At 33.9% G+C, this 72089-nt stretch overlaps 3 protein-coding genes across 3 annotated transcripts; 2 read left to right on the top strand and 1 right to left on the bottom strand.

The window, feature by feature from the left end:
• The first annotated feature begins 20605 nt into the window (after window positions 1-20605).
• LOC141721530 (serine/arginine-rich splicing factor SR34A-like) lies at window positions 20606-25810 on the top strand. Its single transcript, XM_074524471.1, has 13 exons — window positions 20606-20759; window positions 21094-21219; window positions 22066-22131; window positions 22232-22306; window positions 22397-22529; window positions 22679-22725; window positions 22814-22871; window positions 23361-23410; window positions 23495-23551; window positions 24229-24314; window positions 24392-24490; window positions 24590-24626; window positions 25542-25810. The coding sequence occupies exons 2-13, from the start codon at window positions 21133-21135 to the stop codon at window positions 25560-25562; spliced, it is 816 nt and encodes a 271-aa protein (XP_074380572.1). The 5' UTR covers window positions 20606-20759; window positions 21094-21132; the 3' UTR covers window positions 25563-25810.
• A 12258-nt stretch (window positions 25811-38068) lies between these two features.
• LOC141721529 (NDR1/HIN1-like protein 26) lies at window positions 38069-39313 on the top strand. Its single transcript, XM_074524470.1, has one exon. The coding sequence runs from the start codon at window positions 38520-38522 to the stop codon at window positions 39153-39155; it is 636 nt and encodes a 211-aa protein (XP_074380571.1). The 5' UTR covers window positions 38069-38519; the 3' UTR covers window positions 39156-39313.
• Window positions 39314-43336: 4023 nt separating this feature from the next.
• Window positions 43337-44569, bottom strand: LOC141721528 (uncharacterized). Its single transcript, XM_074524469.1, has one exon. The coding sequence runs from the start codon at window positions 44365-44367 to the stop codon at window positions 43522-43524; it is 846 nt and encodes a 281-aa protein (XP_074380570.1). The 5' UTR covers window positions 44368-44569; the 3' UTR covers window positions 43337-43521.
• Between the last annotated feature and the right edge of the window lie 27520 nt (window positions 44570-72089).

The raw sequence follows: 72089 nt of genomic DNA, 5'->3' as shown, positions 1-72089 counted from the left end.
ATATTTAGACACATTTGCTCAATAGAGTAAATGATCTTAATGAAATACATAATCACATGTTTGTTGTAATGCTTCAATGAACTATTAAACTAGAGATTGATTATAGTGGAAGAGATTAATTCATTTTTTGTAATTTTATATTTTTCTAATTACAGGATATAGTTGGGAAGTCTACAGCTGCAAATCATGTGGAGTCAGAAGCATGGATTAAATGCAGGAGACGGTAATAGTCAAAACATGGATTAATTTTGTTTATTAAAGATAAACAAGATGGCATATTATATCGCTTCCTTTAAATCAGTTGTCAGTTTTCAGGTTTGTAAACGAAGATGAGGTTTAGAAGAATATTGGCCTACACTAACATCGACTTTATATAACTACACAAATGACTTTAAATGTATGCCTGTAACGTGTTTGATTAAAGTATTTTGTGATTTTAATGTATGACTACAGAATAATCCTTATGTTATTGTGAAAAAAACATTTGTGCCCTTAATTATGAAAACTCTCAGATCTTTTCTGGAGATTCATTTATGATCATTGATATCAAAGGTTGTTACTTTTTTACTGTCTGAGTTATAAACAGATTTTCTAAAGTTGGCCATGGAAAATGGAGAACAATGTCACAAGCTTTATGTATTTCTCTGATTTTTTACTTAGTGGATGTCTATGTTGATTGATGGTATGTGGTTATGTATTTAGTTGCATGTCCATTGCATGTAGTACCATAGCCGAATGAAAACCAAAAATATCATCCACATATTATATTTAATGGAATAATTGGATAGAGACAAAGTGTTAGGTCCCAATTTGTTTGTAGAAGGGGGGGTTGAATGCAAACAATATCGTTTAATCGAATAAAATGCGGAATAAAAATATGAAACAAAATTCAAGTTAAATAAAACTTTTATTAAACTTGAAAGGTGTTTCAACTACGGTATCGGTTACAAAAGATTAATCTCAAATCAATTATTACAAATCTAGAATAAATTCGACATGAACTTTTTCTATTTTTGCAATTAAAAGATCAAATGTTAAAAGCGATTTGAGATTAAGTTCTAGGGATTTTAATCCGCTAGATTGATACACAAGAACAAGATAAATAATTCTAGTGGATTGGATTTAACTTTTCAATCTAGAATTTTGATCTTGAATAAAGCAGATGAAAAATAAAATGTTGTGCCTTTGTTTTCTGCTGTGTTCTTGTCTTGTATATTCTTTCTGATTGAATTAGTGAATGGCTTCTACTTTCTGTTGATTAAGTAAACAAAACAGTCCTGTTGAATCAGCAAGACTTTCGGTAGGACAATCAAATGAACTGGCATGACAATCCATTTGAACTGGTAGGACTTTCGGTGAGACTATCATTTTGAACCAGCAAGACAATCCCAATAGCTAGCAAGACAATTAGAATGAACTAGCAAGACTTTCGGTATGACTATCAATTGTCATACCGATTGTCATAGTAGTTCAAAACATATTGTCTTACTGAATTATTAATAGATTTTAATCTAATAATAATTCTGAAAATCCTTAATATTAATTCTGAATTAATTAATCAATTAATTCAATTAATCAATAAATTAATCTTTGCAGATATAATTTATTTTCTTAATTAAATTATATGACTTAATTAATTAATAGAGAATTAATACTAATCTTGAGCAGCAACCATTCTTCTGAAAATCACTGTCAATTATGAATCAATTCCACCACTTCAATGTTGACACTCGATGTACTGTCTGGTTCATGAGTGACTAACTTTCGTGACGTTTCTTCAAGCCTTGACCTTGATACTCTTGATTTTCTTCAGATTAAATCCTTGTAATTAATTGATACCCTGACGAGATCTCTGTCACTTGATTAAATCCACAATCTTGATTTATATCACTGAGGCTTGATCAATTTCTTGAGCTTCTTCCAGTGAATTAAGTCTTCAAGTCTGTAGATGAATAATGTTTCTTAACCCTTTGACATATGTTACTTTGTGAGATCTCTCTGACGATAGATCCACTATTTACTTATTACATTCTTATTTGAGTTGAGTTAAATCCTCGAGTAAACAAATAGGCTATGACATATGCCTTTCAATCTCCCCCTATTTGCTTGTTAGACAATAACAACAAATACCTAGAGGATAACTCAACTAACAAATAAGAAAAAGATATTAACAGTAATGCAAAGTAAATAGCAGAAAAGTTCTGGATTATATTTAACATTTTCCAGATTCCAAAAGAAATTTACAAGTGAATACAAGATAGATGTTCATCTAGCCTGAACATATAACTACATTAGACTATCTTGATTCATAAAGCTCTAATCATATTACATTGAGTTTTGAGCTAATTGACTTCAGTTGTCTTCTCTTCTGACTTCACCTTCTTCTAAATCTTGAAGCAACTCTTTGTCAAAGACACGATCCTTTTCTGAAGTGAAGCTTGCTGGTCTGACTGGTTGAACTCCAACTGACTTCAGCTTATTCTTGATCTGATTGTACCTTTTAATATTCTTTTCACAATAAGCTTGAATCAAATCAGCAGCTTGAGTCTTCAACATGGATGAGTATCCATCAGTTCTTAAATGATGTTCCATCCAGACCAGATGCTTAGCTGAGTAGTCTTTAAGAGATTGTACATCTAGCTGGCAGATTTGAAGATAATCAGACTTAAAGAATCTCACCTGATGAGGATTGTTGACCACTTGAGGACTAGCCCTGCTGGCAAACTCTTTAAGCCTTTCTCGAAGAACTTCATTCAATTCTGAGCTTCTTTTTACCTTTTTTAGAAGAACCCAAATCTCTGACAAAGAACGATTCTCAAATAGATGAAGTGACACCTTGAAAGATCCTTCACTCTGACAATATACAAAAATGCTCATCTCATTTAGGGATCTATTAAAAGCAGCTGTGATCCTTGAGACTTCAGTCTTGATAGCATTCATGTACATGTCATTGTTAGGATTTGAGATTTCCAGCTTGTCAAGAAGATGTAGGAACTGCCTATCATTGTTAGTGCTCAGCTGAGGCATATCAAGTACTCTCCTAGCTTCATCCCATTTTTCACCAATCTTCAGTCTGACATCTCTTCTCCTTTCTTGAGCCTTAATGTCATGAAGACGTTGCTTTTGAAGAGTTTCTGTTCTTTGTATGTCTTTCCTCATGTCAATGATCTGGGAGACCTTTTTGAGTTCAGCTTCTTTTCTTTTCATCTCTGACTGCTGCTGCTGAAACTCTTTCTCAAAGATAGGATCCACTGTAGCTTCCTCTTCCCATTCTCCAAAATCACTTTCCTCTTCAGCTTCAAATAAACCATCTTTATCTTCCAAGACTGGTTCAGTGGGAATGTCAAAAATATCAAAGTCATCCTATTCTCCACTGTAATAGACATCATCAGCCTTTCCTTTGTCCCCAGCAGAGGTATCTTTTTTTTTCCCCTTTCCACTACTCCCTTTCTTCTCCCCCTTAGTTGAGGGATCCTCTACGGACTTTCCCTTAGATCCTCCATGACCTCCATCACCTCCCGAGCCTGAGCCTCCACCAGACGGCCCTTCAAAGTAAGTCCTTTGTTTTTCATTGGGACAGTGAGAATTTTTGATCATGTAGTACAGGTGCTTCATCCCTTCATTCAGATGTTCCATACCTGTCTCTATCTTCAGAAATCTGGAGGAATCCAGTGAATAATTCATTTCAACCAAATCTTCAAGAGAAGTCATCCTTGTATGTAGAGAGCAGAAGTTAGAAATGTCATCAGCTGATAAAGTTGGAGTTTCCTGAATGGAATTGAGCTTTGGTGTGACAGTGTTCTTGAGATCTGAGATATCATTCCTTATGAGTGCCCGCTGATTGTTGACAGAGGTGGAAGAAGAAGACCGTTCAACCACTTGTGCTTTGAATGCTTGAGCTTCAGCTTGGCTTTTAGCAAGTTCTTCTTTTAGAGCAACAATTTGAGCTAACAGGTTTTCAGTATCTGTGTCTGTGTGTGCTCTCACCTGAATTTCACTCGTGTTTGGTTCACTCACCTCACGTGCTTGTGTTTCTCTCAATATAATTGCTCGTGAGGAGTCTTCCTGTTGTTGTTCTTCTGTACCTGCAGTTAAAATCACCCTAGCCTCTTCAAGAGAGGTCAGTGGTGGTGCAATGGGAATTCGCGAGTCCCGATCCTCAGTCAAACCTATCATTTCATGTGAAATAGATGTCTGAATTGCTTCAGGGATAGATTGACCGAGTTGCCCTCCACTTTCTCCAGATAAATCTGCGAGTGGAGAATCCCGTGAGGGAGCCAGAGGTGTTTGATCTGGGAGGGGAGAAAATGACTCTATTAAGGGTGGCCGAGAGTCAGATTTTCCCTCAGAAGTATGTGACTGCTCTTCTGCCGTAACTATGGCAGGCACTGTAACAGACTCTATGTGCACTCCTCGCTCTGTGTCCTGAGTATCATCTGTGGGTATGTATGGTTCCATTGTGAGTAATGGAATTGTGCTTGACTCAGTACAAGATGCCATGGCCCTATGGCAAATTTCAATAGATTCATCCTGTTGAGAGAATGTCTCTAGTAACTGTTCATTGGCCATTTCAAAGTCCATGTCCTGTTGGGAGGACAAGGATGGGCTTTCAGATGCCTCAGTATAAGTTCTTCTTTTCTTTGGAAGAGGCAGAGCTGAGGGTTCACTCACATTTAACAATGCACTACTTCCTATTAATCTTCTGGGTAACATTTTAGACAGTGGGGGAGAGGTTGAGATAGAATGTGACTCTGTGTTTGGCTCTATGACCTGGGATTGAAGCTGTGGTTCTACAACTTCATGGTAAGCCCTATCAACCACTGGGGGCCTTTCAACAGAAGTAGGAATGGAGTGAGAGTGAGGAATTACTACCTGTAATGGAAGAGCATCTGATGTTGGAGGAGCCTGGGTGGCTTGAACCACTGGAGTTTGAGGTTGCTGTTCATGACCGGGAAGATTGAAAATAGGTAAAGGAATATAGGTGGCCATGAAAGCAGATACAAGTACCGGAACTTGCATGAATTTGAAGGTTGTGTCTTGGCGGGTGTAAATCTTTTTGCTTACCGGAGGGGGTTCGGTTACTGCGGAGTTAGCAAAAAGGGCTTTGTGCTCAGGTGTGAGAAGATGATCTGCTATAAGCATGAGAAAATGAGCATAGTAACATGATACCCTACGATTTGTAGAATGATCACGTAAAGCAGTACTGAGACGTCTCAAGAGAATGGGAAAAAGTAGTTTGCCAAAATTGATCCTTTGATTGAAAACAACCGCAAGACCAATATACTGCAGAGTGGAAGTGATGTTGTGAAAGTTGGATTTAGTGCAGTTGGCAAACACTTTAGAAAGTGTATCGAAGAAAATATCCCATTCAGACACCAAATTGGATTTTGAAAGTTTGGTTAAATTGATCACCCCCTGATAGTGAATAGCATGGAAAAAGTTTGTGATATCATTTTCAGAGGGTAAATTACAGAAATTGTCCAATGGAAAATTTAACGCCTGATTGATGACTGATTCATCAACTACATACTGTGTGTTTGCCACGGTGAATGAAAAAGATTTTGAATAATCGGCCACAGTAGAGGTTGTGCAAATCAGTCTAAGCAGATCGACATTTAAAATCACATTTGATTTAATAGCAGAGCTAACAATCGAATGTCATTTAAAAATCTAATCCAAGGCTTAAATTTTTCCACATCACATTTTTCCGGATTAAAATAACCAACCTGATTATGTGCGACAATTTGGAAATTGAGAGCCATTTAAAATAATAATAAGACACACACTTTCAGAATTTTAAGAATAATATTAAAAAAATTCGAATTAATTAAATTAATTTAATAATTCGAATTAAATTAATTATAATCGAAAAATTTAGACAGGAATGTATCTCGTTAAAATTCCTAACTCACAAACACAGATTTGAAAAACCAAAAGACACAAAACAGAAATTGAAATTAAAATCAAAAATACCCAAATTCAACAAACACAATGATTCGAAAAAAAAGTTTTGAAAAAATTTTGGCAGCACTCCTGTATGTATATATATGTATGTATATATGACATGAGTAAATTGCTGAGTAAGAACTCGAGCACAAGAGAATCAATGGCGGTTGAATTTGTGTTTTCTGATTCGAAGAGAGAGAGAGAGAGAAATAAGAGAGAAAGTCTGTTGGATTTTTTTTTTTTTTGAAAAACTGAAGTGAATGAGTTATAAAACAAAACAAACACAAAAAAAGGTTAAGTAGTATAACTGGTATGACAATCGGATTGTCATACCGATTGTCATACCGATTGTCACACCAGCTTAAAGACAGAAAAAAACAAATAAAACAAAACTAATAAAAATAAATAACTGGTATGACAATCTGATAGTCATACCGATTGTCATACCAGTACAAAATAAAACAAAATAAGTCTGATATTAATTTTATTACTGGCATGACAATCAATAGTCATACCGATTGTCTTGCCAGTTATAAAATTAATCTGATTTTAAAATAACCAATCATTATTACTAAAATGACTTTCAGCAAGACAATTTCAATTGTCTTGCCGATTGTCATTCTAGTATAAGATAAATTAAGTATTAACAGATTTATATATACATGTGTACTGAAATGATTTTCAGCAAGACAATTTTAATTGTCTTGCCGATTGTCATTCCAGTAGAAAGACAATTATATATTATTTACAGAATATATTAACAAATATGGAAAACTGAAGTAAAGTCTTATATTAATAGTAAAAATTCAGAAAATATTTACAAAAACAAAGACAATATTTCAGAATTAATTATTTTCATTTCAAAAATAGATTTCTATTGAATTTTAGCAAATAAAATTCATAGAAAAATATTTTTAGAGAAAATAAAATATTCTGAGATATTTGAAGTTAACAAGTCGAGTAAATAAAACAGATACGATAATAAAAATTCCATAGAAATAAGCAAGAAATATGATAGAATGATAAAATAAATTTGCAAATGAATTTTTCATTTATGAAAAATTCATTTGTAAATTCATTCAAGAACAGATCTCAGATATTAAATAAATTAATCACTAAAACTATTCAACATGCCCAATTTACCAACTAATCTGGTAAATGTGGATTCATCAAGTGGTTTAGTGAAAATATCTGCTATTTGTTCTTCTGTTGGAACAAAGAATAGTTCAACAGTACCATTCATGACGTGCTCTCTAATAAAATGATACCTGATGTCAATGTGCTTTGTCCTCGAGTGCTGCACAGGGTTGTTGGTGATGGCTATTGCACTTGTATTGTCACATAAAATAGGAATTTTGTTCAATACAGAGCCATAGTCCCGTAGCTGGTTCCTAATCCACAAGATCTGAGCACAGCAGCTTCCAGCAGCAATATATTCAGCCTCGGCCGTTGAGTTGGAAACTGTTTGTTATTTCTTGCTGTACCATGAGACTAGCCTGCTTCCTAGGAATTGACAACTTCCTGAGGTGCTTTTCCTATCAACAACACTTCCTGCGTAATCTGAATCTGTATATCCAACAAGGTTAAAACCAGATTTTTTAGGGTACCAAATACCTAGATTTGGTGTTCCCTTAAGATATCTTAAGATTCGTTTAACAGCAACGAGATGAATATCTCTAGGATCCGCTTGGAACCTTGCACATAAGCATGTAGCATACATAATATCTGGTCTACTTGCAGTAAGATAGAGTAACGAGCCAATCATACCTCTGTAGCTTGTGACATCTACCTTAATGGAGTTTTCACATGGTCCAAGCCTGACAGTTGTAGTTGATGGAGTCCTTGCTGATGCAGAATCCTCTAGATTGTACTTTTTGAGGAGTTCCTTGAGATACTTGGATTGACAAATAAATGTTCCATCTAACCTTTGATTTACTTGTAATCCAAGAAAGAACTTCAGCTCTCCCATCATGCTCATTTCAAACTTGCTATGCATTAACTTAGCAAATCTCTTACATAGATTATCATTAGTAGACCCAAATATTATATCATCCACATATACTTGGACTAATATAGTATCATTCTTATGTTTTTTAGAAAAGAGAGTTTTGTCTATGACACCTCTAATAAAGCTATTTTCAATAAGAAATTCAGAGAGAGTGTCATACCATTTTCTTGGAGACTGTTTCAGCCCATAGATAACCTTGAAAAGAAAGAAGACAAAATCCAAATGATCTGGATCTTCAAAACCAGGAGGTTGCTCTACATATACCTCTTCATCCAGCTTTCCATTCAGAAAGGCGCTCTTGACATCCATTTGATAAACTTTAAAGTTTGAAAATGCTGCGAATGCCAGAAATATCCTGATGGCCTCAAGTCTAGCCACAGGAGCATAGGTTTCATCATAATCAATGCCTTCAGCTTGAGAATACCCTTTTGCTACCAGTCTTGCCTTGTTTCTTGTAACCACACCATCTTCATCTAGTTTATTCCTGAATACCCACCTAGTACCAACAGCTTTCTTGTGTGTAGGTCTAGGTACTAGTTTCCAGACTTGTTGACTTTCAAACTGATTGAGCTCATCTTGCATAGCAATCACCCAATCTGGATCAGTTAGTGCTTCTTCAATCTTCTTAGGTTCCATCTCAGAAAGAAATCCTGAGAACAGACACTCATTTTGAGTAGCACGTCTAGTTCTGACTCCAACATCTGGATCACCAATAATCAACTCAAAAGGGTGAGCTTTATTCCAGACAGTCCGTCTTGGAAGATTTGATCTTGATGATTCGCCTTGAAATTCATTGTGATGTTGTGTCCTACTAGATGATCCTTCAGCATCTCCCCCTGAGTTGTTGCCATGTTGACTTGAAGATTCTCCGTCAGTAGCAGTGGTATCTCCATTGTTGCCAAAGTTTCCATCACTATTACCTTGAGTATCATCATGATTAACAGGTTCTTCACCAGCAACAACCTCAGGTTCTTGACCATGTTTTGATTCTGAATCTGACATATCATCAAACTTCAGTTTCTCAGAAGGATCTTCAGTTTGGATACTAGGGAGTTTAGTGTCATCAAATGTAACATTGACACTTTCAGTTACTTTGTGTTGATCAATGATATACACTCTGTATGATCTTCTTCCATATCCAACAAAAATACCCTCATATGCCTTTGCCTGGAACTTACCACGACAATCATCTCCATCCTTGAGCACGAAGCATCTGGCACCAAATACATGAAAGTATTTGATAGAAGGTTTTCGTTCATTCAAAATTTCATAAGGAGTTTTCATGAAGTCTTTGTTGATTAGAGTTCGATTCTGAGTATAACATGCAGTATTGACAGCTTCAGCCCAAAAGTACATTGGAAGACCTGATTCACTTAACATCGTTCTTGCAGCTTCAATCAATGTACGATTCTTCCTTTCTACCACTCCATTTTGCTGAGGGGTTCTAGGAGCTGAAAATTGTCTGGTAATCCCTTTGTCTGTACAGAATTCATTGAGAAGTGAATTCTTGAATTCTGTTCCATTATTTGACCTTATTGCTCTAACAGGGACGTTAGAATCTAACTCAATCATCTTGATATGATCAATCACAACTTGTGGTGTTTCATCCTTAGAGTGAAGAAATAAAACCCACGTATACTTGGAATAGTCATCAACTATCACAAGACAGTAACACTTCTTTGACATCGAAAGGACATTAACTGGTCCAAATAAATCCATGTGCAATAATTGCAGAACACCAGTTATGGAAGATGTGTCAGTGCCTCTGTGACTTGCTTTCTTTGACTTTCCTTTCTGTCAAGCCTCACATAGTCCTTCTGGAGAGAATTCCAGCTGAGGCAGACCTCTTACCAATTCTCTTTTTACAAGAGAATTCACTGTTTTGAAATTGAGATGAGAAAGTCTCTTGTGCCATAGCCAACTCTCATCTGACGATGCCTTTGCATAGAAATAATTGATTTCAGGATTGCTTCCAGAGTTCATGTCAGCTACGAACAGATTTCCTTTCCGGATTCCCATTAAGGAGGGTTTTTCACTTTTCTTGTGCAGAATCTGACACTTCAGCTTGTCGAATAAAACATTGTAGCCGTTGTCACAGAACTGACTAATGCTAAGCAGATTGTGTTCAAGTCCTTGCACAACATACACATTTTCAATGATAACATTTCCAGCTAGCAAACAGCCATATCCCTTTGTTAAACCTTTGCTGTTATCTCCAAAGGTAACCCCTGGGCCAGCTTTCTCAACCACATTTGATAGCAGGGCTCTATCTCCGGTCATATGTCTTGACGATCCACTGTCAAGGATCCACACTACCGGTTGTACCTGTTTAATGCCCTGCAATACAAATGGATTAGACCTTCTTCGGAACCCAAGCTTGGCTGGGTCCGGCATATTTGTAAAATTGGCCTTTATCAGGCAAAACAACATTCTTAATTTTAATATTCTCAACGTTCTCAATGACTGAACATTTGACCTTGTGAACAGCCTTGACAAATTTCTGTTTAGGCTTAGGCACAAATGTCTCCTTTCTAGCTTTAGGAGGACTAGCAGTCTTAGACCTATCATGCTTTCTATTATTCACATGCTAACGAGGAGTAGTCTTATCATTAGAAACATGCTTACCATTAAAATAAGCATACATCAGATTAAAAGCACAAGACATACAATCAGGAACACCACATGCTTTATGAGAGGGATTAACAATAGGCAACTTATGCATGGTAGACATGGCATTTATGTTATCCAACTCATGTGTGTCTGGGTTAGTCTCAGTTGCTTTCACAACCTTGACTGGAACTTTTGACACACTTGACTTGGAGACAGCTTTCTCAATAGCATTATCTTCAGCACGAATTTCTTCTTGAATAATAAGTGAGGTCTCATCAAATGGTTCAGCAATTGATTCTTTATAGAGGGGTTCATCAACACCCTTAAGCACATGTGGTACTTCCCTGCCTTTAGCACAGACATGAGGAGGGGAGTTTATGCCTAATTTTCCAATAGCAGCATTGTAATCAAAACCTATTCCAGATGTTTGATTAACAGCTTGCTTATTGTAAAACTCTTTGGACTTCGAACAAGAATTAAAGTAAGCCTTAACCTTAGCCTCAAGACCAGTGATCTTGTCTTTGAGAATAGTTTCAAGTTGTCTATAACAGTCAACTCTATTCTCTAGAAAAGACACTTGTTCTTTTAATTTATCTTGATTAATGTGCACGAGTCTTAATTCATTGACCTCTTTCTCAAGGTCTTTGATTTGTTGATTTAACAATTCATTATCACGACGAGCACAATCTAAGGAACCTCCTAGATGATAAACTAATTCAGCATCAGTAAATTTTACCTCTTTTCTTGACGATGAGGTGCTTGCATCACTAGCCATGAGAGCAAGATTCCCAACTTCTTCATCTTCACTGTCAGTATCATCCCAGCTTCTTCCCTTTGCCAGGTAAGCCCTTTCAGATTTACTCTTCTGATTAGATCGTAAGAGTTCTTCCTAGCTTGTTTTGGCTTCCTGCATTCTGTGGCAAAGTGTCCCGACTCATTGCAGTTGAAGCATCGAATGGTGCTTCGATCAACCATCCCTGTTTTATACCCACCACTGCTGGTGTTAGAGGATGAAGATCCACCTTTCTGGAATCTGTTGTAGTTGGACTTGTACTTGAACTTGGGATTCCTTTTGAATCTGACATTTGAGAATCTCTTGACAATCAGGGCCATTGTCTCATCCTCCAATTGCTCCAGTTCTTCCAAGGAATAATAATCATCTTCTGATTGATTTGTAGTAGGAGAATCAAATTCTGCTACTATCACATTATCTTCAACCTTGGAAGACTGTACCATTCTTTCTGACTGTTGAGATTGTTGTTGATATTGTGGTTGTTGTTGTTGTTCATCAGCTACTAGAGCAGTAGACGTGCTGACCACTCTTCCTTTCCCGTAAACTTCCTTCTGCTGAATCTGCTCCAACTCATAAGTCTTTAACACACCATAGAGCCTTTCCAAAGAAATCTCACTCAGATCTCTTGCTTCTCTTATGGCAGTGATTCTATGTTCGAGATGAGTTGGCAGTGTTAAAAGGAACTTTTTGTTGACCTCCCTGATGAAATAGTATTTACCATTAATGTTCAGGTTGTTGATCAATGCATTGTACCTCTCAAACACTTCAGTGATTCCTTCCCCTGGATTGGATTTAAAGTATTCATACTCAGAGGTTAGGATTTCTAGCTTGTTCTCCCTAACTTCCTCTGTGCCTTCATTAATAATCTCAATAGTTTCCCAGATATGTTTGGAATCTTTACAATTCATCACATGTCTATTCATCAAGGGATTAAGGGAATCTACTAAAATTAATTGAAGGCTAGCATCCAAGGAGGCTTCTTCTATTTCAGCAGGAGAGAAATCCTCAGGATCTTTCACACAAGTTCTCGCTTTGGTGATCACCACATCATTTTCTATTACCTCTGGTTCAATAACCATAGGAATTTTTGGACCCTTCTTTAACACTTGCAAATATTTGGGACTAGCAACTTGTAAAAACAGTAGCATCTTCTTCTTCCACATAACATAATTTTCTTTATCGAAAAGTGGAATTTTAACGGTTTCAACTTTTTGTGAAGTCATTATGAATTTTTTTGAGTGAATAAAAAATTCAAGAAGTGAAAGAAACACAAAAGTCTATGATCTAGATTTGTACGTTAACCAGAAGGCTCTGATACCAATTGTTAGGTCCCAATTTGTTTGTAGAAGGGGGGGTTGAATGCAAACAATACCGTTTAATCGAATAAAATGCGGAATAAAAATATGAAACAAAATTCAAGTTAAATAAAACTTTTATTAAACTTGAAAGGTGTTGCAAGTACGTTATCGGTTACAAGGGATTAATCTCAAATCAATTATTACAAATCTAGAATAAATTCGACATGAACTTTTTCTATTTTTGCAATTAAAAGATCAAATGCTAAATGCGATTTGAGATTAAGTTCTAGGGATTTTAATCCGCTAGATTGATACACAAGAACAAGATAAATAATTCTAGTGGATTGGATTTAACTTTTCAATCTAGAATTTTGATCTTGAATAAAGCAGATGAAAAATAAAATGTTGTGCCTTTGTTTTCTACTGTGTTCTTGTCTTGTATATTCTTTCTGATTGAATTAGTGAATGGCTTCTGCTTTCTGTTGATTAAGTAAACAAAACAGTCATGTTGAATCAGCAAGACTTTCGGTAGGACAATCAAATGAACTGGCATGACAATCCATTTGAACTGGTAGGACTTTCGGTGAGACTAACATTTTGAACCAGCAAGACAATCCCAATAGCTAGCAAGACAATTAGAATGAACTAGCAAGACTTTCGGTATGACTATCAATTGTCATACCGATTGTCATAGTAGTTCAAAACATATTGTCTTACTGAATTATTAATAGATTTCAATCTAATAATAATTCTGAAAATCCTTAATATTAATTCTGAATTAATTAATCAATTAATTCAATTAATCAATAGATTAATCTTTGCAGATATAATTTATTTTCTTAATTAAATTATATGACTTAATTAATTAATAGAGAATTAATACTAATCTTGAGCAGCAACCATTCTTCTGAAAATCACTGTCAATTATGAATCAATTCCACCACTTCAATGTTGACACTCGATGTACTGTCTGGTTCATGAGTGACTAACTTTTGTGACGTTTCTTCAAGCCTTAACCTTGATACTCTTGATTTTCTTCAGATTAAATCCTTGTAATTAATTGATACCCTGACGAGATCTCTGTCACTTGATTAAATCCACAATCTTGATTTATATCACTGAGGCTTGATCAATTTCTTGAGCTTCTTCCAGTGAATTAAGTCTTCAAGTCTGTAGATGAATAATGTTTCTTAACCCTTTGACAGATGTTACTTTGTGAGATCTCTCTGACGATAGATCCACTATTTACTTATTACATTCTTATTTGAGTTGAGTTAAATTCTCGAGTAAACAAATAGGCTATGACATATGCCTTTCACAAAGTATGGTGCATGCGTGTTTGATAAGCTTGTGTTTATGTGTGTGATTATAATATGGGAGTAAATAAATTGTCACAAAATCGTTTATCTTAACTAATAATGTGTACATATGTCTTTATACTTCTAGCAGATGAGACAATTTATAACGTTAATACACATCTTAGTTTTAGTGAGAATAAAATCGAGTCACATGTTAGAATACAACAATAGAGTTAAAGATATGTCCTTTAATGTACATGTACATACTTCGGTGCTAATAATCATGGTTACAAATGTTACATGATAAATTGTATTTTTTTTGTATAAGAATGTCTAAGAGAACTTATTTCTCCCAGATAAGTGCATTTTTTATAAGACTTAAGTTTCCGGCAGATCCAACATAAAAGTAGAAATTGCATTGTGCATGTGTTAATCAGGATGAGACTCTGTTATTTTATAATTTGATATTTGGTGAGGGTGTTGTAAATGATGCTACATCAGTTGTAATTTTTATGCGATATATGGATTTGACATTTAAAGTTTTAATTACAGTATTGGTCTGTAATTCATATACAATTTCAAAATTCTATTCTTTTCAAGCACTTTGTTGGATGTTTTCGTAAGTCTCTCCCTTTTACTTTCAGATTTCCTTTTATCTGTTTAAAATATTTCTAAGGTTATTGGTTTTTTTCATGTATGAAAGTTCTACTTTTTACTGTAGACTGGAATTCTAAGCGCCTTCGTCATTAAGTTGATATTTTCGTGTTCAGGGACTCAAGATCCTGAAGTAGCCCACATGATCCTCATGGCTTACCCTTCTTATGTACTAGCAGAAGTAAGTTTCTTTATATTTTTTGTGTAAGATTTTCCTAAAATAAATTTTAAACAGAGCAGACTTTTCTATCATTTAGATTCAATAATAAACAGTGTCAGTTTACATGAATAAAGTCAGTTTGCTTTTATGTATATCTATTCTATTTAAGTGGGCATTCTCACTGTATTTTTCTGCGGGATTATAATGTCTCACTACTCATGGCACAATGTCACCGAGAGTTCAAGGTTCACAACCAAGTATATGTGTCATATGAGCATAAATAGCTTTATTAATATAAAAACAAGCTCCTTTATAGTTGCATTTATACATTTGTATATATATACATACACACGCACGTATATATATACTGCATTTTAGAATGTCACGACATTATGTTAGTAGACATGGCTAAATGGGAATAAGGAGATTGTTACATATCCCTCTACTAAATCTTAGCGCTTCTATTTTTCTTGCAAGAAGACTTTGGAGGGTGAAGACATTTGTATGTACAACTTGGGCAAAATGTCATTTTTGTGCTTTTTTCTTTGGTTGACACTCTGTGATGAAGTGTCCATTGTATTGTTTGTGGTGCTGCAGAGGCGATACGTTTTGCAATTTGAGTTGTCGCTCGGAGGAGATCTCATTTGAGGAGAAACTAAAGTAGGAGAACTTCTCAAATAACGGTGATGAATATATTGCTACATAACTGCTAGCACTGCGGGATCGATTGGTGACACAAATGAGATAGGAATACACCCCTATTCATCTGTTTTATCAAAAGTTGTATGTTTATTATTTTAGCAGCCAGGAAAGATTAGTCTTACTTAGGTGTATTTTTTCAAATATTTCAATGTCTTTGCAGGTGATTTTGGCGATCGGTAATTTTGCTATGGATAATTTTAACATAAAGTATATATAAATAAGGTGAACTCATTATTGTATTAAACCCTGAGGGTGTTGCTCCACACAATATTTTTTTATTTGTTTCCTACTGACTTGACATGAGTGGTCTCGAGATGTAAATTTTTAAGGCTGAAAATATAAATTTCATAAAGTAAAATTTTTTACTTTTAAAATAAGTAAATTAAAATAATTTACTTTGTTATAATAAAGTAAGAGTTACGAATATTTTTTAATATTATATAATAAAGTAATTTTTTTAATATTCTTATTTGTAATAAGAATATCTAACAACAATAATAATATCTTACAACAAAGTATGTATATATATAACTAAATTATGATTTACATATCCGTTTGCATTGTATTTAATTATAAAATTCTAAATACCCTAAATTCGTTATCAAAATTCTTCACAAATTTTTATATGTAACATATATATTAGGTGACTTTTCTAATAATAATACGTGACCCACTTGCTATGCACGTACAAATTAAAACATGTATTGTAAAAAATATTATATATACATTAACTTACAATTTATCAAAAATAATTTCTTTAAATTCGTAAAAATTAGAACAATAACTTTTTAAGAAAATATAAGAATTAATATTACGATATTTAATATTTTTTCACACTCTAATTAACAATTTCAAATCTAAAAATGATATTTATATTATATTTTATTATTATTTAAAATACCTCAGCGAAGCAGGCATATTGACTAGTAGTTATATATGGAGGCAAGTTTAATGGCAAAAGTTTGGGGGCGATGGAATGGGTTGTGGGGGAGACATTAGAGAGAGGGAAGGAATTGTTGTGAAATTAGTTTTTGAAGCAGCAGGAGAAGAGGAGATCGAAGAAGTTGAGAAAGTTATTTTTGTAGGCTCTTATACCAACTCAATATAACAGTAGAGAAGAGAATTATACTCGATGATATTCTTTGAGTGGATTTGATTGTTACAGAGAGATCATTTATATAATGATATAGTTAAATAAAGATAAACTATACATAACTGATAACTAAACTAGGATAAATACAACATATTAATTCTTATCGTTTGATGCTAAAGATAGGTTTGACAGGGATATTGTACAAGATTTCTCAAAAAATTGGACTTTATCTGAGCCTAACTAGACTTGTTTCCAGACCTTTTAAAAGCCCAAACCGAATTTTATTCAGACGGTACTAGACTTTTATCCGAACTTCTTAATATTCGAGTTCAAATATGATACTTCTAAGATCTGGTTTGCTAAAACAATGTTATGATGTATTGTCATCAAGCTTACAGGACCATGACATAGGCATAACTTACTAGTAATCTCACAGTCCTCAGTCAGAAACACAAAGACTTAAAGATCAATCGTTATATTTATGAAGATTTTATAGGATTTAAATGTAAGGAATAAAGTATATTTACACATATTATATAAAATATTATAGCTCATTTATCTTATTGAAAGCATCTCAAATTATTTTTTCTAAATAATAGAAAGTAGTTTACTTAAACGTTCTCTTTTTTGAACTACAGATCCTATATTTGTGTTTTCGTTTAAACTGAAGACCAATTTTTTCTTCTTTACTAACAAAAAAAACCAATTCTTTCTAAACTGTTTGTCTTTTCTTCATTTTAACTCTTGTATTATAGTTTATTTTAACGATCCAAATATAAACAGTCACATGTGAGAAGTAGTCAAGACCGCGATGAGTTGGTTTAAAGTTTTAAAGTTAACTTATTATATACACTTGTGGGGTATCTTTTCTATGATACTAATCCTCGTGAATACACGATATCCTTTAAGAAAACACAACTTTGTTTTCATTATATTCATTTTAGATTGTAGTTTGACTTGTAACTTTTATCTCTAATTACTATTCAATGTGTAATTGTTGTTGTTGAGTAAAAAGTTTGGATACCAAGGGTTTAGTGAAATTAGTTTGCTAGAGAAGTTTGTGTTTGGGTTAGTATAATTCTTCGAGAATATTTGATTTAGGGAATGAAGTTAAGAGCAAGCTACCATCAGGAACAAGGGGTAAAAGGGAAATATATTATTGAATCTTGTAATCATATCTTTTTAATGATTAATAATATATTCGTTTGCCAGGTTGGTAAGTGATCTAGACATAGACCATTAGGCATAGGGGTCGAACATGACTATTTTTTTGTGATTTATTTACTTTTTGGTATTTAATTTCCGCATAACCTATCCAGTTTCATCTGGCTGACAACATATAATGAATCTTAATAGCAAATTGACCAGGAAATTTGATAATTAATCGGTAACATTTAAAATCGGTATTAATTAGTCATAACACATGATCACCCCCTCTAAGTATGTAATTTCATTTGGTATCAGATCGTGTATACTAACATTTTTATAACCAAAAAGTATAGATCCAATGGCTCACTCATTTCTTGGACTCCAATTATCACTGGAACTAAAAACTATAGTCGGTGGAAAGATCAATTGAAAACTCATATATCAAGTGATTCACGTGTGCTCAGAGTTGTTCAAAAAGGTTCATGTGAATTCTTTGGTAAAGATGGCAAGGTCAAGGATGTTGTTGTTCTTACTTTGGATGAAATGTTAGAGCTTTGTTACAATGGAAAAGCAAGAAACTCACTTATCATTGGGCTAAATCAATCTGAATATGACAAAGTGTCCTTTCTCAAATTTTCTAAAAATTGGGACGCTTTAAAGACATATCATGAAGGATCTAACTGTCCTCTATCATATTTGTTTTTCTCGACAAACAAAAATGAACCTCAACTAGCATATGAATGAATTTGACAATTTCAAGCTCGATGAAGGTGAATCTATTAAGGAGGCTCAAAAAAGGTTTCAAAAATACCATCAACAGTTTGCAAAGACGGGAAAGAAAATTCCTCAAGAAAAAATTAATATGAAGGTTTCAAGTGCGGTTTCATTCATTTATCAAGCAAAAAGGTATGAGTTTCAAAATTTCCGTGAATCTTGAAACTATGGATCATATAGCTATATTTTTTGAGCTTAAAATGTTTGAAACAAGAATCGAAGTAAGCAAGATTAAATGTGAAAATGTATATATTGAGAAAATGAAGAATCTAACTTTACATTCGACTGTCATCAAGTTGGAATATGAGTAGGACTTGTAATCAGATGAAGAAATGACTTGTATGTTGAGTAAAATCAAAAAGCTGAATGAAAAGAAGAACAAAATAAAAAAAGACAAATAAAAAAATTTGGTACAATAAGAGAATCAAACTAATCAAAAGTTGACGCATGCAATGAATGTGGTAAGAAAGGGCACTTCAAAAGTGATTGCGATAAACAGAAGAACTAGCCAAAACCGTTTAAGTAAAGAGATGATTTTAGAGACAAGAAGAAATCTAAAACTCTTTCAATTTGTAGTGATGATTCAGATTCTGATGATTCAAATAATAGATGGTGAACTTAGCTCTTGTTGGTCTTAAAAGCTCATGTGAAACTGATTATGTCGGTTTAGACACGAATAATTTTAACAACTAGAAATTTCATCACCGAACTTGTGAAATAGTATATACAATATACGGGCCCATGAAATTCTTCACATGGAGCCTACTTATATTCAGTTTAAACATTTCACATTGTCCGTCGAAACCATTAAATTCAGAAGTTGATCGTCCATAGTAATATTCGACTTTTGATCTCCAAAATATTCAAAACTAACATTGTAAACCCATTACCGAAAATGCAAAATCAAGAACCGTTAATGAGAAGTGCCAAAATAGCTTGATCACACCCCCAAACTCCCATATTATCAGCTCTAAAATTACCCACAAGTTAAAATCGTATTTTCTTTGTCGACATTCATTGCAATTTATTGGGTATATTTTTGGGACAAAATTCATAACCCACTTACTAAATCGGTTTAACCATACAAGCCCAAAACTATATTTCACCATCTTCATCAACACCGCTTGATCTTGCAAATTTTACCCGTTCGATAATTTTGAAAATTATTTGATAAATAGTATACTTTCGATATGTTAAACCGGGACAATTCTTTTTACGTTTTATGTTCATGTATCATCATTTCTCATTCAAGAGGGGAATCACCATACGTAGTCATATATTTTGATTTTCACGAGATATATAAATGTGTCAGAAAAGTAACTATAAATACAGAAAAATACTCGACGAAATAGAGATAAATGTATGTATTATGTCGTGTCATATGCGGTGTAATCAGAACGTGTCATTGTACGATTATGAATCAAATACCAATTTATGAATTTCTACCAAGTATAAGTGAAACAATTATAAATCTGTACCAAGTAAAAGTGAAATAACTCTATGATAACTAATACATATAAAATATAATAATGAGAAATTCAGATAATAATATATATGAATAATGGGACAAATGAACAACAACCATGAAAAATGAAATTTTATAGATATTGAAATTTCTAATGTTAGTTAAGGTATTTACGGAGTCAATTGATTGTAGAAATTTTGTTGTATCCGATAGTGTTGCTCTTAACTTTTATGGAAAATAACAAATAAATAAATATTTTTTATGCAAATAAATTATTAATTTCAAAGAATCAATGTATCACCATTTTACTTTGATTAATATTTAGGAACCATATTTCTAACTCTTTGGTATTTTTTTTGTAAAAATTAGGGATTAGAATTAATAATTTAATGTATCGATTAAGGATTAATAAAAAAATTGGATATATTTTAAAAAATAATAAAAATTAATATTTTACCTTTTTTTTTTGCTAAATTATATTTTACCTTTTACTTTTACTAAAGTATACCTCTTAAAAATAATTTTTAATGAGTAATCGAATTTTAAAAGTCAAATTAATAAAATATTCTTAAAACTTAATCCAATTTTTTTTTTAAATAATATTTTTTACAAGAGTAGCCTAAAGTAAAAAAATTCAAAAAGTCAAATAATAAAAATTGAGGGGTGAGCAAAACCCTAAAACCTCTATCGAAGCCCTCAATTTACAATTTCTCCACACTCCTCTATTTATCTTGTGGAGCACTACCCTTTTCAATTCCACCCTTCTTTATTCCTCTCGCAGATTCAATTTGGGTCTGCCCCAATAAATCGTATGTTTCTTTATCCCCATCTTTTCAATTTTAATTTTCTTTTTTAATACTTACACAATCTTGTATCTATTTTATCAATGCCATTCTTTATATTACCAGATAGATTTGTTAGTTGATAGATTAGCTCTTTAACTGTTCTTGTTGTGCATTTGTTTGTATGTATGATTGTATTAAAATGTTACTATTTTGGGTTTCAAGAAATTATTGAATCTTGATTTTCTTGATTTTTGTGGTGATTTGTGTTTTATTTGTTGTGAAATTTGATGGGTTGTTAAAGAAATGGTGAATTATTTGTCAAGTTTTGATTTTTGTTTGTGGGTGTTTGTGGTTGTAGGTTGAAGAGGTTTGGTGTAGTGATTTGAGTTGAGTTACGATGAGTAGTCGATTTTCGCGCACGATTTATGTTGGGAACCTTCCTTTGGACATTAGGGAATCTGAAGTTGAGGACCTCTTTTACAAGGTTTGTTTTCGGTGTTTCTAAAATTGGTATATTGAATTGAGTTGTTATGCAGTTGTTTTGTGATGTGCAATTATAGTTTTTGTTGCTAACTTGATGCGGTAAGTATGGAAATGTGTTAGGTGTAGTGTATCTTGATGTGCGATGTAGTCTCTGTTTGTAAACTTGTTTTGCTGCGAATGCACTATTTAAGATATACTGCATTCTTATGCTTAAGTGCATTTGATGTGAAATCAGGTCCCTTTTTTAAAAAAAAAAAACTGATTTACGTTGTCTTTCCACAAACTTGTTAACAAATACTTAGAGACACAATTCGTTGTAGTATCTTCAGTAATTACAAGCTTAGCTACTTGTAAAATTTCCTTGATACAAATTTTTATATGTGGATGTGGCACATTTGGTCCGTAATCTTGTAATTTTTATACAAATTTTTTAATGTTGTAATCTAGTACTTGATAGTATACAACTACACATTAATGGATTTCACTAAGCCTTGTAATTTACAATTCTTGTTTTATTTCCGATTTTTTTTTTGGAATTATTATTTAAACTTCGATATGTTCAGCACATAGTCAATCTTAAACACCTTTTGTTGTTCCAACTCTAATTTTCCTTGGTAAAAGAATTTGATTATACAAAGTGGTTACTAGAATGTGCCTTTCAACAAATTTGAATGCACATTTTCTAAAAAAATTGTTGGTACCTTCATGGGTCTAAGAATTGAAGACTTCTCATTATTTATTTTTGACAAAACATGTCACTGTGGTGATTTTTGTTAATAATAATTGTTGTATTTAGTGGTTGTCTATAGTTCATGATGATATTAATCATTGTTTTCACCTTTTGCAGTATGGCCGTATACTGGATATTGAACTGAAGATTCCATCTCGCCCTCCTTGTTTTTGTTTTGTGGAGGTATTCTTTTTTAATATGTCTTCTTATCTCAAGAGTGCCTTTAATTAGCTTTCTTATCAAATTTATTAAATTTATTCCCGGAATACACCAAATTTTGTAGTTTGAGGATCCTCGGGATGCTGAAGATGCAATCAGGGGTCGAGATGGCTACAACTTTGACGGTTGTAGATTGAGGGTATATTTCATACATTTTTCAACTACTCTCCATATCAATGCACTCTGATTGATAGTTATAGTTATTTAACACTCAATACTCATTGCGCAGGTTGAACTTGCACATGGTGGTAGAGGGCAAGTTTCTGGTGATCGCCGTGGTGGTTATGGTGGTGGTGGTGGTAGTGGTAGTTTTGGGGGTGGAAGGGGTCGTCCTGCCATTTCACGCTACTCTGAGTTTCGAGGTATGACTATATGTCTACGGATAATTTAAACCCTGTCTAACTACTACTTCTGTCATATGTTAATATTTTTACGAAGCCAAAATCTTTTAGTTAGCATCCCTTTCTAAAACTTAAATATGATCTAATATGTGTGCTTATATTTGCCAAAGTTATTGTCCGTGGACTACCAACTTCGGCTTCATGGCAAGATTTGAAGGTAAAAAGTTAAAAAGATTAGTTTACTGGAGTTGATGTTAAATTTTTTCTCAGTAAGTGTAGTTAAAACAATTTTAAAATTATTTCAGGATCATATGCGGAAAGCTGGTGACGTGTCCTTTGCTGAAATTTCCCGTGACAGAGAGGGTATTACTTGTTTATCGAAAATATATATTTTATCTGGGTGTTGTAGTGCCGTCTTTCCCATTGGTTTTCTGGATTATTGATTTTTTTTAATTTTTTTTCAAGAACAATGATTACAAAGCGTGTGATATCCGATAGCAGTAATTTGCATTGACATTTGGCAGGACTCTTCTTCTGCCTTGTGTACTCTGATGTTAATCATTAACCATACATTATTTTTCTTTTTTGGCAATCATGTGCTGGTTGTTTGTGTATCTTTATTTTAATCATAGATTGGAGTATTCTCTTGTAATTATGAGTCGTACTCTTTAGGGGTGTGAGATATAATCTTCCTAACTGCGCACTCATTAGTTTAGGGATTAAGATTCAAAATTAAAACATGTATGCAGTATGCTGAGTCCTGAGATATAGATAGATTTTCTAACAAAAATAGTTTGACTTGCATAGCGTCATTCTTCAGTTTTTTCATGATTATTGTGTTGTCGTATTTAGGGACCTTTGGTCTGGTCGATTTCACAAATTATGAAGATATGAAATACGCTGTAAGTTATTAATCCTTTTGATATTCGTATATTATAATTTGTTTTCAAATGATCAGCTATAATCGGTTTGGTGAATGAATGCAGATTAAGAAACTTGATGACACTGAGTTCAAAAATCCATGGACAAAAACCTATATCCGGGTAATCCTCATTCTGGTATTTGTATCTGATGTGAATGTATACTTCCCTTATAAGTCTCGACTCTCGAGTAGTTTCTCTCTGCAGATTTCTGTAGTTTATGAAAAACATGTATAGCACCTACATGTACTTTTGTGTTGGTTTGATCTTCTGTTGATACTCGTTAAAATGACAGAAATATTTTAAATTTCCAGGATGGTACTCAGCCAATGGGCCAAATTATAGTCAGGCCCCTAGAAGGGTAGGATTTGTTCCACATCCCGGATTTTTTTCTTCGGCCTTATGAATACTCAGGGAAACATACTTACAGAAATATACTTAGGATAGCGCAAATTAGTGTGATTACAAGTGCATAACATCAATTTGTGTTTTCGTACCTCAATCAGACCATTGATTCCCTATAAATATTACAACTTCATTTTGATGAACCCTCATCATTTTCATACATTAGAAGCCTGAATCAGTTAACTACAACGTACTTAAAAACTTATTATTGAATAACTAAATTTTTATGATAATAAATGCCAAAATCCATTGAATGACATAAATAGTAAATTATCTTTAATGAATTACATTTTTTCACCACATTTTCTTTTAAGCTGATACCTTGGCTCATGACTGGCCTGTGGCGGATTGTTTCTAATTGACGAGCTTGTGATTTGATTGTACTACGAGTTCAGGTTAAAAAGTTTGACCGCAGTCCATCGAGGAGTCGGAGTAGGAGCCGGAGCCGGAGTAGGAGCAGAAGCTTAAGAAGGGATAGGAGGTAAGAGCTTTTCAGTTCTCTTTAAATGATCGTATAAATTTTTGGTTTAACTGAAACTATACTGTTTAATTTTGCAGCAAATCTCGGGATCGGTCCGTGTCAAGGTCACGTTCCAAGTCTAGATCAGCATCTCCTGTCAAATCAACCAGGCCAGAATCTCCTGTCAAATCATCCAGGTCTTTATCTCCTTGTGATAAAATATCTTCCTCTCTTCTTCCATTCAATTGCATTTTAAACTTAAAAGTTTTTCTATTTCCCATTTATCATATATGCAGGCCGAGGTCAAGATCCTTATCTGCGTCCCCGAAACAGGTGAGCATTTTTTCATGTGGTTGACATACATGTGTTCAGACTAGTCAATCGAAAATTATTAGAGCTATTTGAGGTTGAATATTGTAGTGCAAGTGTATGGAGTTCTTATAAAGTCCCCTTTCTGTACATCTTCTCATGTCTTTGGAATTGGTTTTTCTAACTGTAATTGAAACTTAATAGTACTTAACTACACATCCTGCTGCCCCCTCTCTGAATTTTCTGCGGAAGGAACAAAACTAAATTAGGAAACGGAGAGGAGATACACGTGTATCTGAAAATCTGTACTATGGTTATACAGCAAGATCATACATTCATACTATTGGCTAGTAGCCCGCTGATGTTTTAGTAGTGGAGACATTGAGAGGGATATCCTGGTGAAATAACTGCAGACTATTGATAGCTTTGCAATATATATTCATTCATGTATGAAGAAGGCATTAACTCTATAAGTTATATGTGTGCATGGCACTTCGGCCATGCAGGAATTTTTCGGCTTACCTTGGCATGGCGTGAACAGGGCAATGGTCAAGTGTTCTAGAAATATGACTTTATAACGATGGATGTATATTATCTAGATGTTTTAGTATTTAATCTGTAATTACTTTTGGTTAGTAGGTGAATTTTTCTGATGGGGCTGGCCAGGTTGGTTTTTGGTTAACTTAAGACCAAAATTTAACGGTTTATTAGATTGTTTTGCCCAAAATAATAGAGTATCAACCACAGGGTGCTGGCCCATATGAGTTGGGGTTAGAACTTAGAAACCATTTTTTCTTTTCCTGCTAGATTCTGTTTTAGGCATTAGTGTTTCAAATAATACATTTGGGTTATCTAAAAATAATTATTATCAGCAAATATGAATATAAATTATAATATAATAAATTATGTGTTCTCATGGGAGATATTGGTTCATTTCAGGCGCGATCAGGAAGTGCGTGATATCCCGGCCAAATAGTCGAATTTATGAAGATGCTTGAAAGGGAGAGCTTGATAGGATTCTTATTCGAAGAAACCCTTGTCTTTAGAGTTTTATATTCTTGATGAGAATTGTGAATTTTAGAGAGCTTAACCTTTTTATCATTAATTTGTTGTAAACTATCTATGGTAGTATGGATCCCAACTTTGAAGTCTAGAGGTCTTGTATGCATTGTTTCATCAGATTAAATATTTGGACCAGGGTTATGACTCGGATCGTAAACTGGTCTAAGGCTGAAGCCACAATACCTGGCCAAGGGTAGAGATGGGTTATATTACTAGTAAGATCTGACCTAATTTCTAAAGAAGTAAATTTAAAATGCGACACCTGAAGCTGAGCTGTGGTGTCACAAAGAAAATATTCAACTTTTGAAGATGCTGATTTTAAAAATTATTGCTCTGAAAATGCCATCCTGTGTTTTTGAATTTTTATGCGTGATTCTTGGTAGATTACAGGGCTGGTTTTATCAATTGGGCTGACGTGAGAATCAGCTATTAATAATTACTAGTGTCTAACTGAACACTAACTTTGTGTAAAGGGATTTAGCTACATAACTGAATTCAGTTTGGGTATTGTCGGTGCTGCGCACTCTCATTTGCTATTTGAAGATGTCCAACATGCATGTAAGGGGGTGTTTGGTTCAATAAATCTGGGTATGAGTTATGAGGTTGAAATGGAGAAAATTCATACCAGGTGTTTGGTTAAAAAAAATTTGTTTTAAAATTCATTCCTGAAACCCATGAGGTATGGGGTATAGAAACCCATGTGAATAGGTGGGTATGAGTTAAATCAAACTCTTGGGTATCATTTTCATTATTTTCTCTAGTCTTTCTTTTTAACTAAAGTATAATTCTTTTTTTAGCTCTAGTTTTAATATTGATGAATAAAAAATGTGAATGTATATTTAATTTTCTTAAATACTACGTAAAAATATTTATAAACTCTTATTTTAATAAGAAAAATTATCAAAAATACTAGCTTTTTTTATTTATTTCTTTTTGCAATTTTACTATCCTCTAATTTTTTTGGCAAAAATATAGAATCAACCAAAATCAAGCAGACATACAATTAGTCGAATCAAGTTTTTTTTGGTTGCATTTGAGGTTACATGGAGTGACATAAATTCGTCGAAAATTGCATCTAATTGAATCAAGTTGCATTAAACAGTATTTTCGTAAAAAAATTGGAAAATAGCATTTTTTTAAAATAAAAAGTATTTTTGCAATTTTTTAAAAAAATTATAGTATATTTGTAAAAATATCTTTAGCCTTAGGTATTTTTCAAAAAAATTATATTTTTAGTCTTACTAATTATGATTGTCAAGTGATCGTGTATAATTTTAGATTTTAATAATAAAATAATGAATTAACAAAAAATAATAATTAAATGTCTTTTGATTGTTGATTCCAATTAATTTATCAAAGAGATATATTCTTATCCTATTTTGAACCAAATAGGTGATATCAAGTATCAAGTTCCAAACTTATACCAGCTTAACCCGATTTCTGATTTCAACCCGATACCACCCAACGAACCAAACGACCCCTAAATGAGCTCAATATTTTTATATATTTAAGTTCTTATCATTATTTTATATTCACTCCGTTTTTTATATGATATTTGACTTTTGTGCATAGACTTTGACTACATACTTCAAATAATAAATTTTAATTTTTTTTGTGAATAAAAATATATACTATAATTTTAATTCACAAAAATAAAATTTTGAAAATTATTATTTTAAATATGTGGTCAATGTACTTAGAAGTGTGTTTATAAAATAAAACGTCATATTAAAAAAAACAGAGATTCTTAATTGTTTTAGTCAAGTAAATTGGTTTGTGCAGTATTTAGTAAAAATTACAACAAATTTTGCTGTTTTTTTGAATGATTAGGATTATGTCTCGTGAGTATTTGTTTTAACAAATTTTGAAGAGTTAATTTCACTTTGCACCCCGAATTTTGATGAAAAATAAATGTGTATCAAAAGTTTGGAAAAATCAGATTGCACTCCTTAACTTATATTTTAGCGATCGTTATGCACCATTTTCATAATTTCCCTAAACTGAACAAGGGTAAAAGCGGAAATTTAGCAAAATTATTAAGTTAATTAAATATTAAGTTAATTGGAAATATATTGCTCAATTTCCGGTTTTATCCTACCCAATTTAACAAAATTCTGGAAATGGGTTTATAACGAATCCCAAAACTGAAATATAGGGGTACAAACTGAATTTTTCAAAATTTCGGTAGTTTTCGAAACAAAATAGTAGGGTGTAAAGTGCGTTTAAGCCAATTTTGAACCCAGGGAGAATCAAATGAGAAGCGGAAAATATAAAGAAGCTACATACGGTGTATGTGAAGACCGGATACCCTGTATTATTTAAGTAAATATGACCCCACACGTAACGGCCCAAGTCCAACTTGAGACCAAAGAACCCAGAAATTTCGTATCCTTTTCTGCTCTGTATAAATACAACTCCCAAACACCCTACTTTTCAAATCATTCAATTATCTCACTCTCATACTCTCATTCACATCTCTACATTTTCATAACATAAGTTTATCAAAACCAGCTAGCACCATGATAATGTCGATGTTCAGCTCATTCGATGCTTTGTTCGCAGAATCATTTGGCCACAAAGTTGGTTTTTCTTGGCCTGTCGTGTCAACTAAAGATGTTATTACTACTTCATCGTTACTCGAAAATAAAGCACAATCATGTAGTAAGAATTCTGCAGATAAACTTATCGATAAGAAGTTGTCGGAAAATCAAGAAGTGCAGAAGAGAAGGAGCAAGACATCAAGTACAAGATTTGCTCCGGAGTTGGACGGAGTTAATTGTTTCGAGACCATTGTTTTGTATTGATTTGTCAGTTAGTCAGGATGTAACTATTATATATTTTCTCTGTAGTGTTATGATTGATGTATTGTATACATATCTTTGTTCATGTTTTCAATCAATATGAAGTCTATTCTTATTAATTTTTTCCTTCATTTTACTATTCAACTTGCATGATCCTATGATCTCCGGTTTGCTTGCAATACTTCTATTGAAAGGAGGACTCAGCCCGAAAGCTTCACTAAACCGATCTACCATGTCAAGTAACCAGCGCTTCTGAAACTTCAAGGTGTTATATAAAATTTCCGGAATCCTTATATTATTCAACAAGTTGAAGGAGAAATGATTGCTTAAGATGTAACCATGGTATAAGAGTTGAGACCGAGATATAATATCCTTAACGGTTTAAAATTTGCAACTGAATTTTAACTTTAAATTGAGTGGCCTGACTATATAACTTAATTCAGTTTGAAAGCGAGCTTCACTTGTATTGTTCACTCTCAGCTGCTTTTTGATGATGATATCCGAAAGGCATCTCATCTATGATCTAACCCTAAAAGAAGTTACCGTTAGAAAAAGAAGCAGGTTTAAAATTTAAAGACCAGTGACTTGTGAAGGAAATTGCTTTACAAAATCCATTCAATATTCCCAAGCTACCCAGATAGACTATCTTGTTTACTGCATTCGGAATGAATCACCATTATTCCGCAAACATAATACTTTATGCGTCCCAATTTACTTGTCCTAATTTACTTGTCCAGTTTGACTTTTGCACATAACTTAAGATATATTGACCGCATAAACCAAACCAAACATACCCGGTATATCCCGCTTTCGCAGGGTCTGAGTAAGATAAAATATATGCGGCTTTTCCCTCATTCAGAAGAATGTCAATGAATAGACCATTTCCGAAAGACCCCGACTTGTGTAGGTACAGTATATAAAAAAGTGTCAAAATTTTTGTAACTAAAAACATAAAATTTGATGACATAATATTGACCGCATATTTACGTTAATTATTTTTATTTACGCGGATTAGACTTACAGGGAGGGGACTACTTAGCTGAAAGAGTAACTGCATTCAACGCAGTCTTGAATTATTGTAGTTTTAACCCCACACGCCTTTGTCGAATTCTGAATTAAACAAGAGTATATCTAACTCCCAGAAATTTCCTTATTCTTTCGACTCTGTTTGTATAAATAATAAATACCAACTCTTTTGATCTTCATATCATTACAACTTCTACTCTCATTCATATCTTCAAAACTCTAAGGAAGCTATAGTTTTCGAGAACATCACCGTGATCATGTCAATGTTCAGTTCACAAGGAAAGTAAAGTGGGAAAAATAACCCACCTGCTCTTTGTGATGAAATGCAGTTTGGATGTCTATTTTAATAGACCAAATTTAGCAAAGTTTTAAGAGTTGTCTAACAAATCATCCTTTCTAAGTTCTAAAACAAGTTCTGAAATGGATGATGATGAGTGTGTTGGACAAACTTAGTATTTTAGACTAAGTTGTGAATCATTTTGAAACTCTATATGAGTGAGACACATTATGTGTTAGTGGTGTGTATTTATTGGAACGTATTCTTCTCTTCGAGGGGATTCCAACGCATATTTACACGCTCAAAATGAGTAAAAGGTGAATGAGAACTGATGTTCCAAAGTTTTACCTTTTAATATGAAAAGTGGTTTTGTACCACATCGAGAGTAGCACAAACCTATTTCTTAGTTTTTCTTATAAATACCATGTACCACATCGAAAAGAAAAACAAGTCCTTTCAAGCCTCTCTTTATAAATAGAGTCTTAGGGCACCAGTTTTATTAAGTCAAGGAAATAAGAGTCATCTCTTTCATTCTTGGTCTCTTTAGTCTTAAATTTTTCCAATATTCCGGTGATAGTTCTCGGGCTCAGTTCAAATTCGCTGAGAGTATATTCGATCTATCGATTATACTAGTATCTCGTTTTATCCTGGGAAGCAGGTCGCTAAACACGGATGGTGCGGGGCGAAACTGCTTTAAGGAGACAGTTTTCTGGACTCGAGATTAAATCCAATCTCTGTTTGTTTTCTCAAACCCTTCTCCTAATTTAATTGTTAATTCTTATATGCTTATGTGATTTAAGAATTAGCAATGTTCTTATGAATTAGTTATATATTCAATATATATATAATAATGTCTTTATCGTACAAGATTGATAACAATCTTAAAGCAGTTTCCTTCAATTTTCATACTTTCTTGTGAGTAGACGCAAAAGTCAATTTGATTGTTTAAATTGGATTTATTTATGGGTATATGAGTGGCCATTATTTGCCTCATTAATTAAATTAAATTTAGTGCGTTAATTTCTTTGATCACTTGTTGCCATGTGCTTGAAATTAATATAAATTTGATTTTAAGCGGTGCTTTGTTTAAGCATAACAGGTACGAGGCAAAAGTAAGCACAAAGTTGTTGGATAATTGGTTTCTTATAAGGCTATTGATGCTTTAATGGTTATTGATTTATGATCAACTTATATTCAAGTGGACATATTTGGTGACATCTCTTTCGGGTTGATCATTATAAATTGGTAGATTAAACCCAAATTTATAATTCGTCCATGTTTTCGCTATTAATGGATAGCTTATTATGTTTTGTTAACATGGTGATTGATTTCTTAATTCTGAATTGATTTTGGAATTATTAGTACACTGATACAAGAATCGTATATGCTATAGTTTACATGCGTGTTTGCAAGTTCATAACATGATATTGCTATGCAATTAAATGATATGGCTACATAAATGTGACCCTTCATGATGGAACTTGATTATTTGGTGATTAATTTTTTAATCATTGTTGAGTGATGATAAGGCATCAATTATTATTGTTTAATCTTTAATAATGGAGTTATATCACAAATTTGTAATACTGGATAGAATGCAGTAACATGTTTGTTGTTAAATAATGTGACGAGGTGGGCAGCTGAAGTGAACCAGATTTACAATTGCTCAGGATTCTCCACATTAAAAAACCTAATGGGCCTGGAGTACAGGTTATGGGTCGGCACATAAATTATATTTTTCTGGTTGGATTTTTCCTCCAGTTAAATAGTAATTTCACGTGTTGGTGTCGGTCTGCTGCGGCAGTGACACACGAGCCTATTATAGTGATCCATATGATACTTAATACGGCGAATATTGATCTCAGTAGTTACGCTGAACTTCGGAGAGAATCCGAAAAGTTGTTAACCCTAACGCATCAGTTGATCAAGGATCACTGAATGTGGGGTTATTGAAGATTTATATTCTTCCTTGGGCCTTTTATGGTTGTACCAGTAGGTGAGCCATAAATGTAGGTTCGTGTGAACCATGTAAATATTTTCGAGAAATTCGGTAATTGAATTTTTAATGATAAGAACTACGGGAAGTTCTTTTAACATGATATTAAAATCTTATAGGATGAGAGGTAGTGACACGATACGTGTTTACTGTCTAGTTTGATAGTAAAACATTTGTCACTCGTACTCGTAGTCGAGTCAATATTGAAGCTAAATAGAGAGATGTGTGCTCTATAAACTCAAGGGTAAATCCAACTTAATACAGATAATTAAGATGGTTGTGAATAAATTTGATGATGAATAATCACCGGGCAAATTCTGTTTGCAACGTGAATATTCATGAGGTCGTTGCACCTTACTCGCATTATATAAATGGAGTAGATGCAGGCTTGAGTTGCGCTCTGAGAGAGATGCAAAACGATTGTGATCAGCTCAGACTATCACTGAATTTGAGGATATTAGTTACGAAGGGCTAATCGTTCCTTAAACATGATACCACAGAAGGAAATAATTAAATTTCCTATTAGTTTTGGAATATTTTCTGACATTCTGTAAAATATTAAAATTGTGGGGGTATCTAAAATAGAAAATTATTGAATTTTCTATGAATAGTGGAATGTAATGAAACATTCTTGAAAATAATTGAAATGTGGGGGTATCTCGAAACTTGATACCAATACCTCTGTTGGTAGCATGAGATCCAAAATCAATTGAGATATTTTGGATGGATACATAGACAATGGTTGAGTCTAATAATATCCGATATATGAATCTAATTTTTGAGATTCGTAAGAATACTATTACAGAGTTTAGGAATGCTTATGCGATAAGCTAGTAGATCCTAGTAGATCTGTAATTAAAAGTCATCTAAATGAACTTACGAGTTATTGGATGAATGTGATGATGAACCTGCAGAGAGCAAAAGACTTGGATAATTGCTAGTCCCGATTGTCTTGATAATTTGCTTGAAGGTGAACTCGTAAATTTAATAGAAGCAATGCGCTTCTCGTATAATTTTTTGATAAGTGAATATATCAAGAGAAAATTTGACTATTACTAAGAGTCAATAAATCAAGATTTTCTAGCACGTGTACTAGAAAATGGATTGTGCATGTTCTCTCTATGTCCTTTGTGGGGGAAAGGATGTTAAGAAATAGAGAGAGTGGTTCTGTTTGACAGAATCTTGTTTAAAAAATATATAGATCTTCTTACGAGATAGAAGCATTAGGACCCAAATGAATTTTTAAATTGGAAAAATATATCTGGGTCTGAAGGAAGTATAAGGTCAGACTGATACAAAAATATTACAGTCGAAAGTGATGACCTTATATAATTTATGAAATATTCTCGAGTTTTGAGAATAATGTTCATTAAGATGATACTAAAATTATCGTATTGTGAAATTTAAAAGTGCATCAATGAACATTGAGATGGTCTTTCTAAATAGATATTTGGAGAAATATCTATTTACGTGAACCCGAGAGTTGCTCTAGATAAAGCAAGAGTAGAAAATCTGTATTTTCGGTGATCATGTTGAGTGAAACAACATTGACACGAAATAATGGCATATTAAATTTGATATTGCTATGATAAGCAATGGCTTCAAATAAATGACATGGTTGCCATTTTGAGGACGCTCAAAATTGGTTGCTATGTGAATAAGAATTGCCAGTTTAAGGACGCTTAAACTCGGTAATGATGCAAACTGAAATTGTTGGTTTTTGGGACGTTAAAAGCTGGTAATATCAATAACAAGTGAAGCATTAAGTAATAACTAGTAAAGTTATTTCATAAATATGAAATATGTCAATATGAGATGTCAAACTGATTCAAAATCAGAGAATTGACAAGTGTGCATGTGTTATTTACACATGATATGCAAGTCATAATTGATTGCATGTGAGTGATCTGATCATTACGAGAAGTAATGACAAGAGGATCATCTCTGAAAATCTTGATGAGATTGGAAAGTTTTGATTTGAAGATTACAATCTTCGTGACTTTAAAAGTTTTAGATGATACATGTCACATGTTGGTGATGTGAATTTTGAAGAGGTCAACGAAGCTAAAGTTGTCATAGCTGGAATGGATTTATATATATCCAAGCGTAGATGAACAAGGATCTCTCAAGAAGGATTGCAAGTCTGTTGTACTTTTTAAAATTGTACAAAATTAGACATAGGATACACAGTTGGTAAACTGGGTAGATGCACGAGTACAATGGAAATTGGTCACTTGGAAGTGATTGCAATGAGATTTAAGGTGTATGATATGTGCTCGTGAGCTTGGACTTCAATACGAAAGATATCTAATTGTACTATGTGAATATAGTATGTAAATTAGATATTTGACTTTAAGAACTTAAAAGTCATTCGAGAATACATTTCACACTTAGCAGTCGTGTCATGGAAATCCTAAACTTAGCTCGATTCATGATGGAATACGAGTCTGGTGCATAAAATAAATGCAGTTAAAAGGCCGAGTAGCCACTTTGTAAGGATATTCCTAAATGACAAGGAAAATGTGTCTTCAATATGCATATATCGTGTAATCAATATGCAAATTGGGAGATCACATTATTGTGTATGAAATGGTATGTCTCACATCTATGATGAGGACATAATACCATTAAACAACTATTCTCAACGAGAATTATCATGATTGACTATGTAAAGTTAAATGATAATGTTTGGATCCACTAACCAGATGGTTAAACTGAGCGAATCTGTTTAAGCCAAGGGAATCTAGTTAGACCGAGAGATAGTTGTCAAATCATCGAGAGAAATGGGCCTTGCCTATTGCTTAACGGCGTCATGGTGGACACCCAACCTTGCTGACTGGAGATCCCAAGAACTTGGTTCAATGGGACAACTAAATCATGATGACCAAATCACTGTGGGGGTAACCCCTGGCCTATTTCTATGATGATGAAACAGTGAGACCCGTAAGGTACGAGGTTAAGCTTTATGCTTTTAATGATCTTTGACGAATACAGGGATTTCAAGTTTGAATACATAATATTCGGTTAAGTAAACGCGGGTTACTCTATAAGATAAAGATCACCTATGTAAGAGAGAAGTATGGCCGCTTCAAAGGAGAATTGCGAGGCACAATTCTTTAGAAACTCTTGCAGAACCAGGACGATGTTCCAGGGCCAAAATGGACATAATCATGAGAACTGAATGAGTCAGGAAAGATATAGTGATGAGTATGTCATCGTTTACACAAACGGTCGAACAGTTCAAGGACATCGCGTCATACTGTCTACCAGTAAAGTCGATATACTTATTCGAGCGAAGGTTCAAGGAGCATTCTCTACCTATCGTATGCTATATCCGACCGCTGGAACTATCACCAAGTCAAGCTCCGCGTCTGTCTGTCTATGTGGTGTCTATGTGGTGCGTGCTACTGGACCATCAATCTCATTTGTGGGGGATTGTTGGACAAACTTAGTATTTTAGACTAAGTTGTGAATCATTTTGAGACTCTATATGAGTGAGACACATTATGTGTTAGTGGTGTGTATTTATTGGAACGTATTCTTCTCTTCGAGGGGATTCCAACACATATTTACACGCTCAAAATGAGTAAAAGGTGAATGAGAACTGATGTTCCAAAGTTTTACCTTTTAATATGAAAAGTGGTTTTGTACCACATCGAGAGTAGCACAAACCTATTCCTTAGTTTTTCTTATAAATACCATGTACCACATCGAAAAGAAAAACAAGTCCTTTCAAGCCTCTCTTTATAAATAGAGTCTTAGGGCACCAGTTTTATTAAGTCAAGGAAATAAGAGTCATCTCTTTCATTCTTGGTCTCTTTAGTCTTAAATTTTTCCAATATTCCGGTGATAGTTCTCGGGCTCAGTTCAAGTTCGCTGAGAGTATATTCGATCTATCGATTATACTAGTATCTCGTTTTATCCTGGGAAGCAGGTCGCTAAACACGGATGGTGCGGGGCGAAACTGCTTTAAGGAGACAGTTTTCTGGACTCGAGATTAAATCCAATCTCTGTTTGTTTTCTCAAACCCTTCTCCTAATTTAATTGTTAATTCTTATATGCTTATGTGATTTAAGAATTAGCAATGTTCTTATGAATTAGTTATATATTCAATATATATATAATAATGTCTTTATCGTACAAGATTGATAACAGAGTGCACCAAAAATTTAAAGCTATCGCGAAAGTCTGTGTATGAATCTTGTATCTTAAGCAGCTATGGCACTGGTTGACAAAGCCGGAGTTTCTTAATTCTTTCAGGGCACTCCAAAGGTAGGGGTAGGGGTTCTTGCACACCCTAATCGACGGGCCCTGATTATTGGTCAAATGTGCAGCAATGCCCTGACGAACTCCATAAGGATAAATATGCATGAGGCCATGAGGGGCATCTTGAGGTACAACCCAACTTATTATCCACTACTGCACATTGCTTGTACAAAGTGAAATGGTCTTTGTTTGATCAACTTTTAAGGAACTCAAATGTCAAAAGTTTGATTTGATTTCACATAAATCTCTGCTCTCTGCAAGATGTTGCTTTCTTTTGTAAGAGTGGGCTACATTTGCAAACTTGCTCACAAGCAATTGCCAAATCTAAGCAAAGATTAATCACGTTAATTATTTACTATACAGAAGTTTAAGTGAACACTACCCCCTCTAACTTCGCTTCAGAGGATGAAATATTCTTCATGGTCTTCTTTATGAAACAGCCTTGGGCACCTTTGCATCCTTCATGTGGCTACATTGAGCCATTCATCGGCTTTGAAGGCGTCTGTCACCCCACCGCAGAGTGATTTTACTGTCCAAAACATTTGATGGTGCATCAAAAAATTTGTCACCTAACCAGATGGCAAAGAAAGAAGAAGTGCATATTCATATACTAAGCATGATTTCAGTAGCATCTCAAACACTTTAACAAAGCGATGAACTCCCTTTTCTTTACAGCTTAAAGCCATATACCTTGACCTAGGCTTAAAGCCATAAACCCTGACCTAGTTTGGAAAAGAGCCTTTGTTTTTCAGATTCTCTATGTCTTCTCCACTTTGAACTTCTTTCCTGCACGGCTCGATAAAATCAAATTCAGAGCTTGGACTGATGATATCTAATAAACATATATACTTTTCTTTATCATCTTGCCAAAACCTCCAAATGATACCAAAACCTCCAAATGATCAACCTGAAAATTTACTCGAGTCTTCAGTTTCAATCGCCATAACCATGATTGATAAACTTTCAATTTATATAGGATGCAAAATATAAGGAGAGGTGCTGCCTCGAAATTGACATAAATATGCAAATTGATTACAGAAATTTGATGTTATGTGTCCGGAAATGATATGCCAACTCAAAATTTCTCTTGAGTCGGATATACAGACCCCCATGTCGTGTCCAACCACTCTGTCCTATTCCGAGCAACATAACATATGTAAATTTGGTAGTAAGAAAAAATGAAAATATACACCATTATCTCTGTCAATCCTTCACTTCTATCACTAGAAAAAGTCTATTAGCACTTTGAATAGCCTAAAGAACTTTTCATCTGATTTTGGCTGATAAAATTATAGCCTTCTTTAATCAAATCATGATCCTATCTGGTCTACAAAAGATACAAACATGTAAAGCTTTGCATTTGTAGTATGCTATTGCATATTCATGATCAGGGATGTCCTACACAGTATTCGGCAGTATTCAAGTAAGTTGTGGCATATGGTCATATTCAAACCTCTGAAAAAATGCTCCTCATCATGCCTAAAAACTTCAGAAATTCTACATTACACAGAATCTTATAAGATGGTATTTTAATTGAGTATTTGTAGTCTTTACATCCAAAGTATGTGACAAATGCAGACAGTCTTGCACGCTCGCACGCGTGCGCAGACACACACACACAGAAAGTGGGAAAACAACCTGAGTGGTTTAAGTGGCCAGTTTCTGAATATTCAGCATCAATATCACCAAGAAGGCATGAACCAAGAATAAGTACATTCTTTTATGGCACCACATGCACTGTAAAAAGGTAGCAAGGCACTCTCATTGCGTCCCTCTTTTGCTAGCTAGCCACTAATATCAAACTCTTTTCATCAACCTAATATGAGAAATGATTGAATTAACTAAAATGCATTTCTTTATTTGTTTCCATTACTAGATGTCTATACACAAAATTCCCATGATAAATTAACAGTTGGAGAAAGGGGAGATCATGAACAGTGTTTCGTGTAGTATTAGAAGTTAAGCACAACTAAAGGTACACTCTTTAAACAGTAACATATAATTTAACTGTATACATATACCAGAACCTTCATGTTTAACAAGCAAGGAGGGGGGCCTAATCACCTAAGTGCGATACAAGTTATATCAGTTAAGAAATAACTTTTATTTCTTGCTTTTTCATAAAGTTTAAGAACGACCATAGTGTTCTCCTGACTCGTGTGGAGATTTGTGATTTTTTTAGAATGATTAACACTTAAAACAGATTACTGCTGCAGCTTCTGATAATCAATCTGTTACGGTGCATGATACTGGAACCCACTGTGTAATCAAGCCAACAAAGATGGAGGTACATTTCATATCTTAAGTGAGTATCTTCTAATAGACTCTTCCCACAAGCTCTTACAAGCAACTCCCAGTCAAAAAGCAACAAGAAAAATAATTGCCACTTTATGTATCTCGGGACTTCTTTTGTTATATAACCAATCACCTCCATCTCCTTAACATTGTAGGCATTATCCCACACTCAGCTTGCTTTCTTTCAACTGCCGATGTCTGAAAACCATGAAAAATCTCCCCAACATTGCGCTAAAAAATGTTGGAGCATTGATAAGCGCTACAAGAAGCTATTATATGCTTTCTTTACTTCACTGTTTTCAGTTTTATCAGTTATCATCTTGATATATTTTCTCCTACACCCCTCTAAGCCCGAGTTCTCCCTCAAAGAAGTAGATATCTATCAACTTAACCTTTTCACAAACCCTCAACTTGTCAACTCATCTATTCAGTTCACCTTGCTCTCTAATAATCCTAACCAGAAAGTTGGGATTTACTACGACAAACTAATAGTGTACGCGTCTTACAAGAAACAGCAGATAACTAATCTTACAACACTCACTCCTTTCTACCAAGATCACGAAGAGAGTAACCTTTTAACAGCTTTTCTGATTGGTAATGGAGTGCCCGTGACTCCCTCATTTGGTTATGAAGTGGTACGTGATACGACTGGTGGGAAGATTGTCCTGAATATCAAGGTAAATGGCCAGCTGCGATGGAAGGTGTGTAGTTGGGTGTCAGGAAAGTATAGATTCAGTGTCAACTGCGTCGCCATAATTGCTTTTGGACCTTCCATACCATCAGGTCCTCTCAGTTCCAGGCAAGGGACTCAGTGTTCTACTACAATTTGATGGGTTCACTCATCAAAATCTTTAGTTATTAAAATACTTATTATATTTGTTAAAATCCTTTGTGTTGGTGAAGTAATCTTTTTGTAAACCTTTAAAATGACTGAAAACTTGCAACACCATGATCATGGACATAAGCTTGATCATGCTGGTTTTCCTTATGTTCTCGAGTTCTCATCATTACCTCTCACTTTCTTATTTGGTCTTTTGCTTAAAATGTGTGATCTCCCAAGTTCTGAATTTCTTTCTCAAAGAAATAGCATTTCTACTCCTACTATTAAAGATAAGACGAGCGTCTCTCTAACTATCATGATACTAGAACTTGCCCAGCAGGTTTGGTTTGATTTTGGTCTACTGAGTAAATTGTGATTTTGATTTTGGTCTACAGGTGTATTATCAAGTGTTCAAATATTGAAGGTGTATTATCATCAGTGATTACCATAGGGGTAGGAATAGGATGATGAAAAGAAATCACAATGAAAAGAGGACAATGAAAAGAGGGGTCTCTCTTTTAACAAGGAATCTTCATCTTCATGTTTCCTTTTACTATTGCATGTATATGAAATTCTCGAGTCTTGTTTGCCTGGTTATACATACACACATTTATTACGAATGTTGGCTAGCTAGCGACATGATTACATATTTCAGAAATCGGAACTGATCGGCCGGGGTACTAATTTATGATTTATCTGGCGATTTTTAATAAATAAGATGATTTATACGTGATTTATAAGTGATTTAAAGAATCAGACGGTTTCTATAACAGACGATTTCTATAACAGAGCCTAGGGATTTACCATAAAATCTCCTATGTTACCCTGCGTTCACTAATATAATATTTCGGAAACGATTTAAAAGTAGGGTGATGTTTAAAATTACCCATTTTTGGGGTGTGATGACTGGAAATACCAATTTTCAAAACACATGGTTGAAAATACCGTTTTGATTACGCATTTTGTAATTGGGTAAGTGTAATACGTATTTGAGAATTGGGTATCTAAGAAAATTACTAAAAATACGCATTTGTAGTTTGGGTATTACCATTTAGATACGCATTTGCCAAATGCGTATCTAAAAAAAATTGGATACCCATTTGATAAATACGTATCTAGTACAAAACATGATACCCAAATGATAAATGCGTTTCGAAATTGGTATTTTCAGCCATCCACTTCAAGAATGGGTATTTTCACGCATTTGCATCAAAAAATTGTTATTTTTAACATTTTTTCTTAAAAGTACACTATTTGAATGTTTTTCATAGCGAAAAGAATAGAGGACCTTTACAGAACTAAATAAACAGTAAAAAAGTTTCATACTCGGAGGTTAAAGAATGTTAAATATATGTTCTATATTTCACAATCACAGCGTGCAATTTCACCGTCACTTTTAACTCTAATCCAGCCTATAGCTAATGTTGAATCAAACATTTCTGCCCTGTCAACAAAAGTTCTGAAGGCAAGTTGCTACATACTAGTGCCTACTCCCTACTGTGAACAAAAAATGTCTAGTATAAAATAAAAGCAAAGCTTAAACAGAGATGTCCCTGGTCACTATAATGTGCATTTAGATATTGTTCGAAAGTGTATTGGCTATTTTATCTTCTCCTATCATTCAGCATTGTCATTGATTCAAGAAAGATGTGAGGTAGTTCTAAAAACCAAAATTATAGCCTATTATAATAACTTCTAGACTGATCTTGTAGCCAACTAGCCAATTCTGGGAAATGTTTTCTTATCTTATGCTGAAGGATAATGGAAGTATCCTTCAAACACAAAGCACTTTATATACAACCTTCTGAAGATCTTACCCCAGTAACACTAATCAAAGACAGACAGCCTCTCTCTCTCACTTACCAACTTCAACATCAATATTGTAGTCTAATTAATAAAAGGTAGTGTGTTTTTTAACGAAAAGCAGCAAAAGGTTTCACATCTTCATATGTTTTTGTGCCAGGCTGCCAGTGGCCTTTTAATCTATCATCTAATTATTGGACAAGGACAAATATTAGAAGACAGAAACGCAGGAACCTTCCTTATCTATGGTTATCACCACAAGAAAAAATATCAGGACTTCAATTAAAACAAGGAGTTTTGTCCCGATGGCGTCTTTCAAAGAGATAAGGAATCAAGATCATCCTAATTTTAGCTACATAACATAAAAACAGAGTTATCGGCACAAGGCCAGTGCACAAGAACCCAACACATGCAGCATCGTGGAAAAAACACCAGTATACGTTACAGAAGTGGTGCAAACAGGTATTAACCTTCTAGAACTCGACTAAAGCAACATGGAATTCCGAATCCTAGTACCTTTCAATATGACTTCTGCTCTTTGCATACCTTGATCCACTACAGGGTGGTACTCAGTATTTTAGACTAGACCCTATTCAGGCGTTTGCAGTGTAATCCTTTGTAAGTAATAGAGAAATCTTTAATTTTCTACACTGGAAGCCTGGAACACGATGAATATGATTCAAGATTCTTTTAAAAATTTATTCTTTTTAATGTTAGCATAAGAATAACGAAAACATATATATCATTTCAAGGCATCATTATGTAAGGCTTGTATATATAACCTTAAATTAAGACAAACTCCCTCAAATTATTTTTACCAGTATCTTTCATTTAGTTAAACTATGACACATGTATTAGCCATCATGGTAATAATGCGAAAACTCAAATTTCCGACACCATCAAATATTTACAAGCGTTCTTACTTTTATAAGGCCATTTCCATCTACTCATCCCCACTTTTTAACAGATCCCCTATTTATATTGCTCTTTCGTAGATTTATCTCTCAAATTTTTAGACCAGGATAACCATATATTGCAACTCTAAGAACTAATGAACAAGAGCCTTTTAGATTTACTGATAAGCTATCTTAATGATAAGATTAAACGTAGCCTGCATATGTTTTTATCCATATCTTCAATTGAGAACATAAATTTAACTTACTCAAATGAAGCAATGATATAAGAACAACATATTTAAGTGACCTGTGAAACATAGAGTAGAGACTTGAAGAATGGTTATATTTTGTAGAGCAATATAAAAACTTCAATTAACTAGATCTTGCAACAAATTTTAAAAAATAATAGAAATCGTAATTCTAGCATAAAGTCACAACAAATGCATATGATGTGAGTTAAAATCCATAATTAAAGCATTATATTCTCTATCCCAGGCTAACCTACAAAAAGCAATAGAGAATTTATTTTATAAGTCATTATCTTTAGTTAACAATTAGTAAAAATTTGATTTTAAAACCTGCCTAACCGGCTATTCAGAATCCTGGTTCGGCCACTGCTTTGAGATATTATGACCATGTGCCAGTGCATGCCTATGATATACTATTTTTAGTGTTACTCAGCAATATTTAACAAAAAAACACCCCTGCATCTGACAGAGGATACCATATTACAGTTCAGGAGAAAAAAAAGTTGCTTCAAAGGCTGTTGAACAAATTTTCTAGCTTCAAGAAGGTAGAGTACCCAAATAGTAATTACATCCTCTCATTTAGCAAAAAAATAATAATTATGTACTCTTATTACAGCTTCACTATTGTTCCACTAACGAAGTGAATAAGTAACACATACCCTTATAAAGCCCAGTGTTGTCAACCCTTAAAAAGACCAGTGTTGTCTACCCTTGAAAAGACCAATTCTGCAGATTTTCTTAATTACTTATCTGGCTCATAAAACTTTTTCTGAGAAGGTAGGAGACTCTTAAGTGTATTTCTGCACATTTTTGAGATCATGAAATTAAATGCTCAGATAACCAAAAGGAAGTAATCCTGTTCTTGCTAGGGGAACATTTTACAGAATACAGATATCCATATAGTTGGTCACAAACAACAATGGTTTAAACATGGCATGTTGTATATTAACAGCGTGATTGGTCACACTAAAAGGATTAATGTCAATATGCAATCTCGGCTGCATAGGATTCATTGCAAGCATATGTACATCACATTATATATAACTTCTCCACAGTCTAGAAACAATATATTGATGAATTGCATTAGCTAAAGTCATCCTATTGGCTTTCTCAATATGTGCATTGTGCACTACTACGTCAAATTTGTACTACACTACTACTCAATTTCTCAACTAAAATACTACATAAAACAAGCACATTAAACTATGATCATAACTAGCTGAAAAGATTAACTTCTTTTAAAGGGATGAATAAAGATCGAACTTTTCATTAGATATAAGTCAACAATATGACAGCCACATTTTCTGTATGTATGAATATAAGCATTTCTGGTATAGACAAACTAACTACGAACTGCAAACAGTATAAAACAACCAACATCACACTATAAACCCTAAAAAAAATAACCAGGGTTAAAAGAACTCATACACTAAACCGAATCATAATCCATCCATTTCCAATAATGCTTTTTACACGAAACTGCACCATCTGCAATCTTCTTCTCATCCGAATCCTCATACTCTTCCCCTTCTTCCGTACAAAACTCCCCATCCGGCAAACCATCCACCAACGCATCAACCGTATGCAACACATAACAAGCCGGCAATCCCGGATACGACACTGAAACCCTCTCCTCCACTTTCTTACTATACGAATGTGGAACAATTCTCACAACATCCCCTACATTCCCCACACCAATGATCGAACCAAGCTCTTCTCTAACCGCACGAATAACAGCCAAATCAACACTCTCCCCGGGCTTCATTTTCTCCGATAAAGGCCTACACCTATCCCTAACACTCCCATCCGATAATTCTTGGTGCGACTCAACTAAAACCCGATTACCTCCCCCTAAAATCCTAACAATCACAACCTCCAATGTACGTACCGGAGGAACCGAATCATCCAAAAAAGTCTCCCCTTCCGAAATCTCGAGCCACAAATTATGCACATTCTTAGTCCCAGCCTTAACCCCCCACAACCCAAAACTCTCCGAACACAATCTAGGACTTAACCACTCCGAAAGCGCTTGTGGGTTGGGAAAATTATGTTTTTTCGAAATCTTGGTTGTCGAAGACATGGATGGAATTGACAAGAATCTACGAGGGTTTAGCGGAAAAGAAATTGTGGGTGTGAATCTTTGGAAGAAAACAGAGGAGGGTTTAGGAGAAGAAGAGACAAGAATGAAGATTGAAAAAGCTGTGAAAATTATGTCAGAGAAAGATTGAGAGGGTTGAGCTAAGATGGGCTTGGGTGGTTTTGATGGTGGAGACATAATATTAGGGTTTGATGATGAAATTCATGAAATGAAGTGAATGCATATTTTGTGTGTGTTTTTGGGTGGATAAGATGGGGATTAATATGAGGGTTTGGGGATTTGTGGTTGGAGTTTTAGGGGAGTTTGGGATCAGATTTAGGGAGTTCTTGATTTGAGTTTGAGTCCGTGTTTGGATTTTTTGATAAGGATTTGACTTGGATTATGTGCTTGAGTTTTGTTGGTGTGGTCGTGTGGTTAGTTTTGTTGGGCTCATGTTTGAATATACTTTTATTATTTAAGGTTTTTCTTAGGAAATATCTGAATTACGAAAATTTGGGTCATTATTATTTTTTAAAAACACAGGTCAAATCATCTATGCATTCATAATTTCAAAATATATGAACGATTTTCCAAAATGAAACCTTAAATTTGGTCGATATTTGCTAAATCAGGTAATGAAATTCACAACTATCAATTTGGTCACTTAAACTTTAAATTTAAACTACAAATTCATTTTCATATTCGAGTTTGATCTTTAATAACACCAAAAACACTTGAGAGTTTTTTTAAAACATGGGTCCGACTATATCTCATGAAATTTATCCACGTAACCTGTCAATTTTTACCGTTTCTAGACAAAACTAATAAAATGGTTAAAAATGAAAAAGAAATAAAACATTAATGCCGACAAAAATATAAAAATTAGTTCGGTGGTTAGTTTCTATAATGTATAATAGTTTGCCTAAAAAATTCATTTTTCCTAAGGATTACTAATCCTAGTAAATTATATAAAAGCGATGATTTTCACCATGTACTTCTAAATTTTTTAAAAATTGTGAAAAAAATAATATTTTTTAGTTTTTTCTGAATTTAAGTTTATTATGCATAATTTTTAATTATATATTCAATTCATCTTAAAATTTATGCAAAGTGTCAAACGATTTATATAACATATCAGAAAATAATTATTGTTTAAATACAAATATAATGAAATATTCATTTAATATATTCCGGTGGTATGGTTGAAGAGTGGTGTTACAATATTATAAAATTGAATTTTGGTTGATTTTTTCTCTTACTAGTCCATGTTTTGATTTTATATATTTTAAATTGGATTTTTAATTATTAGTTATACTATACACTTTTTAAAATCTAGTAATCACCTCTCATCTGAAACTTTGAGATACTTATTTTAAAATTTTATAGAAAATTTAAAATATCTATTACTATTATATAATAGACAAAATATTAAAATTTTTGGTTAAGTACCTATTTTTTGGTATACGCTGAATTTACCTAACCATCCTTGCATTCTTATATATTTTTATAGCCAAATACTTTATAAATAAAATAGTTTTATCATTCAAATAAAAGATTTTTGATAAAGCTCAGTTCATGAAACCTCAATGTTTTTCCACTCTGTCCCGAAGAGTAACTAGGACCAATTTAGTCAGGTTTTCATGTTCGAATCGAACACTTTCCTTTTTTTATTATTCTCAAACTCAAAGGAGAAGATTATTCTCTTTACCAAACATATGCGTATACAATCACGAACTTATAATAAGAACAAGAGATCTTTCTCGATCAATCCCTTTGCCCCTCATTCTTCGAGAATTAGAAAGATCCTTTTCAAATTTGAATTTGTTCATTTGGAATCTGGGTTCTTCTATATTTACTTAGTTTACTTTTTTTTAATCATTCCTTAAGTCCCATAGGTTTGATCCCCAGTGCCGGAAGGTCAAGGAAGTTGGTGACCTGATGACAGGGGAGCCGGCGACCGAAGCCCCGGTGAACGGCGGCCGTAACTATAACGGTCCTAAGGTAGCGAAATTCCTTTTCGGGTAGCGAACAAACACAACCCCTACACACACCTAGGAGCACCCCTTCCAAGTGACATGATTCCTTCAGAAGCTAAAGTTGAATGATCGAAGTCTCCTTCATGTCGCGACTCTTTATCGACCAAGAAATGCAAGTGGTTAATTTGGGATTATCTCCTTCAATTATGATACCAATTTTTTAAGATAAAGTGATTTTAATTTATACATAATTATCATCACTTACATCACTAGTACACAAATGCTTTTTTGCGTCGCACTTTTAGCATCGGTTGTATAGGGAACCGTTGCCTATACTGCTTTTATACGTCGGTTATAAGTTAAACCGACGCCTCTTGTAATTTTTTCTAGATCTATAGCATCGGTTGCCTATTTAACCGACGCTATTAACCATTAAATGTGTCGGTCACTGAAAAACCGACGCCTAAAAGTGTTTTATAGCGTCGGGTTTCAAAATCCCAACGCTATAGGTTGGTTTAAAGGTGTCGGATATTAGGAACCGACACTGTAGGTTATGTTTAAGGTGTCGGGTATTAAGAACCGACACTATAGATTCTGTTTAAGGTGTCAGGTATTAGGAACCAACACTATAGGTTCTGTTTAAGGTGTCGGGTCTAGAAATGACGACACTAAAGGTTCTGTTTATAGTGTCGCCTTCAGAAATGCCGATGCTGTAGGTTATTTTCATTTTCATGCTAGCTACCCTTTATATTAAATTATTTATGATATATTTTAATCTTCTTTAAGAAGTACAAATTAAGAAAGTTGGTCATAAATTACAATTTCAGTATTTTTATAACAATTTCTTACTTAATTAATTAATTTTACTTAAATAATTAAATATAATGAATAAAAATATTTTAATTATCTAAAAAATTTCCTTATAATAATAATTTCAATCCATTTTTTTAAAACAATTTGGTTATCAATTTTTTGTTATTAAACCAAAAGTTTGCATAAAATTCCGATTTTCACCGGATCAGAGTTTATCGAGCCAGGTAGACTTTTGCTAATCGAATTTTTCTAATATTTTCTGGGTCGGACGAGTTTGTCAAATTCATATTTTTGTGTATCTTTAATCCCGCCACCTAACTTATATTATACAATTTAAGTGATTTATTGTAATTTAGAAATATATTATTTTGTTGAAATTAATTATATATAATTAATACAAATAATTTATTAAGTAAAAAATTTATAAATATTTTATAACTAAAATTTTAAATATTAAAATGCTTTTTAATTTCTAGAACAAAGACATTTTAGTCATCAAAATGAAGGACGTCTCATCGGTGGCCACTCTACTCTCTTTCCACACTTGCGAATACTAATTATTGTAAATATTATAAATTTAAGTCTATCTCCCCTTTTTAAGCCGGTAACTAATTTCAAAGTAGGCACACATTCTTCATAGGACGAAAACCTCTCTGTCAGTAAATATGTTTCACCAACTTATAATTACTACTTTGTTAAATGAGTTGTCCGGTTTTTTTATTACTGTATTTTTCAATAATTATAAAAATATATTCAAAAAATTATAATATTGCTACATGTTCATAGAAATGGGAAGATCACGAACTATATAGAAGAATCCTCCGATAATTGATGGTTTATCTCAAAATATAATAAAATATAAGATTAAACAATAAATACACGGCTAATAATTTCTTTGGACTTTCATCAAAACTTCATACACACATAAGTTTCAAAATTATCTCTCAACTTTTGATCAAAGTATATTATTAATATATTTTAAAATTAATAAATTAAAAATTATTTAATGTACGTACTTAATTTTACTAATACAAATATTTTGTATTAATTTATTCTTAGAAATTGAATGATAAATTTACATTTGTAAGAAATTATTGATATTTAAATATTAATATGTTACTATTAAAATTCTAATTTAAATATGTAAAGTTATCTAGAAACTAAAGATAAAAGTTACTACGAATCTTGCATTAAGTATTGTGTCAATTTAGAATATTATTATTATTGATTGATAAATCTTGCTTACAAATTTTAATTATTATTATTTAAAGGTTAACATATAAAAAAAATATTTAACAAGAATTCATAGAAAATAGTTTAATTTAAACCTAATTAAATAATTTTCTCTCCGTCATAAGGTCTTGGAAATTGTAACTATTTTTTCATAAAAAATGATAAGAACAAACATTTAATCAATCAACACCTCTGTGGTGGAATTAAAAATAAATAGTCACCTCTTAGTTATTAAAAATGATGAAATACTAGTTTTTGTTAGTCTGGATAAATATTCAAGAGTTGAAAAAAAAGAGATACCCCAAATTTATCCCGTCTAATGCCTACCCGACCGAGCAATCCCTAATTTCCAATCGACAGCTCCATCTCCATATTACAGTTATTCCGATTACCGATAAGAAGCTGCAGGTCAATTTCATCTCCATCTTTGTTTCCTGCTTCGTCCCAGGTTTATTTCATCTCCCTCCCTCTCTCTATTCCTCCCCCTCTCTCTATTTCTTAATCCCTAACCCTCTCTCCCGCTTTATTTCTCTCTAGCTATCTCTCTGTCTCTCTCCCCATTCTCTCGCTTTATTTCACTTGCATATAAGAATGTATAATGACTAGTATTTTTTATGGCATCTGTTGCATATAAGAATGTATAATGACTAGTTTGATGTAATATGCTTCGTACTTTCTAATTCACTAAGTTTGATGTCATATCTCTATGTCGTATGCAATGTTCATTGGCATACAATGTATTAATCGATTGAAGCATGTATATGTAGTAACTAAAAAATAATTTTACCATGTAAACCTTATAGATGTACATCATTTTCCTGTGGTGCTTGTTTATCTAAATTTGCATGTTTCAGTTTTGTTCTTAATCCTGTGATCCTTTCAGGGCCAAATCTATATGATTACTCTATATTGCCGTAATATGGGGCGAGAATACTCTATATGATTACTTGCTCAACCCTAATAAGGTAACAGAACCACCTGACATTTCTCACTTGTTGCTCGATTTGAGATCCCTATTGAAAACATCTGGGTTTGTGATCTATTTCATCTATTCAGATATTAAAGGTTACATGCTCTATAATATAGGACTATGTACTACTATGTTACTGTACTTATTTGTTAGAAAGCTGTTGCTTGGTTTTTGTGTCAACAATTTTAGAACAGAGGATTGGCTTATAAGAATAATTTAGGTGACATATAAGCAAGTGAAGCAATCTACACTATACAGCAAGTTGGCTAGAATAAGATTTTTATTAACACTATATGCTACTTCTAAAGGGTTGAATTTAGTTAGTGCTTTTAATTTAATATCTAACCAACAGTGATTGTGAATGCATGATTGCTAGTTAATAATGCGACATCATTTGTGAGCTTATTACTATGGTTTAATAAACTGTTCAATTGTTATGTGTTATATGTTATGTAGGAGAGGAACTAGTGGTTGTGGTTTTATCAGTGGTTTAATTGATATTTTGGTTTTGAAAATGATTTAATTATATCAAAAAATTCACTTCACAGATTAAACTTGTGCTATACAGGTTCAAGGTATCTCTAAATCATTCTTCCAGGCTCCATTTCTCACCTTGTAGAAATCTAATTCTTTACCGGCCTTGTCTCTGCTACAAGTATATTTTTCTTTTCTCCGGTTTACCTGGTTAAATCTTCTCTTTCTTTAAGTTTAATCATGTTGTTTGTTCTGAGATGTTAATTACAAAATTACAATTTGGAACTATTCTAATTTGAGATGGAAAGAAACACTTCAGCCATGAGAGGTTTAATGATCGAATAGAGAGGTGATTATCCGTTTTTTGTGCAAAAGAATGTCTTAACTAACATTATTCAGATTTTAGAGCTTACATCTTATGAAATACATTAAAATTTGATGACCTGCTAATATATAGTCTTACATAAAGACATTCTTTTATAGTGTATATATGAAGTTAAGAGAGGGAAACTTATAAACCTAGTAAGTAACTACTAACCTCACTGATGGTATCTCTGTCTCAAGATATAAACTTATAAGACACTTAAGAAGGCCAATTGAGTAAAAAAAGACCATTTAATTTTCATGCTTAAGTTATTATAGCTGCATTTCAAACTATCCTAATCAGAGTCTTCTGGTTCACACAAATTTCTTTGGAGTTGACAAATAATTCTAGTCATCTTTTATTTTGTCACTATGATCTTATCAGTATGGCCACAACAAATAATTATGTTATCAGTATTGTTGTTTGACTGATTTTATAAAGGTAATTAGTATTTTTTTTGGTACTAACTTTCTTTTGAAATTTTCCATAATTTATGATGCAGATTCAGTATTTTGTCGTCTTTGTGTGATACATATGAGAAAGGAGGATTAAGTATGACAATAAGGGACGACTTTTACATCAAAAGTCAGGGGTACAACATTATTTTAAAAGGGAAATAGAGTGCCAGAGAACTTCTTCAAATTGTAATTTAATAGATTTGTTAGTGAATGTACTTCTTCCTTGTAAATAAGATATATAACATCAAATCTTTTAAATTTATTTTTAATCAAAATTCTGATGAGATTTTTGTTATATTTCTATTTTTGTGGCTTTTATTGTTGACTATATATATATGAAGCAGATTATTTATAATGTCAATAAAACAAAAAAAAGACTTTAGGTGTCGGTTATTATGTGTCCGACGCTAAAAGACGAATACTTAAGGCGGCGACATTTTTCAACAACCGACACTAAATAGCATAGACTTAATGCGATGGCATTTCTGAAAGCCGACACTTATGTAATGACTATAAGCATCGCCATTTAAAAGAACCGACGCTGTTACACTCATTTTATGTGTCGGTTAGTAGACCTGTAGCGTCGGTTGTTCAGCCGACACAAACACAGTATTAGCGTCGCCTAGTTGACCGACGCTACAGACCTATACCTATATCGTCCCCTTCATATACTACGCCCAATAACCGACACCTTAGACCAATTTTGACCGACGCTAAAAGTCCATTATGTACTAGTGCATGTAAATTTTTATACATCATATTTATAATAATTTATTAAAGACAATTATAAGTGAAAGATGATTATAATTTGTAAAAATCTAAAAATTAAGACGCTATAAATCAAGACAACTCTATTTGTTCATTGGATGTCAATGAGATAGCTTTGATCACATTAAACTAATTTCTAGGTTGAAATTGATAGTATGAAGTTTACAAGCATCTCAAGCTTCTACTACATAAATTTACTTTGAGAAATTAGTGTAATAAAAGTTAGTTCAGACCGTACATATCGCGTTCTTTAATTTGAATAAATCAAACACTCATTTTTTTTAAAATTTAAAGTTTCATGCAAACCAACCCAAACAATCACATCTTAACCTCACATGTATTAATTTGAATTAAATCAAACATTCAATTTTAATTTGATATTTGAAATCAAATTACTTTACTAATTTAAATTTTATTTAATTAAATTCTAAAACAATATATATTATAACAACCAATTTAATTGATTTTTAATTAAACTAAAAATTGATATTATAATATTTACATATATATTATACATATCTATATCTATACTATCGGAAGATAATTTACTACTCGATTGAATGACCTTGAGGTAAAATAAAATAATCCACCCTTTTCAATCGGGTTGAAACAAAATTATACTATTAATCTAAAATATGATAAAATTTAAAATAAAATCAATATAATTAGTTGTATTTGGTTGATAATTAATTTGTCTCGGGCTAAGAAAAAATAATAAATACTAATAATTCACCTAAAAAAATACTATTGAACAACAATAAATAAAACAACATAAATTATTCATCCACACTAAAAATATTATACAATTGATTCAAAATAAAACAAATTAAAATTAAAATATAATTCGACCAACTAAACAAAATCATATGTGCTATTTATCTGGGTTAAAATAACTCTAATGGAAAAAATCATAAACATAAACATGTATTAATATATTTATCATGAAATAGTTTAAGAATTCAATTCAAACAAAAAATATGTAAAATTATATAAAGTCTTGGATTGCACGGGTTTTAGACTAGTATTTATTATATACATATATTATACAATTTTTGCCTCAAAATTTTCGTACCTAGGTGGGATATACAATATGTAGTGTTTTAACCATATGTGGCGATATGGGTGGCAATTTCGGGTTTTGGGTCGGGTTCGTGTCGGGTTGGATGTACCTGATTTTTTTTAGTCTGACCCGAACCCGACCCGACCCGAAACGGGTTCAAAAATTGTGACACGAACCCGACCTGGTAGGTACCCGAGTAACCCGAAATTAACCTGTTTGACCCTAAATAACCCAAAAATTAGAAAAAATAAAAAAAATTAAAATTAAAAAAATTAATTTACATTATTACAAAACTAAAATGTTATGCCAAATTAATATAAAAAATAAAAATATAATAAAACACAATATTAAAAATGATTTATAAAATATAACCTACCATTTATATACATATATAAAATATATTAATTATTTAAATAAACAGGTCGAGTTCAGGTATTTCGGGTCAACCCGAAAATGACCCGATTTTTTCGGGTAAATTTTTACCCAACCCGAACCCGACCCGAAAGTCAAAATACTCAACCCTAATTCGTACTTTTGCGGGTTGGGTTCGTGTCGGGTTTAGGGTCGTGTCTGATTTTGCCACCCCTATATGGCGATTCACATGAGTCTCAATGTTGATTTTGTATTACTTTATTTGAATAGGTTATGAGTTATAACCAAATGATCCTTTTGATTACATTTTATTTTGTTCAATGTGTTGGGAAAATCAATAGTACTAAGACTAAACTAACACAACGAGACAGTTATACAACCAATAACAAGAACAAGGCAGAATCATCAGTAACGAAAACAAGCCACGAAGGTAAAAATAGAATATAATTAGAAACTGTTAAATAAAAACAAGACAAGAAAGAAAACTTATCGTAATGAAGCTTTCAACACAACTGAGTCACCAATCCCTCAAGAGAAAGAGACTGTTCTTGAAGAGTTTATTACCCTCACTTACTGTGTCCAGAGCCTGCAATAACCCTCCTAGGATAAAATAACAACAAAACACTGATCTCACAGCAGAACGATGTTCAATGGCGATCAGACCTCAGTCGCCGAAAAAATCTATGTATGAATGTATATTTTCAGAGAGAGAGACAAGGGAGATGAGAGGAGGCTGCTAGGTTTTTTTTACAGATGTATCCATATATCTGTATATCAAAAACATTTTTATTATATTTTTAATCCCAAAAACGTAACTGATCTGTTTTTAATTAATATAAATATTTTACTTAAAATATATTTCAATATGAATATTATTTAGAATTGTAACAGTTAGACATGCCCAATTTACAAGCCCAAACCCATAATTCTAGGCCCACTAACAAATTCTAACACATAATATTTATATTAAAAATATTATATTAAGTCACTATTTATTTAATTAAAACAATAGTAAAATCCCTCGCCCAGGTCGCCTCGTGTACGCGAGAAGCCGAGACATGAGCCCAAAACGCACTTCGACCCGACCCGAGTCGTGTCGTGGCGAGGCGGCGACGTGTGTTTTTTGCGCGCGCGAGGCCCACACTACACCCATGCATACCCACATGCCTTAGTAGTTGTGCACTACACTTGCATGTTATACTATATAAAGCCACCAAATTTATTTTATCATATCAATGTGGTACTCAAGTTTTTACAACTTAATCAACCACAAACCGATTTCAAGCTAGCCATTCCAACTCCATTTATTTATGGATTCCACTAAGAAAATATCTTAGATCCAAACATGAAAGTTTGATTCCTCTTAGCAAGGAACAACTTCCAACTATTAGTTTCCAGAAATTACATCAAGATCATAATTTCATTATGCCTCAAAATTCCATTTTCTAACAATCCCCCACAAATCCATACAAAAATACATATCAGATTTTATCATGACTTATTTTTCAGAGTCGGTACCCTTCCGGTTTTGAACCCTCCTAAGTCCTCTACTTCGACGGATACCAGATATAGATTGAATATTTCACCTTGAATCTTTATCCCTGTAGTGTAACCACACTCCACAGACCACGACAAGTCAAAGGCTATGGTCAGATCTACGGCTTTGAGACGTTATGGTCGTGTCTCGATCCTGTTTGTCGAATGCTTCGAGGAATAACCCTTTCCTCTAATTGCGACCTCACAATAACATTCGCTTAGCTAGGCATCTCCAAAGATGTACTGCTAACATCTTGTCTTATGACTTGAGCCCATTAAGAGGTCTAAAAACTCTTTCTATTCTAGCAGTTTCAGTACCTTTTGAGGTTTCCAGGGGATAGACTCAGTTACGTAAGTATCAATCTATATACAGTGAATGTACTACCGATTCATCCTTACAACTTGTTATTACCACATTGAATACACTTCGAGGGATCTCCTCTCAGGTGTATTGGGTTCCCGCTGTAGATGAACCATGATGGGTTATCAATCCCATCCCCAACCTCGACTGAAGGACCACAACATGCTCAAACCCCTTAGTCAAAGGATCAGTTATATTATCCTGAGTTCCTATGAACTCTATAGAAATAATCCTATCAGACACAAGACCCCTTATAGAATTAAGTCTAACTTGGATGTGTCTCTTTGTTTTAGCATTATACTTCACATTTCTGATCTTATCGATAGTTGTACGACTATCACAATGAACAAAAATGGCAGAAAACGGTTTGCTTACTACAGGTAACATTGACATCAGTCCATGTAACCATTCAGCCTCCGTCCCCGTGGCATCCAATGCACAAAACTCAACCTCGAACGTAGACCGAGTAATTAAAGTCTGTCTAGAAGACTTTCAGGATCTTGATGCACCTCCAAGGGTAAACAGATTTCCAGTCACTCCATTGGAACCGGATTTTATAGCTATCCAGCTTGCATCACTGTACCCCTCAAGTACCCCCGGAAATCTCCGGTAATGCAAACCACGGGAAATAGTTCCCTTAAGATATCTAAGAACTCTATCCAGTGCCACCCAATGAGTCTTGTTCGGACAACTTGTATATCTAGCTAACTTAGACACATACTAAGAAATATCTGGTCTAGTTACATTAGCAAGATATTACAAACTACCAATAATCTGAGAATTTCTTAACTGAGACACAGGAACACCAGAACTATTCTTGTTAAGGCCAACTTTAGGATCGAATGAAGTACTAGTGATTTTATAATTTGAATAACCATACTTCCCAAGTACAGATTTCTCTATATAATGAGACTGTGACAAGGTTATTCCATTAGTTGACCAAGTCAACTTGATCCCAAGAATCACACTAGCTTCACCCATATCCTTCATCTCAAAGTGCCTTTTCAAGAAACTCTTTATCTCGTTAATAATCTCAATATTAGTTCCAAATAACAAAATATCATCCACATATAGGCATACAATCACACATTCATTTCCTCTAACCTTATAGTAGACGCACTTGTCACTTTCATTAACTAAAAACTCAAAGCCTAAAACAGTTTCATCAAACTTCTTATGCCAGTCTATAGAAGCTTATTTTAGGCAATAAATGAATTTGACTAACTTACATACTTTCCTCTCATTACCAGAAGCAATAAATCCCTCAGGCTGATCCATATAAATCTCTTCTTCAAAGTCACCATGAAGAAAAACTGTCTTTACATCCATCTGATGGATGATAAGACCATGTACAAAAGCCAATGCAATACGCAATATGATTGTTGTCATTCTAGCAATAAGAGATTATGTATCAAAATAGTCAATTCCTTCTCTTTGCCTAAAGCCCTTAGCAACTAGCCTAGCCTTGTACTTATCTATTGAGCCATCAGGGTTTAACTTCCTCTTGAAAATCCATTTACATCCTTTAGTAGAACACCCAGGAGGGAGATCGACTAATTCCCATGTTCCGTTAGAAATAATAGAGTCCATCTCACTCTTCACAGTGCCTTTCCAGTGCCTCGACTCCGAATAATTCATGGCCTGACGGAAAGTTAAAGGTTCATCTTCGACATTGTAAGTGATATAATCACTTCCAAAGTCCTTGACTACCCTTGCACGCTTACTCCTTCTAGGTTCCTCTACTGCGTTAGGAGTAGATCTACTACCAGGATCCGCCCCCAGATTCGACATCCTTTCCACATGATCGGGAACGGAACTCGATGTGCGAGTGGGATCATCATCAAAAGTACCTTGAGGTATACCAATCTTCATAGGGAACACATCCTCAAAGAATGTTGCATCACGAAACTCAACTATCGTATTCACCACAATACCATATATGTCAGATTTTAAGACTAAAAATCTCATATCAATTGTGGTTTCAAGATAGCCCAGAAAGACACAATCAACAGTTTTCGGTCCTAATTTCTTTCTCTTGTGTTCAGGGACAAGCACCTTGGCAAGGAACCCCCACACACGAAGATAATTCAAATTAGTTTTACGCTTTCTCCATAATTCATAAGGAGTCTTATCCATGTATTTCAGAGGGACTCTGTTCAGAATATGGCAAGCCGTATTCAGAGCCTCTCCCCACATGTACTTAGGCAACCCCGAATTAATCAGCATACTGTAATCATATCTTTAAAAGTTCTGTTCTTTCGCTCTGCCACCCCATTAGACTCAGGTGTGTATGGTGAAGTCACCTCATGAACTATACCATTTCTTGCACAAAATTAATTAAACGAGGTACTTGTATACTCACCACCTCTATCTGATCTCAACTTTTTAAGTACTTTGCCAGTTTGTGTTTCAGCTACATTTTTGAACATAATAAATTTATCTAGTGCTTCATCTTTATGTTTAAGCAGATAAACATAACAATATCTACTACAATCATCTATAGAGGTAATGAAATATCTACAATGATCCTTAGTCAACACACCACCAAATTCATATATATCTGTGTGTACTAGATCTAACAAGCTATAGTACCTAACAACATTATGAAATGGTTTCCTTGTTAGTTTAGCAGTCACACATACTTGACATTTAGTTTTCTTATCAATGGCATGCTTTGGAATCAACTCTAAATTCATCATATTCTTTAGAGCACCAAAATTTAAATGAAAAAGTCGTAAGTGCCACAAATAAGATGATTCTACATAATTAACAGAAGGTTCAACACTATCATTAATAAAACCGTCCAATAAGGGTTCAACATTTATTAAAAACAAACCATCAGACAAATAACCCTTGCCAAAGAATGTACCAGTATGAGTTATAACTACTTTATTACATTTTAGAGAAAGTTCAAAGCCATTTTTAACTAAGCAGCTTCCACTAACAATATTTCTACGAATAGAGGGAACATGATGGACTCTAGTGAGAGATAGAATCCACCCAGAAGCAAACTTCAAGTCCAAGTTTCCTATTCCAAGCACTTGTGCAGCACTATAATTCCCCATCGTCACTGTCACTCTATGAGTCTGTTGATAAGATACTGTTAGGAATATGTTGTGAACTTGATGATAAATTAAACAAAACACCTTAGTAGATTTAACTTAGTGAATTTTGTAGCACTCGACGGATGATCAAATATAGTCCCGACGGATGATTCAATATAGTCCCGACGGATGATGATTTGACATCCATCAAGTGAGTAGCTTATGTAATAATAAGTATTGTAGCACATTTCTGTAAATAACTTTGTGTAGATTTTGTAGGAGCATATGAGTCATGTTGACTACTAGTAGATATGCAGAATAGGTTGATTAATTGTAAATATGAGATGTCTTATAATTCTGCATAAGTGAAATGGAGTCAAGTGACAAATAGCTATCCGACGGATGATCAACAAAGCTACCCGACGGATGACAAGCATGTACCCGACGGATGATCAAATTCAAATATCTGTTGACAGTGACAACACAGTCACATGCGTCGAGTTTTTGCAAAAGGAATGTGGCAGCCTGTTTAGCAGGGATTGAGAATAAAGAAGCATTACCATTTCCATGCTATTATGAAGATATTCAAAGATGCTGGAATAGAGTAGTGAAGTAGCATGGAGTTAGACTAGATATGTCTTGTTTTATTATCTTGTCTTATTGTCATGTAAACTTGGTGATATATAAACCAAGTGTAGCTAGTAGAGCAACAAGCAACCAACTAAACACACACATTTTCAAAGAAACATTTTCCAGCTGTATTCTGTAGCATTTCTCTGTAAGTTTAGTTGTTCTACTTATAAGCAGTTGTGAGCTATTCAAGCTTCACAGGATTCTCACTCGATATATATATATATATATATATATATATATATATATATATATATCTGGTGGATACTTTCAAATCCACCAGAAAGTTTTAAAAGCTTGTGTTTTTATTACTTTATGTTTTGATTCATATAAATCATTTATTCCGCACTCTGTAAATTAAACACTTATATATTATCAAGTAAGAACAGTTTTAAAATCTTGAAAAAGAAGCCAGAATTACATTCAACCCCCCTTCTGTAATTCTTGTTATATTTTTAGGGAATAACAATTAGTATCAGAGCAAGCTCTTGAAGTACAAAGAGTGTAAAGATCACAACAAACAGCAAGATGAACAAGAAGGATGTTGGAGTTAAAATTCCTTTTATGGACAAAGATAATTATTACCACTGGAAGGTGAAAATGCACTTACATCTTCTTTCCCAAGACGAGGCCTATGTGGATTGCATAGAGAGATGTCCTCATGTACCAATGAGAGCTGCAACATGCAATGAACCATCTGTTCCCAAGCCTAGGCATGAATGGTCAGATTTTGATATTGAGCAAGTCAGGAAAGACAAGAAGGCCATGAATATATTATTCAATGGAGTTGATGGTGATATGTTTGATAACATCATTAACTGCAAAACATCCAAAGAGGTTTGGGACACAATCCAGATTATTTGTGATGGTACTGAGCAAGTAAGGGAAAATAAGATGCAGCTGCTAATTCAACAATATGAGTACTTTCATTATGAGGACAGTGAATCTCTCACTGATATTTTTAATAGATTTTAAAAACTACTAAATGCTCTGAAGTTGATGGAAGAGTCTATCAAACAAAAGACTCTAATCTCAAGTTCCTTAGATCTCTTCCAAAGGAGTGGAAACCAATGACAGTCTCATTGAGAAATTCTCAGGATTACAGGGAGTTCACCTTGGAGAGACTGTATGGCATTTTGAAAACTTATGAGCTTAAAATAGAGCAAGATGAGAGGATGGAGAAAGGAAGGAAGAAAGGAGGGTCCATATCATTGGTTGCTGAGTTAGAGAAGGAGAAAGAGATGAAGGTAGAAGTTGTTGAGTCTACATCAAAGGTCTGTGAAAGTAAGGGCAAAGGGCTGGTAGCTGAAAATAAAGATCATTTGAGCCAAGATGATATGGATGATATTGATGAACATTTAACATTCCTTTCCAGAAGATTTTCCAAGCTCAAGTTCAAAAAGAACTTTGGAGCAACCAAGCCAAATAGAAACATGGTGGATAAATCCAAATTCAAATGTTTCAAATGTGGCTTGGCTGGGTATTTTTCCAGTGAGTGTAGAAAGTCAGATTCTAGCAAGAAGAAATTTGAGCCTGTTGATTATAAACAGAAATACTTTGAGTTGCTCAAGCAAAAGGAAAGGGCTTTCATTACACAAGAAAATGACTGGGCAGCTGATGGATTGGATGAAGATGAAGAAACAAGCTATGTCAACCTAGCCCTGATGGCCAAATCTGATGAAACAGAAACAAGTTCTTCAAGTAATCAGGTAATCACCACTAACCTAGCACATTTATCTAAAGCTGAGTGTAATGATGCAATCAATGACATGTCCACAGAATTATATCACTTGCATGTTACACTTAAGTCCCTCACTAAGGAAAATTCTAAAATTAAAGAAAATAATTTGTTTTTCAGTGGGAGGAATAATGTGCTAGAGTCTCAGTTTATTGAATTTGAAAAATTGAGAATTGAGTGTAAGATTGCTAAGGATGAATTAAATGAGTCCTTGAAAAAAGAAGAGATTTTAAAGAAGCAGCTTGAACAGAAACATGAAGTGATTAAAGCATGAAAATCATCCAGAGATGTCCATGCTCAAATTACTAAAGTTCAAGATATTGAGTCCTTTTGTGATGCAGCCTGGAAAAAGAGTAAGGAGAAACTAGAATCCAACTTGGTTGAAGGATTGTTGACAAATGTGGACTCGACGGATGATGAGAATCATCCGTCAGATAATCAAATGGATTATCCGTCGAGTGACAAAGAGCCACATCCGTCGGCTGTGAGTAAACCTGTGAGCAAAGCTAAGCTTGCCAAGCTGAATGAGAAATATGGATCAGTTTATAAAAATTTTGTTCCAGGATAATCAAATCAAGTGAAGAAGGAGAAGATAGTTAATGTTGGTCATCTGTCCATCAAGCAATTGAATGACAGATTAGAAAAGATTGAGGTTAAAGCAGAAGCTAAAAAGAAAAATAATAGAAATGGGTAAGTAGGAATTAACAAGCATAACAACTACACACCTGATAAATATGCACCAAGAAAAATCCGTGTTAAGTATGGTAGTGTTAATCACCTGTCTGTTAATTGCAAACTTGCCATGCCTACTCCTGTGTTTATGCCTCCCACTTTTCCTAACATGACTGCTATGCCTACCATGCCTATGAATGCTATGTCTACTCAGAATATGAATGCACAATTTGCTAATATGCCATTTGCATCTAATCCTTATTATGTTACATTTAGTATGCCACAAATGCCATTTAGCATGCCTTACTGGAATAACATGTTTGCAAACAACATGCCTTTTCCTGTTAATCAAAATGAGCATGATAATTCTGTTTTAATGACTGGTATCAAAGGTCAAACTCAAATAACTAAGGATGAATCAGAAATTCCCAAGTCAAATGAAATTAAACCTAAGAAACCAAAGAAGAAAGCTAACAAGGCAGGAACCAAGGAAACTTGGGTACCAAAATAAACTTGATTTGGTTTTGATGTGTGCAGGGAAACATAAAGAATCTTTGGTACCTGGATATTGGTTGTTCAAGGCACATTGTAAGTCATATGTCATAGACCTATTTGTATATTCGAGGATTTAACTCAACTCAAATAAGAATGTAATAAGTAAATAGTGGATCGACCGTCAGAGAGATCTCACAGAGTAATATCTGTCAAAGGATTCAGAAACAAGGTTCATCTACAGACTTGAGGAGGTAATTCACTGGAAGAAGTTCAAGAATTTGATCATGCCTCAGTGATATAAATCAAGATTGTGGATTTAATCAAGTGACAGAGATCTCGTCAGGGTATCATTTATTACAAGGATTCAATCAGAATATCAAAGTCAAGACATGAAGAAACGTCACAGAAGTTAGTCACTCATGAACCAGACAGTACATCAAGTGTCAGCATTAAAGTGGCGGAATTGATTCATAAGTCTCAGTGACTTTCAGAAGATTGTCAGAAGAATGGATGCTGCTCAGGGTTAGTATTAATTCTCTATTAATTAATTAAGTCATATAATTTAATTAAGAAAATAAATTATATCTGCAAAGTTTAATTTATTGATTAATTGAATTAAATTGATTAATTAATTTAGAATTAATATTAAGGATTTACAAGATTTTAATTGGTTTAAAATCTGCTTAAATTCAGCAAGACAATTCATTTGAACTAGTATGACAATCGGTATGACAATTGATAGTCATACCGAAAGTCATGCCAATACATTTAATTGTCTTATTAGAATTTCTGTTTAGATTAAAATCTGTTATTAATTCAGCAAGACAATTTATTTGAACTAATATGACAATCGGTATGACAATCAATAGTCATACCGAAAGTCTTGCTAGCTCATTTTAATTGTCTTGCTAGTTGTAAACATTGTCCTACCGAAAGTCTCATAAGCTTAAAGGATTGTCATTCCAATTCAATCTATTTCGGCTGTGGTGTTTAAAAGAAGCAGAAGACCAATTCATTCAACAGCAATCAAACAGAACACAAACACCCAAGAACAAAGAAAAGAAAGCAGCCGCCTTGAAACATTTTATTTTCTTCTCTGCTTACATCAAGATCAAAATTCTAGTCTATTAATGTTAAATCCAAACCACTAGAATTATTTATCTTGTTCTTGTGTAACAATCTAGCGGATCAAAATCCCTAGAACTTAATCTCAAATTGCGTTTAGCATTTGAATCTTTTTATTACAAAAATAGAAAAAGTTCATGTCGAATTTATTCTAAATTTGTGATAATTAATTTGAGATTAATTCCTTGTAATCGATACAGTTGTTGTAACACCTTTCAAGTTTAATAATATTTTTATTTAACTTGAATTTTGTTTCACACTTTTATTCCGCATTTAATTCGATTATTCGGTACTGTTTGTATTCAACCCCCCCTTCTACAAACACATTGGGACCTAACACACATGACTGGAGATTCTACCCTGCTCACAGAGTTCAAGGAAAGAGCTGGCCCAAGTATTACTTTTGGAGATGACATCAAGGGTTATACTTTGGGATATGGCTTGATTTCAAAAGACAATGTCATCATTGAAGAGGTTGCCATAGTGGATGGTCTCAAGCATAATTTATTGAGTTTCATCCAGCTTTGTGATAAGGGCAATTCAATAACCTTCAATTCAGAAGCCTGTTTTGTGACAAACAAAAGGAGCAACAAAGTGGTTCTCACTGGAGTGAGAAAATGAAATGTGTATCTAGCTGACTTCAACTCACCTAATGCAGAATCCGTCACTTGTCTTCTCAGTAAAGCAAGTCAAGAGGAAAGTTGGCTATGGCAAAAAAAGTTGTCCCGTCTAAACTTCAATACCATGAATGAGTTTGTCAAGAAAGAACTAGTTAGAGGTATTCCTCTAGTGGAGTTTACTAAGGATGGATTGTGTGATGCTTGCCAGAAAGGAAAGAAGATTAAAGCATCATTCAGAAAGAAGCTTGATTCAACAATTGAAGAACCTTTGTATTTGTTATACATGGATTTATTTGGACCAGTCAATGTGTTGTCTATCTCAAGGAAAAGATTTTTCCTTGTAATTGTGGATGATTTCTCAAAGTTCTCTTGGACATATTTCCTAAAGTCTAAAGATGAAGCTAGTGAAACCATCATCAATCACATAAGGCAAGTCAACAATCATCCTGATTTTAAAGTAAGAAGAATCAGGAGTGACAATGGAACTGAGTTCAAGAATTTTATGATGAGATCATTCTGTGAATAGAATGGGATTATGCATGAGTTTTCTGCAACAAGAACTCCACAACAAAATGGAGTAGTGGAAAGAAAAAACATATCTCTTATTGAAGCTACAAGAACAATGCTTGAAGAATCATATTTTTGGGCTGAAGCTGTGAATACTGCCTGCTTCACTCAGAATATTTCTTTGGTTAATCAAGCAAAGTGTACGACACCCTATCAATTGTTCAAGAACAGGAAGCCAATGCTAAATTTTCTTCATGTCTTTGGTTGTAAATGTTTTATCTTGAGGAATCAAACTGATCAACATGGGAAGTTTGATGCTAAAACAGATGAAGGAATTTTTGTTGGATATGTTGTGGGAAAGCATATATGGTCTATAATCTAAGAACCAACATTGTTATGGAATCAATACATGTTGTGTTTGATGACAAAAAGATTGAAGGACTGCAAGATGGAGATTTCCATGAAAGCCTCAAGTTTGATAATGTGGAGATGGTTAGTGATGAAAGTGATCAAGAAACAGTGAATAAGGATAATACAGAAAAATCTACAACTAATGAAGCACATAATTCAACATCTGTCGAGTTGCAAAATACTTCATCCGTCAGGAGACAATCAGTTTCATCCGTCTGGACACAAAGTGCATCATCCGTCGGAACATTAAGAGAAGCTGAAAGTCAGAATAGATCACTTACAGAAAGTTCCACTTTCTCAAATCAAAGTTCACAAACTCAGGGGGAGTTTCTAATAATCAAAATTCAGTCACACATCAAGACAATAATGAGGCCTCTTCATCTAGAGCTAATCTACCTCAACAAAGAAAATGGACTAAAGATCACCCTTTTGAGCTCTTCATTGGTGATGCATCTTCTAGAGTTCAAACAAGGAGAACAACTCAAGGAGAATGTCTATAGAGCAACTTCCTATCTAAGGAAGAACCAAAGAAGGTAGAAGAAGCTTTGTTGGATCCTGATTGGATTTTAGCTCTGCAGGAGGAGCTAAACCAATTTGAAAGGAACAAGGTATGGAAGCTGGTACCCAAACCCAAAGGAAAGAATCCAATTGACACCAAGTGGGTATTCAGAAACAAGATGGATGAAAATGGCATAGTAATCAGGAACAAAGCTAGATTGGTTGATAAGGGCTACTGTCAACAAGAAGAAATAGATTTTGATGAAACCTTTGCTCCTGTTACAAGACTTGAAGCCATCAGAATCTTCTTAGCCTATGCAGCTCATGTCAATTTCAAGGTCTATCAAATGGATGTCAAAAGTGCCTTTCTGAATGGAGATTTGGAGGAGGAAGTCTATGTTAGTCAGCCTCCTGGTTTTGAAGATCCAAATTTTCCAGAATATGTCTACTATCTTATGAAAGCACTTTATGGACTGAAGCAAGCAATAGAGCCTGGTATGACACTTTATCAAAGTTTCTTTTGGAAAATCACTTCACAAGAGGTACTGTTGATAAAACTTTATTCTTTAGAAATGTTAATGGCTCTAGTATACTTGTTCAAATCTATGTAGATGATATTATATTTGGCTCTACAGATAAAAAAACTTTGCAAAAAATTTGCCAAATTGATGCAAAGTAAGTATGAAATGAGCATGATGGGAGAACTAGCTTACTTTCTTTGTTTACAAGTTAAGCAATTTAGTGATGGAATATTCATTAGTCAAACTAAATATATTCATGATCTTTTAAAGAAGTTTGATTTAATGGATTGCACATCAGCAAAAAATCCTATGGCCACTGCAACCAAGCTTGAATTAAACACTACTGAAAAGTCTGTGGATATTTTAAGCTATAGGGGCATGGTTGGCTCACTTCTGTACTTAACAGCTAGTAGGCCAATTATAATGTTTGTTATTTGTCTTTGTGCTAGATTTCAGGATGATCCTAGAGAATCCCACTTAGTAGCTATTAAGAGAATTTTCAGATATCTCAAGGGAACACCAAAACTTGGCATTCGGTACCCTAGAGATTATGGTTTTGATCTAACTGGTTATTCAGATGCAGATTATGCAGGTTATAAAATAGACAGAAAAAGCACAACAGGAACCTGTCAATTTCTAGGGAACAAGTTTGTGTCCTGGTTCAGTAAAAAGTAAAATTCAGTTTCTACTTCTACAGCTGAAGCTGAATATATTGCTGCTGGCAGTTGCTGTGCACATATTTTGTGGATGAAAAACCAATTGTTGGACTATGGTATACAAGTGGATAGAATTCCCATTTTCCGTGATAACATAAGTGCAATTGCCATCACTGAAAATCAAGTGCAGCATTCAAGAATAAAGCACATAGACATCAAGTACCACTTCATAAGGGAACATGTGATGAATGGTACCGTGGAACTTCATTTTATTCCAAGTAAAAAGCAGCCTGCAGATATATTTACCAAGCCACTTGATGAATCCACCTTTTCAAGGTTGGTAAGTGAGTTAGGTATGCTCAATTATTCTTGAATCATTTCAGATATTTTTGCAAGTTGTTGTGCAGCCAGAAACTTAATTGATTTTTCTGTTTTGGATGAAATTTTGGCTAATTATCCATCGAGTTTGATCATCCGTCGGAATACTATTTGTTAATAAAAATCAATTATTTTTCTGGATTATTTTATAACTTGACGGATAACTGATTTATCCTCATTCGTCGAATTGTCTCAATCTTAACCGTTAAAACTCTGAACATTATCCATCGAGTATATTTACAGTTTGTAAGCATGACACGACGGATAAGTGACAAAATTTTTCCAGTTTATATATTTTTTAACCGGCTATTTTGGGCTATTTTGTTTGGTCACTTTATTTTACTTTATTATTTTTGACAGTTTATTTCTGAGATAGTATAAAAGCAGAATTCATTTTTATTATACTCTTTTATCATTCTCAATTCAATTGCTTAAACTTCCTTTCTTCTCCAAAGCAAATATTCTCTCTGCAAATTTCTCATTCTCTAACAATGGCACCAGTCATCAAAATCATGTCTCAAACTGGATATATCTACGAAAAGAACAACTTCACAGCTCTTGTAAACAAGGAGATTCAACAGTCTGGAGAGTTTCATAAGATGATGGATTTTGTGAAAAGCTGTAAACTCAGTTATGCTATGCTGGAATCACCCACTATTTACTGTGAAGTTGTGGAGGAGATATGGACAACTGCAGTGTACAACTCTACTGACAAGACCATCACTTTCACTCTCACAGGTAAACAATTTTGCATTAATAGTGACATTGTCAGAGCATGCTTTAGAATTCCTGATAATACTACTACTGTTCCACACACATACACAGATATAGTTAACATACTTAATTCCATGGGCTATGCACTTTCCACTTCTAAATTAAGTGAAACTAGGAGGTTAGATCTTAGAAAGGAATGGAGCTTTTTGTGTGATGTGGTAACAAAAGTTTTCTCTGGTAAAATTAGCAACTTTGACTCTATTAATATCTCCATGCTTAACATGCTTTACATGCTAGTTACTGATAAATACTTTAATTTCAGTGACTTGGTCTTGTTTGAGTTAGGTTATAAGATAGGAGAACTGAATAAGAGAGGTAAAAGTATCTACTATGCTAGATTTTTTATAATGCTTGCTAATCATCTCATTGAGAATATTGTAATTGAGAACCCAACTAACAAGCTGAATTTTTGGGTTCAAGAAAGGAGGATTATTGCAGATCTCAACAGGACAAATCACCACAAAAAGGTGCCTCTTCTTTATTTTCCAATCATGGAGGGACCTCAGGTAAGTGAAGTAAGTTCTACTGTCTCCACCCTTCCAACCTCACACATTTCTCTGTCTTCAAGTGTAGCAATGACATCTGTGTCAATGATCCAACAGATGCCTACCCAAGCTACCAAAACAACAATTTCTAAACCCAAATATAAGAAAGCCCCCTCTGGTTTCTTTCAAAAGAAATCAGTTGTAAATTCCACTAAACACAAAGAGAGGAGTGTGAAGGTGAGTGAGCAAGGTGAGGGACAGGGTGAAAATCAAAGAAACCCTAAGGATAAGGCTGGTGAGTTGAGTGTACCCAAGCCTAGCCACACCACAATTTCCCAACAAACCGTGGTTGTTAATAAGGAAATTAGCTCATTTCTAGTCTCATCCTCCCAAAAGGATGTTACTATTGAAACAAGCTCCCAACCAGGAGCACAGGCCAAGAGGGGTAGGGACACAAGTTCACCACAAACTTATGCTAGAAAGAAAAGATAAAAAACACTTGGGGATGCACAAGGAACACACACAGTGAAAACTGGAGCTAAAGACCCAGTCACTGCACCTTCTCAAAGTCAGATTGATGTGGCTCCAATAAATGTGGAGTCACAACCAAAATCTTTAACAATTGAAGCACCTGAAACACCAAATTCACCCACACACTTACTGGATGTTGACATGATCAATACATTACTTCCAAATTCTCCATCTTTAACTCTTGTGGAGAAGCCAAAAATCCAAGCAAGTGAGCATCATCTTTTAGATGATTTGTTGGCTCACTTGCCATTTCTTTCTGAGTCTGTTGAGACATTTGTCCCTAAATTTTTATCAATCTACACAGAGTCTACAATAGTCTCCACTCCAAACTCATTAATTTCTTCTATCCCGATGGATATTCATTATCCGTCGAGTAGTGATTGTATCCCGATGGATAAGCCTAATAGCAGTCATCCGTCGGATAGCCATACTACTGTCCCGATGGATATTCATCATTCGTCGGGTGTCTCTGCACAACTTCAAATTTCTTCAATTCTTACAAGTGCAGTAGACTTAGTGGTAGTGCAATCACTCTTAGGACTGAGGGAAGGGAGTGAATTGAGTGAGAGTCTGGGTTGCTCCCAGGAAAAAAAAGAGAAAATGAGTGAATAAATGCAGTCCATTTCTTCAGTTCTGGCAAAAGTGAGTGAGAGGAGTCCCACCTTAGATGGTGACGGTGAGGGTGTGAGGGTGGGAAGCCAAGGGGAGCCCATGATGCAAGAACAGAGAGATCATGAGAGAAATGTAGGTACATGAGAAATAAGGGTGAACATCATTGTTAGTGAGTCAATGAATGTCAATGAAGTAAAAAGAGAGGAACTATCTCAGCATAGTCAAGCTGTTATAGATTCCACCTCTTTGGATGTTGAGACATTTACTCATCCTGTTCCAGCATATCAACTTTTGGCTGGACAGGGCAATGAAAATGCAGAAAGGATGCTAAATTTGGTGCACACCACCCAATCCATGCAAAGAGCAAAGGATGCCATCACAGCTATGCCTTCTACAGCTGGTGATGGCATAGATTATGGGGCTGGTGGGTTAGAAGAATTCTTTGGTAATGAGGATGATGATAGTGAAGGGGAGTCACTGGACATAGGGGGAGAAGTAGGCCATAGTTCCAGATCTGGTATGCCAACTTGGGCATTTTCAAAGAAATGTGATGAACATTATTTCAAGACCACCCTCATTTAACTCATCAGTCAGACACAATCTGCTCTTCAATCAACAACAAATGCCAGCACCAAGAAGCTCCTACAAGCACACCTTGCTTCTCTTCAGTTACAACAAATTCAAGGATTTCAACACAGTCAAAATGTCACTTCTATCAAAAATGAGGTTGATCAAATGAAGAAGAACATTTATGAAAGATTGGATGCTAAACATCCAGAAGCAACAATATTGATATTGAGAGACAGCTAAGGAAGAACTCTGATCTTACCACAAAGGTGGAGTCCTTGGACAAAAGGATGGATGCTATGGAAGCTTCTCTCACAGCTATACATCTACACCAAGCATAACAAACTCAATTGCTACAACAACTGGTGGCTGCACAATCTTCTTCCTCCATTCTACTTGATGATAACAAAAAGGGGGAGAAATCATTATCTCAAGTCAGTCAAGCAGAGCCATCTAGTGAGGGGGAGAAAGTGGTAAATGTACACATCAGCCAAGTAATTATTCCAGAAATTACTCTGCCAAAATCATCGGTATTGGACAGCATTGATCTGATCCACATAACAGCTGCTAAGTTTGAGTCAAAGTCAATTCCTAAGATGCTTGATGTTGCAGCTGTGGAGAAGAAACTAGATGATAAATGGAGAAAGATAGATGCAGAAATTTAACAAAAGTTTGGGCCAATTCAGAAGCCAGACAAAACATTAATTCATCACTCTCAAGTCAAGAATATTTTTGTGAATGAAATGAGAATGAATTATTTGAAAAAAAGCCAAACATCTTGTATCAAATCTCCAAAGGTAAATCTTATCATGAAGCCTAAAAGGAACTACTCAGAGTTCTCAAACACTGTTAAGTAACTGATAGATGAGAAGGAGGAAGGGGAGTAATTTAAGGAAACATTACCCAAAAAGATTTTAGACGTTTGAAAAATGATTTACAAAACAATTAAACATATTCTCCCATTTTCATATGATTTTAGACGTTTCATATGCATAACTATAGATGGTCCTATAGCTATAATATAGAACCAAAATTAAAAAATTATACTTCAATGTATAGTTATATTTGATTTTATAAATGCATAAATGGATAATTGTCATATATTTATAATTAAATATAGCTATAGGCTTATATATAGATATATTTTCCACATCATGAAATAACTATAAATGAAAGGTATGTTAGTTTGATTTTAAATGAAATTTTGGAGAGAGGGACAAAATTTTATTAAATTTGTAAACATTTAGTTATAAAAATTTATTAAATTTGTAAATATTTGGAGTTCTATTTTAAAATCAAAATATACTTTTTGGTCTCAAATTATAACAACAGTTATAGTTATTCTAGTTTTAGTATTGGCCTTGCACCAATTTGCTTGCTTCCGAAGCACTAAAGCATTCAACAAACTGCTCCTTTCGTATCGTCAATTGTACATGGTTAGTGATAGAAATTAATTGTATTCATGATAGAGACCCTGATCAGAAAATTTTGTGCGTATAATTTTTTTTATGTTGATTAGTTTGTCCATTTATCCATTTTTTTGTTCTTTCCTTCCTTCCCGCAAGCTCGATAGTCATTTGGTTCGCAAAATAATTTTGGGTGAAAATCAAGAAGATCTTGTTTCTCTACTACTTTAATGAAGATCTACTACTGTATTTTGAGGAAAAAGATAAACTGGACGAGATATTAAAACATGAGAAAGTTTATTGGCAACAAAGGGCTAAGAAGTTCCGGCTGAAGGACGGGGATACCAACTCAAAATATTTCCATGCAACAGCTTCGAACATGAAGAAATTGAATCACATCTCAAGTCTTAAATCAGAGAATAGAGTGCTAGTAACAAGCCATGAAGGGATGTGTAGGCTTCTAAAAGATTATTTCAGTCAGGTGTTCAAGGAGTCGAATAGATGTAATTTGGCAATACAGAATGATTTGGCTCCCATGATATCAAATAGCCAGAATGAGATGCTGACAGCTGGCTTCACTTTTGAGGAGTTCTCCCAAGCTGTGAAAGGTATGCATCCTGACAAAGCTAGTGGCCCGGAAGGGCTCAACCCAGCCTTCTTTCAACACTTCTGGAAACTGGTGGGTAAGGAGGTGTTTCATTGTTGTTGTTAGATATATTTGAGATGTCATATCTAATATATTTCATGTTTAGTTTTCATATCTTAACAAACAGGAAATATCAGGATTTACTGGAATCAATACTTACTGAAAGTCGGAACATAATATCATGACTTAAGGTCATGTTAGAACTTAAGTACGGGAGGACTTACAGTTGAGGAAGGAAGCTGATTTAAAGTAGAAGATCGAGACTAAAACAAAAGAAGATATGCATGGAAAGAATTAGAAGACTGGAAGACTTGTATAAGATATCTGATTGATATATTTTAGGAGAAAATATTATATTCCATATCAATTAAAAGTTATCTTGTAACTGTGTAGTATATAAACACAGACATAGGTTTACACTATATGTATTATCATTATCGAGATACATTATTCATTGTAACCTAACAGCTCTTAGTGATATTTGTTCATCACTGAGAGAGAACAGTTCCATTATAACAGAGTTTATTATATTGAATATATCTGTTTACTGTTACTTGTGTTCAAGATCGATTTGATTGTAATAACACTGTATTCAACCCTCTTCTACAGTATTTTGTGTCCCAACAATTGGTATCAGAGCTTATCTGTTAACACACATACAGTAAAGATCCAAACAATCATGTCTGAAGAAGCACAAACTCCAACCAAGCCCACCAAAACTGAAGAAACTAAAAACACTCAAATCCACAGTCGATATGAGACTATTAGGGTTCCCATACTGAGACCTTCTGAGTATCCCATATGGAAAGTGAAGATGGCTATGTTTCTGGAAGCTACAGATCCAGAATACCTTGATAGGATTAATGAAGGACCACATAAGCCAACCAAGCTCTCTGTTGTAGTTGCAGATCAACCAGCAAAGACCATACCAAAGGAGAATGGTGAGTACATAGCTGAAGATATCTCATCTATTGCCAAGGATGCAAGGGTAAGGCATTTTCTGTATAGTACCATTGATAATGTCATGTCAAACAGGGTAATTAATTTCAAGACTGCAAAGGAGATATGGGATGCTTTGGAGACAAGATACCAGGGAACTGATGCAATCAAAAAGAACAGGAGGACTATACTCACTTAAGAGTATGAGCACTTTGACTCAAAAACTGGTGAGTCATTAACTGAATTATATGACAGGTTTGTCAAACTCTTGAATGACCTG

Source organism: Apium graveolens, chromosome 4, assembly GCF_009905375.1.
Source record: "Apium graveolens cultivar Ventura chromosome 4, ASM990537v1, whole genome shotgun sequence".
NCBI lineage: Eukaryota > Viridiplantae > Streptophyta > Magnoliopsida > Apiales > Apiaceae > Apium > Apium graveolens.
This window is presented reverse-complemented; position numbering and strand designations above follow the sequence as displayed.

Bases quoted from the DNA above. Each gene is read 5' to 3' on its own strand.
- LOC141721530 (XM_074524471.1), top strand. From the start codon at position 21,133: ATGAGTAGTCGATTTTCGCGCACGATTTATGTTGGGAACCTTCCTTTG. The intron at 22,307-22,396 runs GTATATTTCATA...CTCATTGCGCAG, and splicing joins TTGACGGTTGTAGATTGAGG to GTTGAACTTGCACATGGTGG. The intron at 22,726-22,813 runs GTAAAAAGTTAA...AAATTATTTCAG, and splicing joins CTTCATGGCAAGATTTGAAG to GATCATATGCGGAAAGCTGG.
- LOC141721529 (XM_074524470.1), top strand. From the start codon at position 38,520: ATGTCTGAAAACCATGAAAAATCTCCCCAACATTGCGCTAAAAAATGT.
- LOC141721528 (XM_074524469.1), bottom strand. From the start codon at position 44,367: ATGTCTCCACCATCAAAACCACCCAAGCCCATCTTAGCTCAACCCTCT.